This window comes from Hemitrygon akajei, chromosome 14 (genome assembly GCF_048418815.1).
Source record: "Hemitrygon akajei chromosome 14, sHemAka1.3, whole genome shotgun sequence".
Classification (NCBI taxonomy): domain Eukaryota; kingdom Metazoa; phylum Chordata; class Chondrichthyes; order Myliobatiformes; family Dasyatidae; genus Hemitrygon; species Hemitrygon akajei.
This window is the reverse complement of record NC_133137.1, coordinates 45,188,070-45,260,158: the sequence shown is the minus strand read 5'-3', so window position 1 is coordinate 45,260,158 and position 72,089 is coordinate 45,188,070.

The following is a 72,089-nucleotide window of genomic DNA, read 5'->3' as shown; positions in this document are numbered from 1 at the left end:
TAAAGTTCAATTCAGGAACATACCACATAACATTTACTATGCATTTGCCTTTAGCTTACGATTGCTTTCAAATACTAAAGTTGTGCATTTGGTGATATTGCTGTAAGTATCTTCTCCAATTTTAGTAGCACACTCGGAAAATTGGTTGCAGACTGTTCTAAATCATCAGGGAAGTAAATTAAAAAATTTTTACATGACGTTAGCAGATATTACATTTTCAGCATAATTGAAAGGTGCACTCTTTTTGTCTGAGTACGTTACTTCATGTTCTGAGCAGTCTGTGTTAAGTATATGTACACCACTATTCAGGCTGAAGTGCAAATGTATAGAAATTACATGAATACTTCTGAGAACTGTGTAATACTCCAAATAAAGTTCAATTCAGGAACATACCACATAACATTTACTATGCATTTGCCTTTAGCTTACGATTGCTTTCAAATACTAAAGTTGTGCATTTGGTGATATTGATGAAAGTATCTTTTCCAACTTTAGTAGCACACTCGGAAATTTGGTTTACTGAATACTATAAATTGAATACTATGTAATACTCTAAATAAAGTTCAATTCAGGAACACACCACCTAGCATTTACGTTACATTTGCCTTTAGCTTACGATTGCTTTCAAATACTGAAGTTGTGCAATTGGTGATATTAATTAATGTATGTTCTCCAACTTTAGTAGCACACTCGGAAAATTGGTTGCAGACTGTTCTAAATCATCAGGGAAGTAAATTTAAAAATTTTTACATGACGTTAGCAGATATTACATTTTCAGCATAATTGAAAGGTGCACTCTTTTTGGCTGAGTACGTTACTTCATGTTCTGAGCAGTCTGTGTTAAGTATATGTACACCACTATTCAGGCTGAAGTGCAAATGTATAGAAATTACATGAATACTTCTGAGAACCGTGGAATACTCGAAATAAAGTTGAATTCAGGAACCTACCACATAGCATTTACATTGCAACTGCCTTTAGCTGTCCTCTCCTTTCAAAAACTAAAGTTCTATAAGTGGATCTGGTGATATTGAAGTAACTTCTCCAACTTTAACAGCACCCTCATAAATTTCGTTGCAGACAGTTGTAAATGGAATGTGCACTCTTTTTGGATGAGTACGTTACTTCATGTTCTGAGCATTCTGTGTTAAGTATATGTACACCACTACTGAGAACCATGGAGAACTCAAAATTAAGTTCAATTCAGGAACCCAGCACACTCATAAAATTGGTTGCAGACTGTTCTAAAACATCAGGAAAGAAAAGTTGAAAGTTTTACATGAAGTTAGCAGAAAGTACATTTTGAGTAGATTTGAAAGCTGCATCTTTTTGGCGGAGTACGTTACTTCATGTTCTGAGCAATCTGTGTTAAGTATATGTACACCACAATCCAGGCTGAAGTTGAAATGTATAGAAATTAAATGAAAACTTCTGAGAACTATGTAATACTCTAAATAAAGTTCAATTCAGGAACCTACCACATATCATTTACTTTGCATTTGCAATTAGCTTACGATTGCTTTCAAATACTGAAGTTGTGTAATTTGTGATATTACTTAATGTATCTACTCCAACCTTAGTAGCACACTCGGAAAAGCGGTTGCAGACTGTTCTAAAACATAAGGAAAGAAAAGTTGAAAGTTTTACATGACGTTAGCAGAAAGTACATTTTGAGCAGAATTGAAAGGTGCACTCTTTTTGGCGGAGTACGTTACTTCATCTTCTGAGCAATCTGTGTTAAGTATATGTACACCACAATTCAGTCTGAGGTGCAAATGTATAGAAATTAAATGAATTCTTCTGAGAACTATGTAATACTCTAAATAAAGTTCAATTCAGGAACCTACCACATATCATTTACTTTGCATTTGCCTTTAGCTTACGATTGCTTTCAAATACTAAAGTTGTGCATTTGGTGATATTGCTGAAAGTATCTTCTCCAATTTTAGTAGCACACTCGGAAAATTGGTTGCAGACTGTACTAAACCATCAGGGAAGTAAGTTTAAAAATTTTTACATGACGTTAGCAGATATTACATTTTGAGCATAATTGAAAGGTGCACTCTTTTTGGCTGAGTACGTTACTTCATGTTCTGAGCAATCTGTGTTAAGTATATGTACACCACAATTCAGGCTGAAGTGCAAATGTATAGATTACATAAATACTTCTGAGAACTATGTAATACTCTAAATAAAGTTCAATTCAGGAACATACCACATAGTATTTACTTTGCTTTTGCCTTTAGCTTACGATTGCTTTCAAATACTGAAGTTGTGCAATTGGTGATATTAATTAATGTATGTTCTCCAACTTTAGTAGCATACTCATACAATTGGTTGCAGACTGTTCTAAAACATAAGGAAAGAAAAGTTGAAAGTTTTACATGAAGTTAGCAGAAAGTACATTTTGAGTAGAATTGAAAGGTGCATCTTTTTGGCGGAATACGTTACTTCATGTTCTGAGCAATCTGTGTTAGGCATATGTACACCACAATCCAGACTGAAGTTGAAATGTATAGAATTTAAATGAATACTTCTGAGAACTATGTAATACTCTAAATAAGCTTCAATTCAGGAACCTACCACATATCATTTACTTTGCATTTGCCTTTAGCTTAAGATTGCTTTCAAATACTAAAGTTGTGCATTTGTTGATATTGCTGTAAGTATCTTCTCCAATTTTAGTAGCACACTCGGAAAATTGGTTGCAGACTGTTCTAAATCATCAGGGAAGTAAATTTAAAATTTTTTACATGACGTTAGCAGATATTACATTTTCAGCATAATTGAAAGGTGCACTCTTTTTGGCTGAGTACGTTACTTCATGTTCTGAGCAGTCTGTGTTAAGTATATGTACACCACTATTCAGGCTGAAGTGCAAATGTATAGAAATTACATGAATACTTCTGAGAACTGTGTAATACTCCAAATAAAGTTCAATTCAGGGACATACCACATAACATTTACTATGCATTTGCCTTTAGCTTACGATTGCTTTCAAATACTAAAGTTGTGCATTTGTTGATATTGCTGTAAGTATCTTCTCCAATTTTAGTAGCACACTCGGAAAATTGGTTGCAGACTGTTCTAAATCATCAGGGAAGTAAATTTAAAAAATTTTACATGACGTTAGCAGATATTACATTTTCAGCATAATTGAAAGGTGCACTCTTTTTGGCTGAGTACGTTACTTCATGTTCTGAGCAGTCTGTGTTAAGTATATGTACACCACTATTCAGGCTGAAGTGCAAATGTATAGAAATTACATGAATACTTCTGAGAACTGTGTAATACTCCAAATAAAGTTCAATTCAGGAACATACCACATAACATTTACTATGCATTTGCCTTTAGCTTACGATTGCTTTCAAATACTAAAGTTGTGCATTTGATGATATTGATGAAAGTATCTTTTCCAACTTTAGTAGCACACTCGGAAATTTGGTTTACTGAATACTATAAATTGAATACTATGTAATACTCTAAATAAAGTTCAATTCAGGAACACACCACCTAGCATTTACGTTGCATTTGACTTTAGCTTACGATTGCTTTCAAATACTGAAGTTGTGCAATTGGTGATATTAATTAATGTATGTTCTCCAACTTTAGTAGCATACTCATACAATTGGTTGCAGACTGTTCTAAAACATAAGGAAAGAAAAGTTGAAAGTTTTACATGAAGTTAGCAGAAAGTACATTTTGAGTAGAATTGAAAGGTGCATCTTTTTGGCGGAGTACGTTACTTCATGTTCTGAGCAATCTGTGTTAGGCATATGTACACCACAATCCAGGCTGAAGTTGAAATGTATAGAATTTAAATGAATACTTCAGAGAACTATGTAATACTCTAAATAAGGTTCAATTCAGGAACCTACCACATATCATTTACTTTGCATTTGCCTTTAGCTTAAGATTGCTTTCAAATACTAAAGTTGTGCATTTGTTGATATTGCTGTAAGTATCTTCTCCAATTTTAGTAGCACACTCGGAAAATTGGTTGCAGACTGTTCTAAATCATCAGGGAAGTAAATTTAAAAATTTTTACATGACGTTAGCAGATATTACATTTTCAGCATAATTGAAAGGTGCACTCTTTTTGGCTGAGTACGTTACTTCATGTTCTGAGCAGTCTGTGTTAAGTATATGTACACCACTATTCAGGCTGAAGTGCAAATGTATAGAAATTACATGAATACTTCTGAGAACCGTGTAATACTCGAAATAAAGTTCAATTCAGGAACATACCACATAGCATTTACTTTGCATTTGCCTTTAGCTTACGATTGCTTTCAAATACTGCAGTTGTGCAATTGGTGATATTAATTAATCTATCTTCTCCAACTTAAGTAGCACAGTCGGAAAATTGGTTGCAGACTGTTCTAAATCATAAGGGAAGTAAACTGAAAAGTTTTACATGACGTTAGCAGATAGCACATTTTGAGCATAATTGAAAGGTGCACTCTTTTTGGCCGAGTACGTTACTTCATGTTCTGAGCAATCTGTGTTAAGGATATGTACACCACAATTTAGGCTGAAGTGCAAATGTATAGAAATTACATGAATACTTCTGAGAACTATGTAATTCTCTAAATAAAGTTGAATTCAGGAACCTACCACATAGCATTTACATTGCAACTGCCTTTAGCTGTCCTCTCCTTTCAAAAACTAAAGTTCTATAAGTGGATCTGGTGATATTGAAGTAACTTCTCCAACTTTAACAGCACCCTCATAAATTTCGTTGCAGACAGTTGTAAATGGAATGTGCACTCTTTTTGGATGAGTACGTTACTTCATGTTCTGAGCATTCTGTGTTAAGTATATGTACACCACTACTGAGAACCATGGAGAACTCAAAATTAAGTTCAATTCAGGAACCCAGCACACTCATAAAATTGGTTGCAGACTGTTCTAAAACATCAGGAAAGAAAAGTTGAAAGTTTTACATGAAGTTAGCAGAAAGTACATTTTGAGTAGATTTGAAAGCTGCATCTTTTTGGCGGAGTACGTTACTTCATGTTCTGAGCAATCTGTGTTAAGTATATGTACACCACAATCCAGGCTGAAGTTGAAATGTATAGAAATTAAATGAAAACTTCTGAGAACTATGTAATACTCTAAATAAAGTTCAATTCAGGAACCTACCACATATCATTTACTTTGCATTTGCAATTAGCTTACGATTGCTTTCAAAATACTGAAGTTGTGTAATTTGTGATATTACTTAATGTATCTACTCCAACCTTAGTAGCACACTCGGAAAAGCGGTTGCAGACTGTTCTAAAACATAAGGAAAGAAAAGTTGAAAGTTTTACATGAGGTTAGCAGAAAGTACATTTTGAGCAGAATTGAAAGGTGCACTCTTTTTGGCGGAGTACGTTACTTCATCTTCTGAGCAATCTGTGTTAAGTATATGTACACCACAATTCAGTCTGAGGTGCAAATGTATAGAAATTAAATGAATTCTTCTGAGAACTATGTAATACTCTAAATAAAGTTCAATTCAGGAACCTACCACATATCATTTACTTTTCATTTGCCTTTAGCTTACGATTGCTTTCAAATACTAAAGTTGTGCATTTGGTGATATTGCTGAAAGTATCTTCTCCAATTTTAGTAGCACACTCGGAAAATTGGTTGCAGACTGTACTAAACCATCAGGGAAGTAAGTTTAAAAATTTTTACATGACGTTAGCAGATATTACATTTTGAGCATAATTGAAAGGTGCACTCTTTTTGGCTGAGTACGTTACTTCATGTTCTGAGCAATCTGTGTTAAGTATATGTACACCACAATTCAGGCTGAAGTGCAAATGAATAGATTACATAAATACTTCTGAGAACTATGTAATACTCTAAATAAAGTTCAATTCAGGAACATACCACATAGTATTTACTTTGCTTTTGCCTTTAGCTTACGATTGCTTTCAAATACTGAAGTTGTGCAATTGGTGATATTAATTAATGTATGTTCTCCAACTTTAGTAGCATACTCATACAATTGGTTGCAGACTGTTCTAAAACATAAGGAAAGAAAAGTTGAAAGTTTTACATGAAGTTAGCAGAAAGTACATTTTGAGTAGAATTGAAAGGTGCATCTTTTTGTCGGAATACGTTACTTCATGTTCTGAGCAATCTGTGTTAGGCATATGTACACCACAATCCAGACTGAAGTTGAAATGTATAGAATTTAAATGAATACTTCTGAGAACTATGTAATACTCTAAATAAGCTTCAATTCAGGAACCTACCACATATCATTTACTTTGCATTTGCCTTTAGCTTAAGATTGCTTTCAAATACTAAAGTTGTGCATTTGTTGATATTGCTGTAAGTATCTTCTCCAATTTTAGTAGCACACTCGGAAAATTGGTTGCAGACTGTTCTAAATCATCAGGGAAGTAAATTTAAAAATTTTTACATGACGTTAGCAGATATTACATTTTCAGCATAATTGAAAGGTGCACTCTTTTTGGCTGAGTACGTTACTTCATGTTCTGAGCAGTCTGTGTTAAGTATATGTACACCACTATTCAGGTTGAAGTGCAAATGTATAGAAATTACATGAATACTTCTGAGAACTGTGTAATACTCCAAATAAAGTTCAATTCAGGAACATACCACATAACATTTACTATGCATTTGCCTTTAGCTTACGATTGCTTTCAAATACTAAAGTTGTGCATTTGTTGATATTGCTGTAAGTATCTTCTCCAATTTTAGTAGCACACTCGGAAAATTGGTTGCAGACTGTTCTAAATCATCAGGGAAGTAAAGTTAAAATTTTTTACATGACGTTAGCAGATATTACATTTTCAGCATAATAGAAAGGTGCACTCTTTTTGGCTGAGTACGTTACTTCATGTTCTGAGCAGTCTGTGTTAAGTATATGTACACCACTATTCAGGCTGAAGTGCAAATGTATAGAAATTACATGAATACTTCTGAGAACTGTGTAATACTCCAAATAAAGTTCAATTCAGGAACATACCACATAACATTTACTATGCATTTGCCTTTAGCTTACGATTGCTTTCAAATACTAAAGTTGTGCATTTGATGATATTGATGAAAGTATCTTTTCCAACTTTAGTAGCACACTCGGAAATTTGGTTTACTGAATACTATAAATTGAATACTATGTAATACTCTAAATAAAGTTCAATTCAGGAACACACCACCTAGCATTTACGTTGCATTTGACTTTAGCTTACGATTGCTTTCAAATACTGAAGTTGTGCAATTGGTGATATTAATTAATGTATGTTCTCCAACTTTAGTAGCATACTCATACAATTGGTTGCAGACTGTTCTAAAACATAAGGAAAGAAAAGTTGAAAGTTTTACATGAAGTTAGCAGAAAGTACATTTTGAGTAGAATTGAAAGGTGCATCTTTTTGGCGGAGTACGTTACTTCATGTTCTGAGCAATCTGTGTTAGGCATATGTACACCACAATCCAGGCTGAAGTTGAAATGTATAGAATTTAAATGAATACTTCAGAGAACTATGTAATACTCTAAATAAGGTTCAATTCAGGAACCTACCACATATCATTTACTTTGCATTTGCCTTTAGCTTAAGATTGCTTTCAAATACTAAAGTTGTGCATTTGTTGATATTGCTGTAAGTATCTTCTCCAATTTTAGTAGCACACTCGGAAAATTGGTTGCAGACTGTTCTAAATCATCAGGGAAGTAAATTTAAAAATTTTTACATGACGTTAGCAGATATTACATTTTCAGCATAATTGAAAGGTGCACTCTTTTTGGCTGAGTACGTTACTTCATGTTCTGAGCAGTCTGTGTTAAGTATATGTACACCACTATTCAGGCTGAAGTGCAAATGTATAGAAATTACATGAATACTTCTGAGAACCGTGTAATACTCGAAATAAAGTTCAATTCAGGAACATACCACATAGCATTTACTTTGCATTTGCCTTTAGCTTACGATTGCTTTCAAATACTGCAGTTGTGCAATTGGTGATATTAATTAATCTATCTTCTCCAACTTAAGTAGCACAGTCGGAAAATTGGTTGCAGACTGTTCTAAATCATAAGGGAAGTAAACTGAAAAGTTTTACATGACGTTAGCAGATAGCACATTTTGAGCATAATTGAAAGGTGCACTCTTTTTGGCCGAGTACGTTACTTCATGTTCTGAGCAATCTGTGTTAAGGATATGTACACCACAATTTAGGCTGAAGTGCAAATGTATAGAAATTACATGAATACTTCTGAGAACTATGTAATTCTCTAAATAAAGTTGAATTCAGGAACCTACCACATAGCATTTACATTGCAACTGCCTTTAGCTGTCCTCTCCTTTCAAAAACTAAAGTTCTATAAGTGGATCTGGTGATATTGAAGTAACTTCTCCAACTTTAACAGCACCCTCATAAATTTCGTTGCAGACAGTTGTAAATGGAATGTGCACTCTTTTTGGATGAGTACGTTACTTCATGTTCTGAGCATTCTGTGTTAAGTATATGTACACCACTACTGAGAACCATGGAGAACTCAAAATTAAGTTCAATTCAGGAACCCAGCACACTCATAAAATTGGTTGCAGACTGTTCTAAAACATCAGGAAAGAAAAGTTGAAAGTTTTACATGAAGTTAGCAGAAAGTACATTTTGAGTAGATTTGAAAGCTGCATCTTTTTGGCGGAGTACGTTACTTCATGTTCTGAGCAATCTGTGTTAAGTATATGTACACCACAATCCAGGCTGAAGTTGAAATGTATAGAAATTAAATGAAAACTTCTGAGAACTATGTAATACTCTAAATAAAGTTCAATTCAGGAACCTACCACATATCATTTACTTTGCATTTGCAATTAGCTTACGATTGCTTTCAAATACTGAAGTTGTGTAATTTGTGATATTACTTAATGTATCTACTCCAACCTTAGTAGCACACTCGGAAAAGCGGTTGCAGACTGTTCTAAAACATAAGGAAAGAAAAGTTGAAAGTTTTACATGAGGTTAGCAGAAAGTACATTTTGAGCAGAATTGAAAGGTGCACTCTTTTTGGCGGAGTACGTTACTTCATCTTCTGAGCAATCTGTGTTAAGTATATGTACACCACAATTCAGTCTGAGGTGCAAATGTATAGAAATTAAATGAATTCTTCTGAGAACTATGTAATACTCTAAATAAAGTTCAATTCCGGAACCTACCACATATCATTTACTTTGCATTTGCCTTTAGCTTACGATTGCTTTCAAATACTAAAGTTGTGCATTTGGTGATATTGCTGAAAGTATCTTCTCCAATTTTAGTAGCACACTCGGAAAATTGGTTGCAGACTGTACTAAACCATCAGGGAAGTAAGTTTAAAAATTTTTACATGACGTTAGCAGATTTTACATTTTGAGCATAATTGAAAGGTGCACTCTTTTTGGCTGAGTACGTTACTTCATGTTCTGAGCAATCTGTGTTAAGTATATGTACACCACAATTCAGGCTGAAGTGCAAATGTTTAGAAATTACATAAATACTTCTGAGAACTAAGTAATACTCTAAATAAGGTTCAATTCAGGAACATACCACATAGCATTTACTTTGCATTTGCCTTTAGCTTACGATTGCTTTCAAATACTGAAGTTGTGCAATTGGTGATATTAATTAATGTATCTTCTCCAACTTAAGTAGCACAGTCGGAAAATTGGTTGCAGAATGTTCTAAATCATAAGGGAAGTAAACTGAAAAGTTTTACATGACGTTAGCAGATAGCACATTTTGAGCATAATTGAAAGGTGCACTCTTTTTGGCCGAGTACGTTACTTCATGTTCTGAGCAATCTGTGTTAAGGATATGTACACCACAATTTAGGCTGAAGTGCAAATGTATAGAAATTACATGAATACTTCTGAGAACTATGTAATTCTCTAAATAAAGTTGAATTCAGGAACCTACCACATAGCATTTACATTGCAACTGCCTTTAGCTGTCCTCTCCTTTCAAAAACTAAAGTTCTATAAGTGGATCTGGTGATATTGAAGTAACTTCTCCAACTTTAACAGCACCCTCATAAATTTCGTTGCAGACAGTTGTAAATGGAATGTGCACTCTTTTTGGATGAGTACGTTACTTCATGTTCTGAGCATTCTGTGTTAAGTATATGTACACCACTACTGAGAACCATGGAGAACTCAAAATTAAGTTCAATTCAGGAACCCAGCACACTCATAAAATTGGTTGCAGACTGTTCTAAAACATCAGGAAAGAAAAGTTGAAAGTTTTACATGAAGTTAGCAGAAAGTACATTTTGAGTAGATTTGAAAGCTGCATCTTTTTGGCGGAGTACGTTACTTCATGTTCTGAGCAATCTGTGTTAAGTATATGTACACCACAATCCAGGCTGAAGTTGAAATGTATAGAAATTAAATGAAAACTTCTGAGAACTATGTAATACTCTAAATAAAGTTCAATTCAGGAACCTACCACATATCATTTACTTTGCATTTGCAATTAGCTTACGATTGCTTTCAAATACTGAAGTTGTGTAATTTGTGATATTACTTAATGTATCTACTCCAACCTTAGTAGCACACTCGGAAAAGCGGTTGCAGACTGTTCTAAAACATAAGGAAAGAAAAGTTGAAAGTTTTACATGAGGTTAGCAGAAAGTACATTTTGAGCAGAATTGAAAGGTGCACTCTTTTTGGCGGAGTACGTTACTTCATGTTCTGAGCAATCTGTGTTAAGTATATGTACACCACAATTCAGTCTGAGGTGCAAATGTATAGAAATTAAATGAATTCTTCTGAGAACTATGTAATACTCTAAATAAAGTTCAATTCCGGAACCTACCACATATCATTTACTTTGCATTTGCCTTTAGCTTACGATTGCTTTCAAATACTAAAGTTGTGCATTTGGTGATATTGCTGAAAGTATCTTCTCCAATTTTAGTAGCACACTCGGAAAATTGGTTGCAGACTGTACTAAACCATCAGGGAAGTAAGTTTAAAAATTTTTACATGACGTTAGCAGATTTTACATTTTGAGCATAATTGAAAGGTGCACTCTTTTTGGCTGAGTACGTTACTTCATGTTCTGAGCAATCTGTGTTAAGTATATGTACACCACAATTCAGGCTGAAGTGCAAATGTTTAGAAATTACATAAATACTTCTGAGAACTAAGTAATACTCTAAATAAGGTTCAATTCAGGAACATACCACATAGCATTTACTTTGCATTTGCCTTTAGCTTACGATTGCTTTCAAATACTGAAGTTGTGCAATTGGTGATATTAATTAATGTATCTTCTCCAACTTAAGTAGCACAGTCGGAAAATTGGTTGCAGAATGTTCTAAATCATAAGGGAAGTAAACTGAAAAGTTTTACATCACGTTAGCAGATAGTACATTTTGAGCATAATTGAAAGCTGCACTCTTTTTGGCTGAGTACGTTACATCATGTTCTGAGCAATCTGTGTTAAGTATATGTACACCACAATTCAGGCTGAAGTGCAAATGTATAGATTACATAAATACTTCTGAGAACTATGTAATACTCTAAATAAAGTTCAATTCAGGAACATACCACATAGTATTTACTTTGCTTTTGCCTTTAGCTTACGATTGCTTTCAAATACTGAAGTTGTGCAATTGGTGATATTAATTAATGTATGTTCTCCAACTTTAGTAGCATACTCATACAACTGGTTGCAGACTGTTCTAAAACATAAGGAAAGAAAAGTTGAAAGTTTTACATGAAGTTAGCAGAAAGTACATTTTGAGTAGAATTGAAAGGTGCATCTTTTTGGCGGAGTACGTTATTTCATGTTCTGAGCAATCTGTGTTAGGCATATGTACACCACAATCCAGGCTGAAGTTGAAATGTATAGAATTTAAATGAATACTTCTGAGAACTATGTAATACTCTAAATAAGGTTCAATTCAGGAACCTACCACATATCATTTACTTTGCATTTGCCTTTAGCTTAAGATTGCTTTCAAATACTAAAGTTGTGCATTTGTTGATATTGCTGTAAGTATCTTCTCCAATTTTAGTAGCACACTCGGAAAATTGGTTGCAGACTGTTCTAAATCATCAGGGAAGTAAATTTAAAAATTTTTACATGACGTTAGCAGATATTACATTTTCAGCATAATTGAAAGGTGCACTCTTTTTGGCTGAGTACGTTACTTCATGTTCTGAGCAGTCTGTGTTAAGTATATGTACACCACTATTCAGGCTGAAGTGCAAATGTATAGAAATTACATGAATACTTCTGAGAACTGTGTAATACTCCAAATAAAGTTCAATTCAGGAACATACCACATAACATTTACTATGCATTTGCCTTTAGCTTACGATTGCTTTCAAATACTAAAGTTGTGCATTTGGTGATATTGATGAAAGTATCCTTTCCAACTTTAGTAGCACACTCGGAAATTTGGTTTACTGAATACTATAAATTGAATACTATGTAATACTCTAAATAAAGTTCAATTCAGGAACACACCACCTAGCATTTACGTTGCATTTGCCTTTAGCTTACGATTGCTTTCAAATACTGAAGTTGCGCAATTGGTGATATTAATTAATGTATCTTCTCCAATTTTAGTAGCACACTCATTAAATTGGTTGCAGACTGTTCTAAAACATCAGGAAAGAAAAGTTGACAGTTTTACATGATGTTAGAAGAAAGTACATTTTGAGTAGAATTGAAAGGTGCATCTTTTTGGCGGAGTACGTTACCATGTTCTGAGCAATCTGTGTTAGGTATATGTACACCACAATCCAGGCTGAGGTGCAAATGTATAGAAATTAAATGAATTCTTCTGAGAACTATGTAATACTCTAAATAAAGTTCAATTCAGGAACCTACCACATATCATTTACTTTGCATTTGCTATGAGCTTACGATTGCTTTCAAATACTGAAGTTGTGTAATTTGTGATATTTCTTAGTGTATCTACTCCAACCTTAGTAGCACACTCGGAAAACCGGTAGCAGACTGTTCTAAATCATAACGGAAGTAAACTTAAAAGTTTTACATGACGTTAGCAGATAGTACATTTTGAGCATAATTGAAAGGTGCACTCTTTTTGGCTGAGTACGTTATTTCATGTCCTGAGCAATCTGTGTTAAGTATATGTAATCCGCAATTCAGGCTGAAGTGCAAATGTTTAGAAATTACATCAATACTTCTGAGAACTAAGTAATACTCGAAATAAAGTTCAATTCAGGAACATACCACATAGCATTTACTTTGCATTTGCCTTTAGCTTACGATTGCTTTCAAATACTGCAGTTGTGCAATTGGTGATATTAATTAATGTATCTTCTCCAACTTAAGTAGCACATTCGGAAAATTGGTTGCAGACTGTTCTAAATCATAAGGGAAGTAAACTGAAAAGTTTTACATGACGTTAGCAGATAGCACATTTTGAGCATAATTGAAAGGTGCACTCTTTTTGGCCGAGTACGTTACTTCATGTTCTGAGCAATCTGTGTTAAGGATATGTACACCACAATTTAGGCTGAAGTGCAAATGTATAGAAATTACATGAATACTTCTGAGAACTATGTAATTCTCTAAATAAAGTTGAATTCAGGAACCTACCACATAGCATTTACATTGCAACTGCCTTTAGCTGTCCTCTCCTTTCAAAAACTAAAGTTCTATAAGTGGATCTGGTGATATTGAAGTAACTTCTCCAACTTTAACAGCACCCTCATAAATTTCGTTGCAGACAGTTGTAAATGGAATGTGCACTCTTTTTGGATGAGTACGTTACTTCATGTTCTGAGCATTCTGTGTTAAGTATATGTACACCACTACTGAGAACCATGGAGAACTCAAAATTAAGTTCAATTCAGGAACCCAGCACACTCATAAAATTGGTTGCAGACTGTTCTAAAACATCAGGAAAGAAAAGTTGAAAGTTTTACATGAAGTTAGCAGAAAGTACATTTTGAGTAGATTTGAAAGCTGCATCTTTTTGGCGGAGTACGTTACTTCATGTTCTGAGCAATCTGTGTTAAGTATATGTACACCACAATCCAGGCTGAAGCTGAAATGTATAGAAATTTAATGAAAACTTCTGAGAACTATGTAATACTCTGAATAAAGTTCAATTCAGGAACCTACCACATATCATTTACTTTGCATTTGCAATTAGCTTACGATTGCTTTCAAATACTGAAGTTGTGTAATTTGTGATATTACTTAATGTATCTACTCCAACCTTAGTAGCACACTCGGAAAAGCGGTTGCAGACTGTTCTAAAACATAAGGAAAGAAAAGTTGAAAGTTTTACATGAGGTTAGCAGAAAGTACATTTTGAGCAGAATTGAAAGGTGCACTCTTTTTGGCGGAGTACGTTACTTCATCTTCTGAGCAATCTGTGTTAAGTATATGTACACCACAATTCAGTCTGAGGTGCAAATGTATAGAAATTAAATGAATTCTTCTGAGAACTATGTAATACTCTAAATAAAGTTCAATTCCGGAACCTACCACATATCATTTACTTTGCATTTGCCTTTAGCTTACGATTGCTTTCAAATACTAAAGTTGTGCATTTGGTGATATTGCTGAAAGTATCTTCTCCAATTTTAGTAGCACACTCGGAAAATTGGTTGCAGACTGTACTAAACCATCAGGGAAGTAAGTTTAAAAATTTTTACATGACGTTAGCAGATATTACATTTTGAGCATAATTGAAAGGTGCACTCTTTTTGGCTGAGTACGTTACTTCATGTTCTGAGCAATCTGTGTTAAGTATATTTACACCACAATTCAGGCTGAAGTGCAAATGTTTAGAAATTACATAAATACTTCTGAGAACTAAGTAATACTCTAAATAAGGTTCAATTCAGGAACATACCACATAGCATTTACTTTGCATTTGCCTTTAGCTTACGATTGCTTTCAAATACTGAAGTTGTGCAATTGGTGATATTAATTAATGTATCTTCTCCAACTTAAGTAGCACAGTCGGAAAATTGGTTGCAGAATGTTCTAAATCATAAGGGAAGTAAACTGAAAAGTTTTACATCACGTTAGCAGATATTACATTTTGAGCATAATTGAAAGCTGCACTCTTTTTGGCTGAGTACGTTACATCATGTTCTGAGCAATCTGTGTTAAGTGTATGTACACCACAATTCAGGCTGAAGTGCAAATGTATAGATTACATAAATACTTCTGAGAACTATGTAATACTCTAAATAAAGTTCAATTCAGGAACATACCACATAGTATTTACTTTGCTTTTGCCTTTAGCTTACGATTGCTTTCAAATACTGAAGTTGTGCAATTGGTGATATTAATTAATGTATGTTCTCCAACTTTAGTAGCATACTCATACAATTGGTTGCAGACTGTTCTAAAACATAAGGAAAGAAAAGTTGAAAATTTTACATGAAGTTAGCAGAAAGTACATTTTGAGTAGAATTGAAAGATGCATCTTTTTGGCGGAGTACGTTACTTCATGTTCTGAGCAATCTGTGTTAGGCATATGTACACCACAATCCAGGCTGAAGTTGAAATGTATAGAATTTAAATGAATACTTCTGAGAACTATGTAATACTCTAAATAAGGTTCAATTCAGGAACCTACCACATATCATTTACTTTGCATTTGCCTTTAGCTTAAGATTGCTTTCAAATACTAAAGTTGTGCATTTGTTGATATTGCTGTAAGTATCTTCTCCAATTTTAGTAGCACACTCGGAAAATTGGTTGCAGACTGTTCTAAATCATCAGGGAAGTAAATTTAAAAATTTTTACATGACGTTAGCAGATATTACATTTTCAGCATAATTGAAAGGTGCACTCTTTTTGGCTGAGTACGTTACTTCATGTTCTGAGCAGTCTGTGTTAAGTATATGTACACCACTATTCAGGCTGAAGTGCAAATGTATAGAAATTACATGAATACTTCTGAGAACTGTGTAATACTCCAAATAAAGTTCAATTCAGGAACATACCACATAACATTTACTATGCATTTGCCTTTAGCTTACGATTGCTTTCAAATACTGAAGTTGCGCAATTGGTGATATTAATTAATGTATCTTCTCCAATTTTAGTAGCACACTCATTAAATTGGTTGCAGACTGTTCTAAAACATCAGGAAAGAAAAGTTGACAGTTTTACATGATGTTAGAAGAAAGTACATTTTGAGTAGAATTGAAAGGTGCATCTTTTTCGCGGAGTACGTTACCATGTTCTGAGCAATCTGTGTTAGGTATATGTACACCATAATCCAGGCTGAGGTGCAAATGTATAGAAATTAAATGAATTCTTCTGAGAACTATGTAATACTCTAAATAAAGTTCAATTCAGGAACCTACCACATATCATTTACTTTGCATTTGCTATGAGCTTACGATTGCTTTCAAATACTGAAGTTGTGTAATTTGTGATATTTCTTAGTGTATCTACTCCAACCTTAGTAGCACAGTCGGAAAACCGGTAGCAGACTGTTCTAAATCATAACGGAAGTAAACTTAAAAGTTTTACATGACGTTAGCAGATAGTACATTTTGAGCATAATTGAAAGCTGCACTCTTTTTGGCTGAGTACGTTACATCATGTTCTGAGCAATCTGTGTTAAGTATATGTACACCACAATTCAGGCTGAAGTGCAAATGTATAGATTACATAAATACTTCTGAGAACTATGTAATACTCTAAATAAAGTTCAATTCAGGAACACACCACCTAGCATTTACGTTGCATTTGCCTTTAGCTTACGATTGCTTTCAAATACTGAAGTTGCGCAATTGGTGATATTAATTAATGTATCTTCTCCAATTTTAGTAGCACACTCATTAAATTGGTTGCAGACTGTTCTAAAACATCAGGAAAGAAAAGTTGACAGTTTTACATGATGTTAGAAGAAAGTACATTTTGAGTAGAATTGAAAGGTGCATCTTTTTGGCGGAGTACGTTACCATGTTCTGAGCAATCTGTGTTAGGTATATGTACACCACAATCCAGGCTGAGGTGCAAATGTATAGAAATTAAATGAATTCTTCTGAGAACTATGTAATACTCTAAATAAAGTTCAATTCAGGAACCTACCACATATCATTTACTTTGCATTTGCTATGAGCTTACGATTGCTTTCAAATACTGAAGTTGTGTAATTTGTGATATTTCTTAGTGTATCTACTCCAACCTTAGTAGCACACTCGGAAAACCGGTAGCAGACTGTTCTAAATCATAACGGAAGTAAACTTAAAAGTTTTACATGACGTTAGCAGATAGTACATTTTGAGCATAATTGAAAGGTGCACTCTTTTTGGCTGAGTACGTTATTTCATGTCCTGAGCAATCTGTGTTAAGTATATGTAATCCGCAATTCAGGCTGAAGTGCAAATGTTTAGAAATTACATCAATACTTCTGAGAACTAAGTAATACTCGAAATAAAGTTCAATTCAGGAACATACCACATAGCATTTACTTTGCATTTGCCTTTAGCTTACGATTGCTTTCAAATACTGCAGTTGTGCAATTGGTGATATTAATTAATGTATCTTCTCCAACTTAAGTAGCACAGTCGGAAAATTGGTTGCAGACTGTTCTAAATCATAAGGGAAGTAAACTGAAAAGTTTTACATGACGTTAGCAGATAGCACATTTTGAGCATAATTGAAAGGTGCACTCTTTTTGGCCGAGTACGTTACTTCATGTTCTGAGCAATCTGTGTTAAGGATATGTACACCACAATTTAGGCTGAAGTGCAAATGTATAGAAATTACATGAATACTTCTGAGAACTATGTAATTCTCTAAATAAAGTTGAATTCAGGAACCTACCACATAGCATTTACATTGCAACTGCCTTTAGCTGTCCTCTCCTTTCAAAAACTAAAGTTCTATAAGTGGATCTGGTGATATTGAAGTAACTTCTCCAACTTTAACAGCACCCTCATAAATTTCGTTGCAGACAGTTGTAAATGGAATGTGCACTCTTTTTGGATGAGTACGTTACTTCATGTTCTGAGCATTCTGTGTTAAGTATATGTACACCACTACTGAGAACCATGGAGAACTCAAAATTAAGTTCAATTCAGGAACCCAGCACACTCATAAAATTGGTTGCAGACTGTTCTAAAACATCAGGAAAGAAAAGTTGAAAGTTTTACATGAAGTTAGCAGAAAGTACATTTTGAGTAGATTTGAAAGCTGCATCTTTTTGGCGGAGTACGTTACTTCATGTTCTGAGCAATCTGTGTTAAGTATATGTACACCACAATCCAGGCTGAAGCTGAAATGTATAGAAATTAAATGAAAACTTCTGAGAACTATGTAATACTCTGAATAAAGTTCAATTCAGGAACCTACCACATATCATTTACTTTGCATTTGCAATTAGCTTACGATTGCTTTCAAATACTGAAGTTGTGTAATTTGTGATATTACTTAATGTATCTACTCCAACCTTAGTAGCACACTCGGAAAAGCGGTTGCAGACTGTTCTAAAACATAAGGAAAGAAAAGTTGAAAGTTTTACATGAGGTTAGCAGAAAGTACATTTTGAGCAGAATTGAAAGGTGCACTCTTTTTGGCGGAGTACGTTACTTCATCTTCTGAGCAATCTGTGTTAAGTATATGTACACCACAATTCAGTCTGAGGTGCAAATGTATAGAAATTAAATGAATTCTTCTGAGAACTATGTAATACTCTAAATAAAGTTCAATTCCGGAACCTACCACATATCATTTACTTTGCATTTGCCTTTAGCTTACGATTGCTTTCAAATACTAAAGTTGTGCATTTGGTGATATTGCTGAAAGTATCTTCTCCAATTTTAGTAGCACACTCGGAAAATTGGTTGCAGACTGTACTAAACCATCAGGGAAGTAAGTTTAAAAATTTTTACATGACGTTAGCAGATATTACATTTTGAGCATAATTGAAAGGTGCACTCTTTTTGGCTGAGTACGTTACTTCATGTTCTGAGCAATCTGTGTTAAGTGTATGTACACCACAATTCAGGCTGAAGTGCAAATGTTTAGAAATTACATAAATACTTCTGAGAACTAAGTAATACTCTAAATAAGGTTCAATTCAGGAACATACCACATAGCATTTACTTTGCATTTGCCTTTAGCTTACGATTGCTTTCAAATACTGAAGTTGTGCAATTGGTGATATTAATTACTGTATCTTCTCCAACTTAAGTAGCACAGTCGGAAAATTGGTTGCAGAATGTTCTAAATCATAAGGGAAGTAAACTGAAAAGTTTTACATCACGTTAGCAGATATTACATTTTGAGCATAATTGAAAGCTGCACTCTTTTTGGTTGAGTACGTTACATCATGTTCTGAGCAATCTGTGTTAAGTGTATGTACACCACAATTCAGGCTGAAGTGCAAATGTATAGATTACATAAATACTTCTGAGAACTATGTAATACTCTAAATAAAGTTCAATTCAGGAACATACCACATAGTATTTACTTTGCTTTTGCCTTTAGCTTACGATTGCTTTCAAATACTGAAGTTGTGCAATTGGTGATATTAATTAATGTATGTTCTCCAACTTTAGTAGCATACTCATACAATTGGTTGCAGACTGTTCTAAAACATAAGGAAAGAAAAGTTGAAAGTTTTACATGAAGTTAGCAGAAAGTACATTTTGAGTAGAATTGAAAGATGCATCTTTTTGGCGGAGTACGTTACTTCATGTTCTGAGCAATCTGTGTTAGGCATATGTACACCACAATCCAGGCTGAAGTTGAAATGTATAGAATTTAAATGAATACTTCTGAGAACTATGTAATACTCTAAATAAGGTTCAATTCAGGAACCTACCACATATCATTTACTTTGCATTTGCCTTTAGCTTAAGATTGCTTTCAAATACTAAAGTTGTGCATTTGTTGATATTGCTGTAAGTATCTTCTCCAATTTTAGTAGCACACTCGGAAAATTGGTTGCAGACTGTTCTAAATCATCAGGGAAGTAAATTTAAAAATTTTTACATGACGTTAGCAGATATTACATTTTCAGCATAATTGAAAGGTGCACTCTTTTTGGCTGAGTACGTTACTTCATGTTCTGAGCAGTCTGTGTTAAGTATATGTACACCACTATTCAGGCTGAAGAGCAAATGTATAGAAATTACATGAATACTTCTGAGAACTGTGTAATACTCCAAATAAAGTTCAATTCAGGAACATACCACATAACATTTACTATGCATTTGCCTTTAGCTTACGATTGCTTTCAAATACTGAAGTTGCGCAATTGGTGATATTAATTAATGTATCTTCTCCAATTTTAGTAGCACACTCATTAAATTGGTTGCAGACTGTTCTAAAACATCAGGAAAGAAAAGTTGACAGTTTTACATGATGTTAGAAGAAAGTACATTTTGAGTAGAATTGAAAGGTGCATCTTTTTCGCGGAGTACGTTACCATGTTCTGAGCAATCTGTGTTAGGTATATGTACACCATAATCCAGGCTGAGGTGCAAATGTATAGAAATTAAATGAATTCTTCTGAGAACTATGTAATACTCTAAATAAAGTTCAATTCAGGAACCTACCACATATCATTTACTTTGCATTTGCTATGAGCTTACGATTGCTTTCAAATACTGAAGTTGTGTAATTTGTGATATTTCTTAGTGTATCTACTCCAACCTTAGTAGCACAGTCGGAAAACCGGTAGCAGACTGTTCTAAATCATAACGGAAGTAAACTTAAAAGTTTTACATGACGTTAGCAGATAGTACATTTTGAGCATAATTGAAAGCTGCACTCTTTTTGGCTGAGTACGTTACATCATGTTCTGAGCAATCTGTGTTAAGTATATGTACACCACAATTCAGGCTGAAGTGCAAATGTATAGATTACATAAATACTTCTGAGAACTATGTAATACTCTAAATAAAGTTCAATTCAGGAACACACCACCTAGCATTTACGTTGCATTTGCCTTTAGCTTACGATTGCTTTCAAATACTGAAGTTGTGCAATTGGTGATATTAATTAATGTATGTTTTCCAACTTTAGTAGCATACTCATACAATTGGTTGCAGACTGTTCTAAAACATAAGGAAAGAAAAGTTGAAAGTTTTACATGAAGTTAGCAGAAAGTACATTTTGAGTAGAATTGAAAGGTGCATCTTTTTGGCGGAGTACGTTACTTCATGTTCTGAGCAATCTGTGTTAGGCATATGTACACCACAATCCAGGCTGAAGTTGAAATGTATAGAATTTAAATGAATACTTCTGAGAACTATGTAATACTCTAAATAAGGTTCAATTCAGGAACCTACCACATATCATTTACTTTGCATTTGCCTTTAGCTTAAGATTGCTTTCAAATACTAAAGATGTGTAATTTGTGAAATTACTTAATGTATCTACTCCAACCTTAGTAGCACACTCGGAAAAGCGGTTGCAGACTGTTCTAAAACATAAGGAAAGAAAAGTTGAAAGTTTTACATGAGGTTAGCAGAAAGTACATTTTGAGCAGAATTGAAAGGTGCACTCTTTTTGGCGGAGTACGTTACTTCATCTTCTGAGCAATCTGTGTTAAGTATATGTACACCACTATTCAGGCTGAAGTGCAAATGTATAGAAATTACATGAATACTTCTGAGAACTGTGTAATACTCCAAATAAAGTTCAATTCAGGAACATACCACATAACATTTACTATGCATTTGCCTTTAGCTTACGATTGCTTTCAAATACTGAAGTTGCGCAATTGGTGATATTAATTAATGTATCTTCTCCAATTTTAGTAGCACACTCATTAAATTGGTTGCAGACTGTTCTAAACATCAGGAAAGAAAAGTTGACAGTTTTACATGATGTTAGAAGAAAGTACATTTTGAGTAGAATTGAAAGGTGCATCTTTTTGGCGGAGTACGTTACCATGTTCTGAGCAATCTGTGTTAGGTATATGTACACCATAATCCAGGCTGAGGTGCAAATGTATAGAAATTAAATGAATTCTTCTGAGAACTATGTAATACTCTAAATAAAGTTCAATTCAGGAACCTACCACATATCATTTACTTTGCATTTGCTATGAGCTTACGATTGCTTTCAAATACTGAAGTTGTGTAATTTGTGATATTTCTTAGTGTATCTACTCCAACCTTAGTAGCACACTCGGAAAACCGGTAGCAGACTGTTCTAAATCATAACGGAAGTAAACTTAAAAGTTTTACATCACGTTAGCAGATAGTACATTTTGAGCATAATTGAAAGCTGCACTCTTTTTGGCTGAGTACGTTACATCATGTTCTGAGCAATCTGTGTTAAGTATATGTACACCACAATTCAGGCTGAAGTGCAAATGTATAGATTACATAAATACTTCTGAGAACTAAGTAATACTCTAAATAAGGTTCAATTCAGGAACATACCACATAGCATTTACTTTGCATTTGCCTTTAGCTTACGATTGCTTTCAAATACTGAAGTTGTGCAATTGGTGATATTAATTAATGTATCTTCTCCAACTTAAGTAGCACAGTCGGAACATTGGTTGCAGAATGTTCTAAATCATAAGGGAAGTAAACTGAAAAGTTTTACATCACGTTAGGAGATAGTACATTTTGAGCATAATTGAAAGCTGCACTCTTTTTGGCTGAGTACGTTACATCATGTTCTGAGCAATGTGTGTTAAGTATATGTACACCACAATTCAGGCTGAAGTGCAAATGTATAGATTACATAAATACTTCTGAGAACTATGTAATACTCTAAATAAAGTTCAATTCAGGAACATACCACATAGTATTTACTTTGCTTTTGCCTTTTGCTTACGATTGCTTTCAAATACTGAAGTTGTGCAATTGGTGATATTAATTAATGTATGTTCTCCAACTTTAGTAGCATACTCATACAATTGGTTGCAGACTGTTCTAAAACATAAGGAAAGAAAAGTTGAAAGTTTTACATGAAGTTAGCAGAAAGTACATTTTGAGTAGAATTGAAAGGTGCATCTTTTTGGCGGAGTACGTTACTTCATGTTCTGAGCAATCTGTGTTAGGCATATGTACACCACAATCCAGGCTGAAGTTGAAATGTATAGAATTTAAATGAATACTTCTGAGAACTATGTAATACTCTAAATAAGGTTCAATTCAGGAACCTACCACATATCATTTACTTTGCATTTGCCTTTAGCTTAAGATTGCTTTCAAATACTAAAGTTGTGCATTTGTTGATATTGCTGTAAGTATCTTCTCCAATTTTAGTAGCACACTCGGAAAATTGGTTGCAGACTGTTCTAAATCATCAGGGAAGTAAATTTAAAAATTTTTACATGACGTTAGCAGATATTACATTTTCAGCATAATTGAAAGGTGCACTCTTTTTGGCTGAGTACGTTACTTCATGTTCTGAGCAGTCTGTGTTAAGTATATGTACACCACTATTCAGGCTGAAGTGCAAATGTATAAATTACATAAATACTTCTGAGAACTATGTAATACTCTAAATAAAGTTCAATTCAGGAACCTACCACATATCATTTACTTTGCATTTGCTATGAGCTTACGATTGCTTTCAAATACTGAAGTTGTGTAATTTGTGATATTTCTTAGTGTATCTACTCCAACCTTAGTAGCACACTCGGAAAACCGGTAGCAGACTGTTCTAAATCATAACGGAAGTAAACTTAAAAGTTTTACATGACGTTAGCAGATAGTACATTTTGAGCATAATTGAAAGCTGCACTCTTTTTGGCTGAGTACGTTACATCATGTTCTGAGCAATCTGTGTTAAGTATATGTACACCACAATTCAGTCTGAGGTGCAAATGTATAGAAATTAAATGAATTCTTCTGAGAACTATGTAATACTCTAAATAAAGTTCAATTCAGGAACCTACCACATATCATTTACTTTGCATTTGCCTTTAGCTTACGATTGCTTTCAAATACTGAAGTTGTGCAATTGGTGATATTAATTAATGTATCTTCTCCAACTTAAGTAGCACAGTCGGAAAATTGGTTGCAGAATGTTCTAAATCATCAGGGAAGTAAATTTAAAAATTTTTACATGACGTTAGCAGATATTACATTTTCAGCATAATTGAAAGGTGCATCTTTTTGGCGGAGTACGTTACTTCATGTTCTGAGCAATCTGTGTTAGGCATATGTACACCACAATCCAGGCTGAAGTTGAAATGTATAGAATTTAAATGAATACTTCTGAGAACTATGTAATACTCTAAATAAGGTTCAATTCAGGAACCTACCACATATCATTTACTTTGCATTTGCCTTTAGCTTAAGATTGCTTTCAAATACTAAAGTTGTGCATTTGTTGATATTGCTGTAAGTATCTTCTCCAGTTTTAGTAGCACACTCGGAAAATTGGTTGCAGACTGTTCTAAATCATCAGGGAAGTAAATTTAAAAATTTTTACATGACGTTAGCAGATATTACATTTTCAGCATAATTGAAAGGTGCACTCTTTTTGGCTGAGTACGTTACTTCATGTTCTGAGCAGTCTGTGTTAAGTATATGTACACCACTATTCAGGCTGAAGTGCAAATGTATAGAAATTACATGAATACTTCTGAGAACTGTGTAATACTCCAAATAAAGTTCAATTCAGGAACATACCACATAACATTTACTATGCATTTGCCTTTAGCTTACGATTGCTTTCAAATACTAAAGTTGTGCATTTGGTGATATTGATGAAAGTATCTTTTCCAACTTTAGTAGCACACTCGGAAATTTGGTTTACTGAATACTATAAATTGAATACTATGTAATACTCTAAATAAAGTTCAATTCAGGAACACACCACCTAGCATTTACGTTGCATTTGCCTTTAGCTTACGATTGCTTTCAAATACTGAAGTTGCGCAATTGGTGATATTAATTAATTTATCTTCTCCAATTTTAGTAGCACACTCATTAAATTGGTTGCAGACTGTTCTAAAACATCAGGAAAGAAAAGTTGACAGTTTTACATGATGTTAGAAGAAAGTACATTTTGAGTAGAATTGAAAGGTGCATCTTTTTGGCGGAGTACGTTACCATGTTCTGAGCAATCTGTGTTAGGTATATGTACACCACAATCCAGGCTGAGGTGCAAATGTATAGAAATTAAATGAATTCTTCTGAGAACTATGTAATACTCTAAATAAAGTTCAATTCAGGAACCTACCACATATCATTTACTTTGCATTTGCTATGAGCTTACGATTGCTTTCAAATACTGAAGTTGTGTAATTTGTGATATTTCTTAGTGTATCTACTCCAACCTTAGTAGCACACTCGGAAAACCGGTAGCAGACTGTTCTAAATCATAACGGAAGTAAACTTAAAAGTTTTACATGACGTTAGCAGATAGTACATTTTGAGCATAATTGAAAGCTGCACTCTTTTTGGCTGAGTACGTTACATCATGTTCTGAGCAATCTGTGTTAAGTATATGTACACCACAATTCAGGCTGAAGTGCAAATGTTTAGAAATTACATCAATATTTCTGAGAACTAAGTAATACTCGAAATAAAGTTCAATTCAGGAACATACCACATAGCATTTACTTTGCATTTGCCTTTAGCTTACGATTGCTTTCAAATACTGCAGTTGTGCAATTGGTGATATTAATTAATGTATCTTCTCCAACTTAAGTAGCACAGTCGGAAAATTGGTTGCAGACTGTTCTAAATCATAAGGGAAGTAAACTGAAAAGTTTTACATGACGTTAGCAGATAGCACATTTTGAGCATAATTGAAAGGTGCACTCTTTTTGGCCGAGTACGTTACTTCATGTTCTGAGCAATCTGTGTTAAGGATATGTACACCACAATTTAGGCTGAAGTGCAAAAGTATAGAAATTACATGAATACTTCTGAGAACTATGTAATTCTCTAAATAAAGTTGAATTCAGGAACCTACCACATAGCATTTACATTGCAACTGCCTTTAGCTGTCCTCTCCTTTCAAAAACTAAAGTTCTATAAGTGGATCTGGTGATATTGAAGTAACTTCTCCAACTTTAACAGCACCCTCATAAATTTCGTTGCAGACAGTTGTAAATGGAATGTGCACTCTTTTTGGATTAGTACGTTACTTCATGTTCTGAGCATTCTGTGTTAAGTATATGTACACCACTACTGAGAACCATGGAGAACTCAAAATTAAGTTCAATTCAGGAACCCAGCACACTCATAAAATTGGTTGCAGACTGTTCTAAAACATCAGGAAAGAAAAGTTGAAAGTTTTACATGAAGTTAGCATAAAGTACATTTTGAGTAGAATTGAAAGGTGCATCTTTTTGGCGGAGTACGTTACTTCATGTTCTGAGCAATCTGTGTTAGGCATATGTACACCACAATCCAGGCTGAAGTTGAAATGTATAGAATTTAAATGAATACTTCTGAGAACTATGTAATACTCTAAATAAGGTTCACTTCAGGAACCTACCACATATCATTTACATTGCATTTGCCTTTAGCTTAAGATTGCTTTCAAATACTGAAGTTGTGTAATTTGTGATATTACTTAATGTATCTACTCCAACCTTAGTAGCACACTCGGAAAAGCGGTTGCAGACTGTTCTAAAACATAAGGAAAGAAAAGTTGAAAGTTTTACATGAGGTTAGCAGAAAGTACATTTTGAGCAGAATTGAAAGGTGCACTCTTTTTGGCGGAGTACGTTACTTCATCTTCTGAGCAATCTGTGTTAAGTATATGTACACTGTTACGAAAACCCCGTAACCAGGTAACTTACCAGCAAAGATAGATGGATCAGCTGAGTCGGATGCTACTATTTTCAAACGTTTTATTCAATAAGGGCACAAACGTATGGTTAATACAAAACATTCAAATCGTCAAAACTCAATCTAAAACACCGGAGTAACCATAATCAATCAGAAATAAGCTCTTTCGTTGTCTAGGGTATATAATACTGAGTCCAATTGGAAATATAAAGAGTCACTCTGAAGTCTGCAGGCTTTTCTCTTTTGGTTTCACGTGTTGGAGAGAGAGAGAGATAAAACGGAAAAACTTGCCGTTTACATCCGTGGAATCAGGGGAGCGATCTTCCCCGTTGTTAGTTAAAAGCGATCTTCCGTTGGTTCCAGCCACAAACCCCGCATTCGGAATTTAACGCACGTGGCTTATTTCAAAATGGCTTCCCGTTCCCATGGGAAGCGGTATCGTGCTTCTTGGTGTCTCCTTGGTGCGTCTGAGGGTCGTCCTCTTTCAGACCCTTCTTTATACTGCCTCACGGGATCTCAGGTGTCAATCAGGTTGCAGGTGATGCAACCTCTCTCTCTCAACCAGCCCACTTTGCCCGAGGGCTTTACAATGTCCCTGCGAGTTGGCACGTCTGCAGTTCCCAGGTGTCTCCTGAGAACAATGCCACAGTCACCAGCTTTTGTCCCAGTGGAATGTCTTTCCATTTCCTGTGTCCATTCAGCCTGTCTCTCTCTCTCTTTTGGGTCATTGACCCCCCTTTTCTAGGGCTCTTGCAATTCTCACAAAGGAGGGGGCTGGTATCATAACACCTCCCCTCTTAAAAAGGTTTTTACCAGCGGTTAAAACCCAGAGTGGTACAGTCTTACAGAAATTTTGAATCTAATACAGAGTAATACAGTTATACATTCAAGTCAGCATCTAAACAGTTAACAAGTACAGTGCCCCTTTCCTTTAATACCTTAACCTCATGTGCCCTACTAACGCCTGGTAGCATCAAACTTCAGCTCAATAACCACCTTATTTATTTGCTTTCTTCGGCAACATAACTAAGGAGGTGTGATCTTAGCTTACATACATCTACAAAGGTTCATGCAAAAGACAAATTTTTATGCTACTTTCAAACTTAACAGTCAAGCTTCCATGGGTGTTGTCTTTATTATTCACATACTTTGTCAAAATCCCTTAAAACCGGCTTCTGCTATTTTAAAAATCGCGCCCCCATTAACCCTCGCCTTTTTTCCGGTTAATTCCCTCGTGGCGATCTTGGGCACCCTGGCGAAATAAGCTTTCGCCCGCTCCTTTCATAGGAGTTATTTTATCAGCGTGTTCCAAACTTAGACCACCCAATTCCTTAATTTTAGGCCATTTGTCGTTTTTCTCTTCAGGACCCGTCATGCTATTAGTTTCCAATTTAAGATCCGCAAGCGATCTCGCTTTGCTCAGACAGCATTTCAAATTCTGCCTTTTCACAGCACCCTCTTGAATAACAATAGCGTGTGGGGCACCTTTACATTCCAAATCAACCTGTAATTGATTCGCAGGCACCGTGTTACCAAGCCATTGTCTCTGCAGCCTGGTTGCTGCTTCTGACATCAATCCAGACATTAAATTTTCTTCCTTTGATTTGGGAATTACAGATTTCCCGTCTCCCTCCACAACAACAGTTATCTCCCCATTCGTAAACTCCACATTAACTCTGAAGACCCCCTTCTGTACAACCCTCTGGGAACTCACACTTCCCAAGGTTAACCCCTTTTTCCCCGAACCAGGTCTATCTGACTCACGAGGACGGCCGCCCCGTCCCCCTGAATCAAACACCTCAGACTTCCCCTGAGCTCTGTTACCAGGTTCAGCACCACGTGCGCCCCCATCTTGGACACACTCAAACGGGACATTGGCCCCTTCCAGGCTTTCAATACCCGTACCTTTTTCAAATTCTAACGTCCCCCGATCCTTCCAGTTACTCTCTAGGCAGCCCCCCGTTGGGGAAGGCGCAACCCTGCGAGCTGAAACAACCTCCTCGGCCATTTCAGCTGACTTCTCCATGGCAAGGGTACCCTTCTCCTCTAAGACTGCCCTCATTTCACTCTCGGGACCATCGAGAACATCTTTAGGACTCTCAACTTCTCCAAACAATTCTGCCAAACCAGACAGATCAACCACGTCCAACTCTGGACGTTTTAACAGCTTTATCCGTTTCTCATCTTTATTTCCTACCTCTAGGACCTTTCTCTTCACTAAGGGGAGGGCTATCTCCTTACCCTTACCCCATTTTACTTTACTACCTTCCGTTTTACCACCCTCTGAACCCTCGTGGTGTAGGGTCGGTAAAAACGTCTGGGCCAATTTCAAACTGCGCGCGGTCCCAGTCGCCGCTCTCGACAGGCTGCGAGTGACCGCGCATGCGCGATAGCTCGGGGACTCCATGGGCGGGGCCTCAACTATCAGGGCGGTTCCCATCTTCCCACCCGCGAGGTCATTACCCAACAGGAGGTCCACGCCCTCCCCCGGTAACTCCGGCAGGACTCCTAGCTCCACAGGTCCCGACACCAACTCGCAATCGAGAAAGACCCTATGCAAAGGCACGACCGTGATCTGGTTCCCGATTCCTCTCAGGGCAACCTCCCCCGTCCGAGGGCCGAAATTTAACACATTACGGCTAATTAACGATAGTTCCGCCCCCGTGTCTCTCCAAATTCGTACAGGGATGGGGGGGTCCCCTTCCCTCAAAGACACGGTTCCTTCGGAACTAAATGTCTCCCGCCCCTCCGGTATTCCATCTACCTGGGGCCCTCTTGTCAACGTCCTGATTACCACTGAACGCCCGATAGGGATCGCTGCTCTCTCCCTCTCTGGCTCCTTTCTCAGAGCAAAGCACTTTGATGCAATATGTCCCACCTTTCCACAATTAAAACAGTTTAAACCAGGAGATCTCCAGGTTTCCTGTCTGTTATCCTCACTTTTTGTGCTAGCTCCCGGTGGAGTCTCTCCCTTAGCCGGCGGACTGTCCCTACCATTCCGACGGTCTCTCGGGTAACTTTGTGGCGAGGAAAACTTTGTCTTGTGGGTTAGGGCATATTCATCTGCGAGCCTAGCCATCTCTGAGATGGACTGATTCGTCCTCTCACTTAAATACATTCGGATCTCTTCCGGAACGCAACTTTTAAATTCCTCAATCAAAACTAGCTCCCTGAGACGCCCATAGTCCTCGGCCACCTTTTCAGCTGTGCACCAACGATTCAAGAGCACACCCTTCTCATGGGCTAGCTCGGTATACGTTTGGTTCCACCCTCTTTTTAAATTTCGGAACCTTTGTCTATACGCCTCAGGTACTAACTCGTAACCTCGGAGAATGGCCTCCTTTACTTGATCATAATTCCCGTCCCTTTCTGTGGGCAGCGCGGCATATACCCGCTGTGCTTTTCCTCGTAACACACTTTGTAACAACGCCACCCATTGCTCTCTGGGCCACTGCTGATTCTCTGCCACCTTTTCAAAGAGCAAGAAATAACTATCAACATACGTCTCCTCGAACGGGGGGACCAACCTCAACGCCCGACTAATATCAAACCCCTCTTTCTCTCCCCCTTGAGTTCTTCGCTCTTGTTTCCGCCTGTCCAGCTCCAATTCATAGTTCCTCTGTTTCTCTCTCTCTTCTGCTTCTAGCTGCTTTAGTTTGAACACCTGCTCTCTTTCCCTCTCGGCTCTCTCGGCTTCTCTCTCTGCAGCCTTCTGAGCTGCGTCTATTTCTAGCTGCTTTATTTTAAACTCATGTTCCAGCCTTGCTTTCTCCAACTCTGCCTGATTTGTCCCACTCACTAATCTCCTTTCGGGAATATTTTCCAAATCCTCAGCTGTAAACACCTTCTTCCCAACGTAATGCTGTTGTATGACCCTTAGCACTTCCTGCTTTTTCATTGCTGGCTTCACCGCTGTGAGGTCTAAGGCCTGCGCCAAACTTACTAAGTCTGATTTTGTAGCCTTCCCTAGCGCCTCTACTGTCGGGTTTCTCCTAAATTCCGACACATCCATCTTTGCTGGTTTCCCGTCTGACTACCTGCGTAACCAGATTTAAGTTTGGACTTACAGCCCGATTCACTGACCTCCCCCCTTTTTGGTGTCAAATCCCGAGACGAGAACCCCACTTGTTACGAAAACCCCGTAACCAGGTAACTTACCAGCAAAGATAGATGGATCAGCTGAGTCGGATGCTACTATTTTCAAACGTTTTATTCAATAAGGGCACAAACGTATGGTTAATACAAAACATTCAAATCGTCAAAACTCAATCTAAAACACCGGAGTAACCATAATCAATCAGAAATAAGCTCTTTCGTTGTCTAGGGTATATAATACTGAGTCCAATTGGAAATATAAAGAGTCACTCTGAAGTCTGCAGGCTTTTCTCTTTTGGTTTCACGTGTTGGAGAGAGAGAGAGATAAAACGGAAAAACTTGCCGTTTACATCCGTGGAATCAGGGGAGCGATCTTCCCCGTTGTTAGTTAAAAGCGATCTTCCGTTGGTTCCAGCCACAAACCCCGCATTCGGAATTTAACGCACGTGGCTTATTTCAAAATGGCTTCCCGTTCCCACGGGAAGCGTTATCGTGCTTCTTGGTGTCTCCTTGGTGCGTCTGAGGGTCGTCCTCTTTCAGACCCTTCTTTATACTGCCTCACGGGATCTCAGGTGTCAATCAGGTTGCAGGTGATGCAACCTCTCTCTCTCAACCAGCCCACTTTGCCCGAGGGCTTTACAATGTCCCTGCGAGTTGGCACGTCTGCAGTTCCCAGGTGTCTCCTGAGAACAATGCCACAGTCACCAGCTTTTGTCCCAGTGGAATGTCTTTCCATTTCCTGTGTCCATTCAGCCTGTCTCTCTCTCTCTCTTTTGGGTCATTGACCCCCCTTTTCTAGGGCTCTTGCAATTCTCACAAAGGAGGGGGCTGGTATCATAACAACACCACAATTCAGTCTGAGGTGCAAATGTATAGAAATTAAGTGAATTATTCTGAGAACTATGTAATACTCTAAATAAAGTTCAATTCAGGAACCTACCACATATCATTTACTTTGCATTTGCCTTTAGCTTACGATTGCTTTCAAATACTAAAGTTGTGCATTTGGTGATATTGCTGAAAGTATCTTCTCCAATTTTAGTAGCACACTCGGAAAATTGGTTGCAGACTGTACTAAACCATCAGGGAAGTAAGTTTAAAAATTTTTACATGACGTTAGCAGATATTACATTTTGAGCATAATTGAAAGGTGCACTCTTTTTGGCTGAGTACGTTACTTCATCTTCTGAGCAATCTGTGTTAAGTATATGTACACCACAATTCAGGCTGAAGTGCAAATGTTTAGAAATTACATAAATACTTCTGAGAACTAAGTAATACTCTAAATAAGGTTCAATTCAGGAACATACCACATAGCATTTACTTTGCATTTGCCTTTAGCTTACGATTGATTTCAAATACTGAAGTTGTGCAATTGGTGATATTAATTAATGTATGTTCTCCAACTTTAGTAGCATACTCATACAACTGGTTGCAGACTGTTCTAAAACATAAGGAAAGAAAAGTTGAAAGTTTTACATGAAGTTAGCAGAAAGTACATTTTGAGTAGAATTGAAAGGTGCATCTTTTTGGCGGAGTACGTTACTTCATGTTCTGAGCAATCTGTGTTAGGCATATGTACACCACAATCCAGGCTGAAGTTGAAATGTATAGAATTTAAATGAATACTTCTGAGAACTATGTAATACTCTAAATAAGGTTCAATTCAGGAACCTACCACATATCATTTACTTTGCATTTGCCTTTAGCTTAAGATTGCTTTCAAATACTAAAGTTGTGCATTTGTTGATATTGCTGTAAGTATATTCTCCAATTTTAGTAGCACACTCGGAAAATTGGTTGCAGACTGTTCTAAAACATCAGGAAAGAAAAGTTGAAAGCTTTACATGAAGTTAGCAGAAAGTACATTTTGAGTAGATTTGAAAGCTGCATCTTTTTGGCGGAGTACGTTACTTCATGTTCTGAGCAATCTGTGTTAAGTATATGTACACCACAATTCAGTCTGAAGTGCAAATGTATAGATTACATAAATACTTCTGAGAACTATGTAATACTCTAAATAAAGTTCAATTCAGGAACATACCACATAGTATTTACTTTGCTTTTGCCTTTAGCTTACGATTGCTTTCAAATACTGAAGTTGTGCAATTGGTGATATTAATTAATGTATGTTCTCCAACTTTAGTAGCATACTCATACAATTGGTTGCAGACTGTTCTAAAACATAAGGAAAGAAAAGTTGAAAGTTTTACATGAGTTTAGCAGAAAGTACATTTTGAGCAGAATTGAAAGGTGCACTCTTTTTGGCGGAGTACGTTACTTCATCTTCTGAGCAATCTGTGTTAAGTATATGTACACCACAATTCAGTCTGAGGTGCAAATGTATAGAAATTAAGTGAATTATTCTGAGAACTATGTAATACTCTAAATAAAGTTCAATTCAGGAACCTACCACATATCATTTACTTTGCATTTGCCTTTAGCTTACGATTGCTTTCAAATACTAAAGTTGTGCATTTGGTGATATTGCTGAAAGTATCTTCTCCAATTTTAGTACCACACTCGGAAAATTGGTTGCAGACTGTACTAAACCATCAGGGAAGTAAGTTTAAAAATTTTTACATGACGTTAGCAGGTATTACATTTTGAGCATAATTGAAAGGTGCACTCTTTTTGGCTGAGTACGTTACTTCATGTTCTGAGCAATCTGTGTTAAGGATATGTACACCACAATTTAGGCTGAAGTGCAAATGTATAGAAATTACATGAATACTTCTGAGAACTATGTAATTCTCTAAATAAAGTTGAATTCAGGAACCTACCACATAGCATTTACATTGCAACTGCCTTTAGCTGTCCTCTCCTTTCAAAAACTAAAGTTCTACAAGTGGATCTGGTGATATTGAAGTAACTTCTCCAACTTTAACAGCACCCTCATAAATTTCGTTGCAGACAGTTGTAAATGGAATGTGCACTCTTTTTGGATGAGTACGTTACTTCATGTTCTGAGCATTCTGTGTTAAGTATATGTACACCACTACTGAGAACCATGGAGAACTCAAAATTAAGTTCAATTCAGGAACCCAGCACACTCATAAAATTGGTTGCAGACTGTTCTAAAACATCAGGAAAGAAAAGTTGAAAGTTTTACATGAAGTTAGCAGAAAGTACATTTTGAGTAGATTTGAAAGCTGCATCTTTTTGGCGGAGTACGTTACTTCATGTTCTGAGCAATCTGTGTTAAGTATATGTACACCACAATCCAGGCTGAAGTTGAAATGTATAGAAATTAAATGAAAACTTCTGAGAACTATGTAATACTCTAAATAAAGTTCAATTCAGGAACCTACCACATTTCATTTACTTTGCATTTGCAATTAGCTTACGATTGCTTTCAAATACTGAAATTGTGCAATTGGTGATATTAATTAATGTATGTTCTCCAACTTTAGTAGCATACTCATACAATTGGTTGCAGACTGTTCTAAAACATAAGGAAAGAAAAGTTGAAAGTTTTACATGAAGTTAGCAGAAAGTACATTTTGAGTAGAATTGAAAGGTGCATCTTTTTGGCGGAGTACGTTACTTCATGTTCTGAGCAATCTGTGTTAGGCATATGTACACCACAATCCAGGCTGAAGTGCAAATGTTTAGAAATTACATAAATACTTCTGAGAACTAAGTAATACTCGAAATAAAGTTCAATTCAGGAACATACCACATAGCATTTACTTTGCATTTGCCTTTAGCTTACGATTGCTTTCAAATACTGCAGTTGTGCAATTGGTGATATTGCTGTAAGTATCTTCTCCAATTTTAGTAGCACACTCGGAAAATTGGTTGCAGACTGTTCTAAATCATCAGGGAAGTAAATTTAAAAATTTTTACATGACGTTAGCAGATATTACATTTTCAGCATAATTGAAAGCTGCACTCTTTTTGGCTGAGTACGTTACTTCATGTTCTGAGCAGTCTGTGTTAAGTATATGTACACCACTATTCAGGCTGAAGTGCAAATGTATAGAAATTACATGAATACTTCTGAGAACTGTGTAATACTCCAAATAAAGTTCAATTCAGGAACATACCACATAACATTTACTATGCATTTGCCTTTAGCTTACGATTGCTTTCAAATACTAAAGTTGTGCATTTGGTGATATTGATGAAAGTATCTTTTCCAACTTTAGTAGCACACTCGGAAATTTGGTTTACTGAATACTATAAATTGAATACAATGTAATACTCTAAATAAAGTTCAATTCAGGAACACACCACCTAGCATTTACGTTGCATTTGCCTTTAGCTTACGATTGCTTTCAAATACTGAAGTTGTGCAATTGGTGATATTAATTAATGTATGTTCTCCAACTTTAGTAGCATACTCATAAAATTGGTTGCAGACTGTTCTAAAACATCAGGAAAGAAAAGTTGAAAGTTTTACATGAAGTTAGCAGAAAGTACATTTTGAGTAGATTTGAAAGCTGCATCTTTTTGGCGGAGTACGTTACTTCATGTTCTGAGCAATCTGTGTTAAGTATATGTACACCACAATCCAGGCTGAAGTTGAAATGTATAGAAATTAAATGAAAACTTCTGAGAACTATGTAATACTCTAAATAAAGTTCAATTCAGGAACCTACCACATATCATTTACTTTGCATTTGCAATTAGCTTACGATTGCTTTCAAATACTGAAGTTGTGCAATTGGTGATATTAATTAATGTATGTTCTCCAACTTTAGTAGCATACTCATACAATTGGTTGCAGACTGTTCTAAAACATAAGGAAAGAAAAGTTGAAAGTTTTACATGAAGTTAGCAGAAAGTACATTTTGAGTAGAATTGAAAGGTGCATCGTTTTGGCGGAGTACGTTACTTCATGTTCTGAGCAATCTGTGTTAGGCATATGTACACCACAATCCAGGCTGAAGTGCAAATGTTTAGAAATTACATAAATACTTCTGAGAACTAAGTAATACTCGAAATAAAGTTCAATTCAGGAACAAACCACATAGCATTTACTTTGCATTTGCCTTTAGCTTACGATTGCTTTCAAATACTGCAGTTGTGCAATTGGTGATATTAATTAATGTATCTTCTCCAACTTAAGTAGCACAGTCGGAAAATTGGTTGCAGACTGTTCTAAATCATAAGGGAAGTAAACTGAAAAGTTTTACATGACGTTAGCAGATAGCACATTTTGAGCATAATTGAAAGGTGCACTCTTTTTGGCCGAGTACGTTACTTCATGTTCTGAGCAATCTGTGTTAAGGATATGTACACCACAATTTAGGCTGAAGTGCAAATGTATAGAAATTACATGAATACTTCTGAGAACTATGTAATTCTCTAAATAAAGTTGAATTCAGGAACCTACCACATAGCATTTACATTGCAACTGCCTTTAGCTGTCCTCTCCTTTCAAAAACTAAAGTTCTATAAGTGGATCTGGTGATATTGAAGTAACTTCTCCAACTTTAACAGCACCCTCATAAATTTCGTTGCAGACAGTTGTAAATGGAATGTGCACTCTTTTTGGATGAGTACGTTACTTCATGTTCTGAGCATTCTGTGTTAAGTATATGTACACCACTACTGAGAACCATGGAGAACTCAAAATTAAGTTCAATCCAGGAACCCAGCACACTCATAAAATTGGTTGCAGACTGTTCTAAAACATCAGGAAAGAAAAGTTGAAAGTTTTACATGAAGTTAGCAGAAAGTACATTTTGAGTAGAATTGAAAGGTGCATCTTTTTCGCTGAGTACGTTACTTCATGTTCTGAGCAATCTGTGTTAAGTATATGTACACCACAATCCAGGCTGAAGTTGAAATGTATAGAAATTAAATGAAAACTTCTGAGAACTATGTAATACTCTAAATAAAGTTCAATTCAGGAACCTACCACATATCATTTACTTTGCATTTGCCTTTAGCTTACGATTGCTTTCAAATACTAAAGTTGTGCATTTGGTGATATTGATGAAAGTATCTTTTCCAACTTTAGTAGCACACTCGGAAATTTGGTTTACTGAATACTATAAATTGAATACTATGTAATACTCTAAATAAAGTTCAATTCAGGAACACACCACCTAGCATTTACGTTGCATTTGCCTTTAGCTTACGATTGCTTTCAAATACTGAAGTTGTGCAATTGGTGATATTAATTAATGTATGTTCTCCAACTTTAGCAGCATACTCATACAATTGGTTGCAGACTGTTCTAAAACATAAGGAAAGAAAAGTTGAAAGTTTTACATGAAGTTAGCAGAAAGTACATTTTGAGTAGAATTGAAAGGTGCATCTTTTTGGCGGAGTACGTTACTTCATGTTCTGAGCAATCTGTGTTAGGCATATGTACACCACAATCCAGGCTGAAGTTGAAATGTATAGAATTTAAATGAATACTTCTGAGAACTATGTAATACTCTAAATAAGGTTCAATTCAGGAACCTACCACATATCATTTACTTTGCATTTGCCTTTAGCTTAAGATTGCTTTCAAATACTACAGTTGTGCATTTGTTGATATTGCTGTAAGTATCTTCTCCAATTTTAGTAGCACACTCGGAAAATTGGTTGCAGACTGTTCTAAATCATCAGGGAAGTAAATTTAAAATTTTTACATGACGTTAGCAGATATTACATTTTCAGCATAATTGAAAGGTGCACTCTTTTTGGCTGAGTACGTTACTTCATGTTCTGAGCAGTCTGTGTTAAGTATATGTACACCACTATTCAGGCTGAAGTGCAAATGTATAGAAATTACATGAATACTTCTGAGAACTATGTAATACTCTAAATAAAGTTCAATTCAGGAACATACCACATAGTATTTACTTTGCTTTTGCCTTTAGCTTACGATTGCTTTCAAATACTGAAGTTGTGCAATTGGTGATATTAATTAATGTATGTTCTCCAACTTTAGTAGCATACTCATAAAATTGGTTGCAGACTGTTCTAAAACATCAGGAAAGAAAAGTTGAAAGTTTTACATGAAGTTAGCAGAAAGTACATTTTGAGTAGATTTGAAAGCTGCATCTTTTTGGCGGAGTACGTTACTTCATGTTCTGAGCAATCTGTGTTAAGTATATGTACACCACAATCCAGGCTGAAGTTGAAATGTATAGAAATTAAATGAAAACTTCTGAGAACTATGTAATACTCTAAATAAAGTTCAATTCAGGAACCTACCACATATCATTTACTTTGCATTTGCAATTAGCTTACGATTGCTTTCAAATACTGAAGTTGTGCAATTGGTGATATTAATTAATGTATGTTCTCCAACTTTAGTAGCATACTCATACAATTGGTTGCAGACTGTTCTAAATCATAAGGGAAGTAAACTGAAAAGTTTTACATGACGTTAGCAGATAGCACATTTTGAGCATAATTGAAAGGTGCACTCTTTTTGGCCGAGTACGTTACTTCATGTTCTGAGCAATCTGTGTTAAGGATATGTACACCACAATTTAGGCTGAAGTGCAAATGTATAGAAATTACATGAATACTTCTGAGAACTATGTAATTCTCTAAATAAAGTTGAATTCAGGAACCTACCACATAGCATTTACATTGCAACTGCCTTTAGCTGTCCTCTCCTTTCAAAAACTAAAGTTCTATAAGTGGATCTGGTGATATTGAAGTAACTTCTCCAACTTTAACAGCACCCTCATAAATTTCGTTGCAGACAGTTGTAAATGGAATGTGCACTCTTTTTGGATGAGTACGTTACTTCATGTTCTGAGCATTCTGTGTTAAGTATATGTACACCACTACTGAGAACCATGGAGAACTCAAAATTAAGTTCAATCCAGGAACCCAGCACACTCATAAAATTGGTTGCAGACTGTTCTAAAACATCAGGAAAGAAAAGTTGAAAGTTTTACATGAAGTTAGCAGAAAGTACATTTTGAGTAGAATTGAAAGGTGCATCTTTTTGGCTGAGTACGTTACTTCATGTTCTGAGCAATCTGTGTTAAGTATATGTACACCACAATCCAGGCTGAAGTTGAAATGTATAGAAATTAAATGAAAACTTCTGAGAACTATGTAATACTCTAAATAAAGTTCAATTCAGGAACCTACCACATATCATTTACTTTGCATTTGCCTTTAGCTTACGATTGCTTTCAAATACTAAAGTTGTGCATTTGGTGATATTGATGAAAGTATCTTTTCCAACTTTAGTAGCACACTCGGAAATTTGGTTTACTGAATACTATAAATTGAATACTATGTAATACTCTAAATAAAGTTCAATTCAGGAACACACCACCTAGCATTTACGTTGCATTTGCCTTTAGCTTACGATTGCTTTCAAATACTGAAGTTGTGCAATTGGTGATATTAATTAATGTATGTTCTCCAACTTTAGCAGCATACTCATACAATTGGTTGCAGACTGTTCTAAAACATAAGGAAAGAAAAGTTGAAAGTTTTACATGAAGTTAGCAGAAAGTACATTTTGAGTAGAATTGAAAGGTGCATCTTTTTGGCGGAGTACGTTACTTCATGTTCTGAGCAATCTGTGTTAGGCATATGTACACCACAATCCAGGCTGAAGTTGAAATGTATAGAATTTAAATGAATACTTCTGAGAACTATGTAATACTCTAAATAAGGTTCAATTCAGGAACCTACCACATATCATTTACTTTGCATTTGCCTTTAGCTTAAGATTGCTTTCAAATACTACAGTTGTGCATTTGTTGATATTGCTGTAAGTATCTTCTCCAATTTTAGTAGCACACTCGGAAAATTGGTTGCAGACTGTTCTAAATCATCAGGGAAGTAAATTTAAAATTTTTACATGACGTTAGCAGATATTACATTTTCAGCATAATTGAAAGGTGCACTCTTTTTGGCTGAGTACGTTACTTCATGTTCTGAGCAGTCTGTGTTAAGTATATGTACACCACTATTCAGGCTGAAGTGCAAATGTATAGAAATTACATGAATACTTCTGAGAACTATGTAATACTCTAAATAAAGTTCAATTCAGGAACATACCACATAGTATTTACTTTGCTTTTGCCTTTAGCTTACGATTGCTTTCAAATACTGAAGTTGTGCAATTGGTGATATTAATTAATGTATGTTCTCCAACTTTAGTAGCATACTCATAAAATTGGTTGCAGACTGTTCTAAAACATCAGGAAAGAAAAGTTGAAAGTTTTACATGAAGTTAGCAGAAAGTACATTTTGAGTAGATTTGAAAGCTGCATCTTTTTGGCGGAGTACGTTACTTCATGTTCTGAGCAATCTGTGTTAAGTATATGTACACCACAATCCAGGCTGAAGTTGAAATGTATAGAAATTAAATGAAAACTTCTGAGAACTATGTAATACTCTAAATAAAGTTCAATTCAGGAACCTACCACATATCATTTACTTTGCATTTGCAATTAGCTTACGATTGCTTTCAAATACTGAAGTTGTGCATTTGGTGATATTAATTAATGTATGTTCTCCAACTTTAGTAGCATACTCATACAATTGGTTGCAGACTGTTCTAAAACATAAGGAAAGAAATGTTGAAAGTTTTACATGAAGTTAGCAGAAAGTACATTTTGAGTAGAATTGAAAGGTGCATCTTTTTGGCGGAGTACGTTACTTCATGTTCTGAGCAATCTGTGTTAGGCATATGTACACCACAATCCAGGCTGAAGTGCAAATGTTTAGAAATTACATAAATACTTCTGAGAACTAAGTAATACTCGAAATAAAGTTCAATTCAGGAACATACCACATAGCATTTACTTTGCATTTGCCTTTAGCTTACGATTGCTTTCAAATACTGCAGTTGTGCAATTGGTGATATTAATTAATGTATCTTCTCCAACTTAAGTAGCACAGTCGTAAAATTGGTTGCAGACTGTTCTAAATCATAAGGGAAGTAAACTGAAAAGTTTTACTTGACGTTAGCAGATAGCACATATTGAGCATAATTGAAAGGTGCACTCTTTTTGGCCGAGTACGTTACTTCATGTTCTGAGCAATCTGTGTTAAGGATATGTACACCACAATTTAGGCTGAAGTGCAAATGTATAGAAATTACATGAATACTTCTGAGAACTATGTAATTCTCTAAATAAAGTTGAATTCAGGAACCTACCACATAGCATTTACATTGCAACTGCCTTTAGCTGTCCTCTCCTTTCAAAAACTAAAGTTCTATAAGTGGATCTGGTGATATTGAAGTAACTTCTCCAACTTTAACAGCACCCTCATAAATTTCGTTGCAGACAGTTGTAAATGGAATGTGCACTCTTTTTGGATGAGTACGTTACTTCATGTTCTGAGCATTCTGTGTTAAGTATATGTACACCACTACTGAGAACCATGGACAACTCAAAATTAAGTTCAATTCAGGAACCCAGCACACTCATAAAATTGGTTGCAGACTGTTCTAAAACATCAGGAAAGAAAAGTTGAAAGTTTTACATGAAGTTAGCAGAAAGTACATTTTGAGTAGATTTGAAAGCTGCATCTTTTTGGCGGAGTACGTTACTTCATGTTCTGAGCAATCTGTGTTAAGTATATGTACACCACAATCCAGGCTGAAGTTGAAATGTATAGAAATTAAATGAAAACTTCTGAGAACTATGTAATACTCTAAATAAAGTTCAATTCAGGAACCTACCACATATCATTTACTTTGCATTTGCCTTTAGCTTACGATTGCTTTCAAATACTAAAGTTGTGCATTTGGTGATATTGATGAAAGTATCTTTTCCAACTTTAGTAGCACACTCGGAAATTTGGTTTACTGAATACTATAAATTGAATACTATGTAATACTCTAAATAAAGTTCAATTCAGGAACACACCACCTAGCATTTACGTTGCATTTGCCTTTAGCTTACGATTGCTTTCAAATACTGAAGTTGTGCAATTGGTGATATTAATTAATGTATGTTCTCCAACTTTAGCAGCATACTCATACAATTGGTTGCAGACTGTTCTAAAACATAAGGAAAGAAAAGTTGAAAGTTTTACATGAAGTTAGCAGAAAGTACATTTTGAGTAGAATTGAAAGGTGCATCTTTTTGGCGGAGTACGTTACTTCATGTTCTGAGCAATCTGTGTTAGGCATATGTACACCACAATCCAGGCTGAAGTTGAAATGTATAGAATTTAAATGAATACTTCTGAGAACTATGTAATACTCTAAATAAGGTTCAATTCAGGAACCTACCACATATCATTTACTTTGCATTTGCCTTTAGCTTAAGATTGCTTTCAAATACTACAGTTGTGCATTTGTTTATATTGCTGTAAGTATCTTCTCCAATTTTAGTAGCACACTCGGAAAATTGGTTGCAGACTGTTCTAAATCATCAGGGAAGTAAATTTAAAATTTTTACATGACGTTAGCAGATATTACATTTTCAGCATAATTGAAAGGTGCACTCTTTTTGGCTGAGTACGTTACTTCATGTTCTGAGCAGTCTGTGTTAAGTATATGTACACCACTATTCAGGCTGAAGTGCAAATGTATAGAAATTACATGAATACTTCTGAGAACTGTGTAATACTCCAAATAAAGTTCAATTCAGGAACATACCACATAACATTTACTATGCATTTGCCTTTAGCTTACGATTGCTTTCAAATACTAAAGTTGTGCATTTGGTGATATTGCTGTAAGTATCTTCTCCAATTTTAGTAGCACACTCGGAAAATTGGTTGCAGACTGTTCTAAATAATCAGGGAAGTAAATTTAAAAATTTTTACATGACGTTAGCAGATATTACATTTTCAGCATAATTGAAAGGTGCTCTCTTTTTGGCTGAGTACGTTACTTCATGTTCTGAGCAGTCTGTGTTAAGTATATGTACACCACTATTCAGGCTGAAGTGCAAATGTATAGAAATTACATGAATACTTCTGAGAACTGTGTAATACTCCAAATAAAGTTCAATTCAGGAACATACCACATAACATTTACTATGCATTTGCCTTTAGCTTACGATTGCTTTCAAATACTAAAGTTGTGCATTTGGTGATATTGATGAAAGTATCTTTTCCAACTTTAGTAGCACACTCGGAAATTTGGTTTACTGAATACTATAAATTGAATACTATGTAATACTCTAAATAAAGTTCAATTCAGGAACACACCACCTAGCATTTACGTTGCATTTGCCTTTAGCTTACGATTGCTTTCAAATACTGAAGTTGTGCAATTGGTGATATTAATTAATGTATGTTCTCCAACTTTAGTAGCATACTCATACAATTGGTTGCAGACTGTTCTAAAACATAAGGAAAGAAAAGTTGAAAGTTTTACATGAAGTTAGCAGAAAGTACATTTTGAGTAGAATTGAAAGGTGCATCTTTTTGGCGGAGTACGTTACTTCATGTTCTGAGCAATCTGTGTTAGGCATATGTACACCACAATCCAGGCTGAAGTTGAAATGTATAGAATTTAAATGAATACTTCTGAGAACTATGTAATACTCTAAATAAGGTTCAATTCAGGAACCTACCACATATCATTTACTTTGCATTTGCCTTTAGCTTAAGATTGCTTTCAAATACTAAAGTTGTGCATTTGTTGATATTGCTGTAAGTATCTTCTCCAATTTTAGTAGCACACTCCGAAAATTGGTTGCAGACTGTTCTAAATCATCAGGGAAGTAAATTTAAAAATTTTTACATGACGTTAGCAGATATTACATTTTCAGCATAATTGAAAGGTGCACTCTTTTTGGCTGAGTACGTTACTTCATGTTCTGAGCAGTCTGTGTTAAGTATATGTACACCACTATTCAGGCTGAAGTGCAAATGTATAGAAATTACATGAATACTTCTGAGAACTATGTAATTCTCTAAATAAAGTTGAATTCAGGAACCTACCACATAGCATTTACATTGCAACTGCCTTTAGCTGTCCTCCCCTTTCAAAAACTAAAGTTCTATAAGTGCATCTGGTGATATTGAAGTAACTTCTCCAACTTTAACAGCACCCTCATAAATTTCGTTGCAGACAGTTGTAAATGGAATGTGCACTCTTTTTGGATGAGTACGTTACTTCATGTTCTGAGCATTCTGTGTTAAGTATATGTACACCACTACTGAGAACCATGGAGAACTCAAAATTAAGTTCAATTCAGGAACCCAGCACACTCATAAAATTGGTTGCAGACTGTTCTAAAACATCAGGAAAGAAAAGTTGAAAGTTTTACATGAAGTTAGCAGAAAGTACATTTTGAGTAGATTTGAAAGCTGCATCTTTTTGGCGGAGTACGTTACTTCATGTTCTGAGCAATCTGTGTTAAGTATATGTACACCACAATCCAGGCTGAAGTTGAAATGTATAGAAATTAAATGAAAACTTCTGAGAACTATGTAATACTCTAAATAAAGTTCAATTCAGGAACCTACCACATATCATTTACTTTGCATTTGCCTTTAGCTTACGATTGCTTTCAAATACTAAAGTTGTGCATTTGGTGATATTGATGAAAGTATCTTTTCCAACTTTAGTAGCACACTCGGAAATTTGGTTGCAGACTGTACTAAACCATCAGGGAAGTAAGTTTAAAAATTTTTACATTGCGTTAGCAGATATTACATTTTGAGCATAATTGAAAGGTGCACTCTTTTTGGCTGAGTACGTTACCTCATGTTCTGAGCAATCTGTGTTAAGTATATGTACACCACAATTCAGGCTGAAGTGCAAATGTTTAGAAATTACATAAATACTTCTGAGAACTAAGTAATACTCTAAATAAGGTTCAATTTAGGAACATACCACATAGCATTTACTTTGCATTTGCCTTTAGCTTACGATTGCTTTCAAATACTGAAGTTGTGCAATTGGTGATATTAATTAATGTATCTTCTCCAACTTAAGTAGCACAGTCGGAAAATTGGTTGCAGAATGTTCTAAATCATAAGGGAAGTAAACTGAAAAGTTTTACATCACGTTAGCAGATAGTACATTTTGAGCATAATTGAAAGCTGCACTCTTTTTGGCTGAGTACGTTACATCATGTTCTGAGCAATCTGTGTTAAGTATATGTACACCACAATTCAGGCTGAAGTGCAAATGTATAGATTACATAAATACTTCTGAGAAATATGTAATACTCTAAATAAAGTTCAATTCAGGAACATACCACATAGTATTTACTTTGCTTTTGCCTTTAGCTTACGATTGCTTTCAAATACTGAAGTTGTGCAATTGGTGATATTAATTAATGTATGTTCTCCAACTTTAGTAGCATACTCATACAATTGGTTGCAGACTGTTCTAAAACATAAGGAAAGAAAAGTTGAAAGTTTTACATGAGGTTAGCAGATAGTACATTTTGAGCAGAATTGAAAGGTGCACTCTTTTTGGCGGAGTACGTAACTTCATCTTCTGAGCAATCTGTGTTAAGTATATGTACACCACAATTCAGTCTGAGGTGCAAATGTATAGAAATTAAATGAATTCTTCTGAGAACTATGTAATACTCTAAATAAAGTTCAATTCAGGAACCTACCACATATCATTTACTTTGCATTTGCCTTTAGCTTACGATTGCTTTCAAATACTAAAGTTGTGCATTTGGTGATATTGCTGAAAGTATCTTCTCCAATTTTAGTACCACACTCGGAAAATTGGTTGCAGACTGTACTAAACCATCAGGGAAGTAGGTTTAAAAATTTTTACATGACGTTAGCAGGTATTACATTTTGAGCATAATTGAAAGGTGCACTCTTTTTGGCTGAGTACGTTACTTCATGTTCTGAGCAATCTGTGTTAAGGATATGTACACCACAATTTAGGCTGAAGTGCAAATGTATAGAAATTACATGAATACTTCTGAGAACTATGTAATTCTCTAAATAAAGTTGAATTCAGGAACCTACCACATAGCATTTACATTGCAACTGCCTTTAGCTGTCCTCTCCTTTCAAAAACTAAAGTTCTATAAGTGGATCTGGTGATATTGAAGTAACTTCTCCAACTTTAACAGCACCCTCATAAATTTCGTTGCAGACAGTTGTAAATGGAATGTGCACTCTTTTTGGATGAGTACGTTACTTCATGTTCTGAGCATTCTGTGTTAAGTATATGTACACCACTACTGAGAACCATGGACAACTCAAAATTAAGTTCAATTCAGGAACCCAGCACACTCATAAAATTGGTTGCAGACTGTTCTAAAACATCAGGAAAGAAAAGTTGAAAGTTTTACATGAAGTTAGCAGAAAGTACATTTTGAGTAGATTTGAAAGCTGCATCTTTTTGGCGGAGTACGTTACTTCATGTTCTGAGCAATCTGTGTTAAGTATATGTACACCACAATCCAGACTGAAGTTGAAATGTATAGAAATTAAATGAAAACTTCTGAGAACTATGTAATACTCTAAATAAAGTTCAATTCAGGAACCTACCACGTATCATTTACTTTGCATTTGCAATTAGCTTACGATTGCTTTCAAATACTGAAGTTGTGCAATTGGTGATATTAATTAATGTATGTTCTCCAACTTTAGTAGCATACTCATACAATTGGTTGCAGACTGTTCTAAAACATAAGGAAAGAAAAGTTGAAAGTTTTACATGAAGTTAGCAGAAAGTACATTTTGAGTAGAATTGAAAGGTGCATCTTTTTGGCGGAGTACGTTACTTCATGTTCTGAGCAATCTGTGTTAGGCATATTTACACCACAATCCAGGCTGAAGTTGAAATGTATAGAATTTAAATGAATACTTCTGAGAACTATGTAATACTCTAAATAAGGTTCAATTCAGGAACCTACCACATATCATTTACTTTGCATTTGCCTTTAGCTTAAGATTGCTTTCAAATACTAAAGTTGTGCATTTGTTGATATTGCTGTAAGTATCTTCTCCAATTTTAGTAGCACACTCGGAAAATTGGTTGCAGACTGTTCTAAATCATCAGGGAAGTAAATTTAAAAATTTTTACATGACGTTAGCAGATATTACATTTTCAGCATAATTGAAAGGTGCACTCTTTTTGGCTGAGTACGTTACTTCATGTTCTGAGCAGTCTGTGTTAAGTATATGTACACCACTATTCAGGCTGAAGTGCAAATGTATAGAAATTACATGAATACTTCTGAGAACTGTGTAATACTCGAAATAAAGTTCAATTCAGGAACATACCACATAGCATTTACTTTGCATTTGCCTTTAGCTTACGATTGCTTTCAAATACTGCAGTTGTGCAATTGGTGAAATTAATTAATGTATCTTCTCCAACTTAAGTAGAACAGTCGGAAAATTGGTTGCAGACTGTACTAAACCATCATGGAAGTAAGTTTAAAAATTTTTACAAGACGTTAGCAGATATTACATTTTCAGCATAATTGAAAGGTGCACTCTTTTTGGCTGAGTACGTTACTTCATGTTCTGAGCAATCTGTGTTAAGTATATGTACACCACAATTCAGGCTGAAGTGCAAATGTTTAGAAATTACATAAATACTTCTGAGAACTAAGTAATACTCGAAATAAAGTTCAATTCAGGAACATACCACATAGCATTTACTTTGCATTTGCCTTTAGCTTACGATTGCTTTCAAATACTGCAGTTGTGCAATTGGTGATATTAATTAATGTATCTTCTCCAACTTATGTAGCACAGTCGGAAAATTGGTTGCAGACTGTTCTAAATCATAAGGGAAGTAAACTGAAAAGTTTTACATGGCGTTAGCAGATAGCACATTTTGAGCATAATTGAAAGGTGCACTCTTTTTGGCCGAGTACGTTACTTCATGTTCTGAGCAATCTGTGTTAAGGATATGTACACCACAATTTAGGCTGAAGTGCAAATGTATAGAAATTACATGAATACTTCTGAGAACTATGTAATTCTCTAAATAAAGTTGAATTCAGGAACCTACCACATAGCATTTACATTGCAACTGCCTTTAGCTGTCCTCTCCTTTCAAAAACTAAAGTTCTATAAGTGGATCTGGTGATATTGAAGTAACTTCTCCAACTTTAACAGCACCCTCATAAATTTCGTTGCAGACAGTTGTAAATGGAATGTGCACTCTTTTTGGATGAGTACGTTACTTCATGTTCTGAGCATTCTGTGTTAAGTATATGTACACCACTACTGAGAACCATGGAGAACTCAAAATTAAGTTCAATTCAGGAACCCAGCACACTCATAAAATTGGTTGAAGACTGTTCTAAAACATCAGGAAAGAAAAGTTGAAAGTTTTACATGAAGTTAGCAGAAAGTACATTTTGAGTAGATTTGAAAGCTGCATCTTTTTGGCGGAGTACGTTACTTCATGTTCTGAGCAATCTGTGTTAGGTATATGTACACCACAATCCAGGCTGAAGTTGAAATGTATAGAAATTAAATGAAAACTTCTGAGAACTATGTAATACTCTAAATAAAGTTCAATTCAGGAACCTACCACATATCATTTACTTTGCATTTGCCTTTAGCTTACGATTGCTTTCAAATACTAAAGTTGTGCATTTGGTGATATTGCTGAAAGTATCTTCTCCAATTTTAGTACCACACTCGGAAACTTGGTTGCAGACTGTACTAAACCATCAGGGAAGTAAGTTTAAAAATTTTTACATGACGTTAGCAGGTATTACATTTTGAGCATAATTGAAAGGTGCACTCCTTTTGGCTGAGTACGTTACTTCATGTTCTGAGCAATCTGTGTTAAGGATATGTACACCACAATTTAGGCTGAAGTGCAAATGTATAGAAATTACATGAATACTTCTGAGAACTATGTAATTCTCTAAATAAAGTTGAATTCAGGAACCTACCACATAGCATTTACATTGCAACTGCCTTTAGCTGTCCTCTCCTTTCAAAAACTAAAGTTCTATAAGTGGATCTGGTGATATTGAAGTAACTTCTCCAACTTTAACAGCACCCTCATAAATTTCGTTGCAGACAGTTGTAAATGGAATGTGCACTCTTTTTGGATGAGTACGTTACTTCATGTTCTGAGCATTCTGTGTTAAGTATATGTACACCACTACTGAGAACCATGGAGAACTCAAAATTAAGTTCAATTCAGGAACCCAGCACACTCATAAAATTGGTTGCAGACTGTTCTAAAACATCAGGAAAGAAAAGTTGAAAGTTTTACATGAAGTTAGCAGAAAGTACATTTTGAGTAGATTTGAAAGCTGCATCTTTTTGGCGGAGTACGTTACTTCATGTTCTGAGCAATCTGTGTTAAGTATATGTACACCACAATCCAGGCTGAAGTTGAAATGTATAGAAATTAAATGAAAACTTCTGAGAACTATGTAATACTCTAAATAAAGTTCAATTCAGGAACCTACCACGTATCATTTACTTTGCATTTGCAATTAGCTTACGATTGCTTTCAAATACTGAAGTTGTGCAATTGGTGATATTAATTAATGTATGTTCTCCAACTTTAGTAGCATACTCATACAATTGGTTGCAGACTGTTCTAAAACATAAGGAAAGAAAAGTTGAAAGTTTTACATGAAGTTAGCAGAAAGTACATTTTGAGTAGAATTGAAAGGTGCATCTTTTTGGCGGAGTACGTTACTTCATGTTCTGAGCAATCTGTGTTAGGCATATTTACACCACAATCCAGGCTGAAGTTGAAATGTATAGAATTTAAATGAATACTTCTGAGAACTATGTAATACTCTAAATAAGGTTCAATTCAGGAACCTACCACATATCATTTACTTTGCATTTGCCTTTAGCTTAAGATTGCTTTCAAATACTAAAGTTGTGCATTTGTTGATATTGCTGTAAGTATCTTCTCCAATTTTAGTAGCACACTCGGAAAATTGGTTGCAGACTGTTCTAAATCATCAGGGAAGTAAATTTAAAATTTTTTACATGACGTTAGCAGATATTACATTTTCAGCATAATTGAAAGGTGCACTCTTTTTGGCTGAGTACGTTACTTCATGTTCTGAGCAGTCTGTGTTAAGTATATGTACACCACTATTCAGGCTGAAGTGCAAATGTATAGAAATTACATGAATACTTCTGAGAACTATGTAATACTCTAAATAAAGTTCAATTCAGGAACCTACCACGTATCATTTACTTTGCATTTGCAATTAGCTTACGATTGCTTTCAAATACTGAAGTTGTGCAATTGGTGATATTAATTAATGTATGTTCTCCAACTTTAGTAGCATACTCATACAATTGGTTGCAGACTGTTCTAAAACATAAGGAAAGAAAAGTTGAAAGTTTTACATGAAGTTAGCAGAAAGTACATTTTGAGTAGAATTGAAAGGTGCATCTTTTTGGCGGAGTACGTTACTTCATGTTCTTAGCAATCTGTGTTAGGCATATTTACACCACAATCCAGGCTGAAGTTGAAATGTATAGAATTTAAATGAATACTTCTGAGAACTATGTAATACTCTAAATAAGGTTCAATTCAGGAACCTACCACATATCATTTACTTTGCATTTGCCTTTAGCTTAAGATTGCTTTCAAATACTAAAGTTGTGCATTTGTTGATATTGCTGTAAGTATCTTCTCCAATTTTAGTAGCACACTCGGAAAATTGATTGCAGACTGTTCTAAATCATCAGGGAAGTAAATTTAAAAATTTTTACATGACGTTAGCAGATATTACATTTTCAGCATAATTGAAAGGTGCACTCTTTTTGGCTGAGTACGTTACTTCATGTTCTGAGCAGTCTGTGTTAAGTATATGTACACCACTATTCAGGCTGAAGTGCAAATGTATAGAAATTACATGAATACTTCTGAGAACTGTGTAATACTCGAAATAAAGTTCAATTCAGGAACATACCACATAGCATTTACTTTGCATTTGCCTTTAGCTTACGATTGCTTTCAAATACTGCAGTTGTGCAATTGGTGAAATTAATTAATGTATCTTCTCCAACTTAAGTAGAACAGTCGGAAAATTGGTTGCAGACTGTACTAAACCATCATGGAAGTAAGTTTAAAAATTTTTACAAGACGTTAGCAGATATTACATTTTCAGCATAATTGAAAGGTGCACTCTTTTTGGCTGAGTACGTTACTTCATGTTCTGAGCAATCTGTGTTAAGTATATGTACACCACAATTCAGGCTGAAGTGCAAATGTTTAGAAATTACATAAATACTTCTGAGAACTAAGTAATACTCGAAATAAAGTTCAATTCAGGAACATACCACATAGCATTTACTTTGCATTTGCCTTTAGCTTACGATTGCTTTCAAATACTGCAGTTGTGCAATTGGTGATATTAATTAATGTATCTTCTCCAACTTATGTAGCACAGTCGGAAAATTGGTTGCAGACTGTTCTAAATCATAAGGGAAGTAAACTGAAAAGTTTTACATGGCGTTAGCAGATAGCACATTTTGAGCATAATTGAAAGGTGCACTCTTTTTGGCCGAGTACGTTACTTCATGTTCTGAGCAATCTGTGTTAAGGATATGTACACCACAATTTAGGCTGAAGTGCAAATGTATAGAAATTACATGAATACTTCTGAGAACTATGTAATTCTCTAAATAAAGTTGAATTCAGGAACCTACCACATAGCATTTACATTGCAACTGCCTTTAGCTGTCCTCTCCTTTCAAAAACTAAAGTTCTATAAGTGGATCTGGTGATATTGAAGTAACTTCTCCAACTTTAACAGCACCCTCATAAATTTCGTTGCAGACAGTTGTAAATGGAATGTGCACTCTTTTTGGATGAGTACGTTACTTCATGTTCTGAGCATTCTGTGTTAAGTATATGTACACCACTACTGAGAACCATGGAGAACTCAAAATTAAGTTCAATTCAGGAACCCAGCACACTCATAAAATTGGTTGAAGACTGTTCTAAAACATCAGGAAAGAAAAGTTGAAAGTTTTACATGAAGTTAGCAGAAAGTACATTTTGAGTAGATTTGAAAGCTGCATCTTTTTGGCGGAGTACGTTACTTCATGTTCTGAGCAATCTGTGTTAGGTATATGTACACCACAATCCAGGCTGAAGTTGAAATGTATAGAAATTAAATGAAAACTTCTGAGAACTATGTAATACTCTAAATAAAGTTCAATTCAGGAACCTACCACATATCATTTACTTTGCATTTGCCTTTAGCTTACGATTGCTTTCAAATACTAAAGTTGTGCATTTGGTGATATTGCTGAAAGTATCTTCTCCAATTTTAGTACCACACTCGGAAACTTGGTTGCAGACTGTACTAAACCATCAGGGAAGTAAGTTTAAAAATTTTTACATGACGTTAGCAGGTATTACATTTTGAGCATAATTGAAAGGTGCACTCCTTTTGGCTGAGTACGTTACTTCATGTTCTGAGCAATCTGTGTTAAGGATATGTACACCACAATTTAGGCTGAAGTGCAAATGTATAGAAATTACATGAATACTTCTGAGAACTATGTAATTCTCTAAATAAAGTTGAATTCAGGAACCTACCACATAGCATTTACATTGCAACTGCCTTTAGCTGTCCTCTCCTTTCAAAAACTAAAGTTCTATAAGTGGATCTGGTGATATTGAAGTAACTTCTCCAACTTTAACAGCACCCTCATAAATTTCGTTGCAGACAGTTGTAAATGGAATGTGCACTCTTTTTGGATGAGTACGTTACTTCATGTTCTGAGCATTCTGTGTTAAGTATATGTACACCACTACTGAGAACCATGGAGAACTCAAAATTAAGTTCAATTCAGGAACCCAGCACACTCATAAAATTGGTTGCAGACTGTTCTAAAACATCAGGAAAGAAAAGTTGAAAGTTTTACATGAAGTTAGCAGAAAGTACATTTTGAGTAGATTTGAAAGCTGCATCTTTTTGGCGGAGTACGTTACTTCATGTTCTGAGCAATCTGTGTTAAGTATATGTACACCACAATCCAGGCTGAAGTTGAAATGTATAGAAATTAAATGAAAACTTCTGAGAACTATGTAATACTCTAAATAAAGTTCAATTCAGGAACCTACCACGTATCATTTACTTTGCATTTGCAATTAGCTTACGATTGCTTTCAAATACTGAAGTTGTGCAATTGGTGATATTAATTAATGTATGTTCTCCAACTTTAGTAGCATACTCATACAATTGGTTGCAGACTGTTCTAAAACATAAGGAAAGAAAAGTTGAAAGTTTTACATGAAGTTAGCAGAAAGTACATTTTGAGTAGAATTGAAAGGTGCATCTTTTTGGCGGAGTACGTTACTTCATGTTCTGAGCAATCTGTGTTAGGCATATTTACACCACAATCCAGGCTGAAGTTGAAATGTATAGAATTTAAATGAATACTTCTGAGAACTATGTAATACTCTAAATAAGGTTCAATTCAGGAACCTACCACATATCATTTACTTTGCATTTGCCTTTAGCTTAAGATTGCTTTCAAATACTAAAGTTGTGCATTTGTTGATATTGCTGTAAGTATCTTCTCCAATTTTAGTAGCACACTCGGAAAATTGGTTGCAGACTGTTCTAAATCATCAGGGAAGTAAATTTAAAAATTTTTACATGACGTTAGCAGATATTACATTTTCAGCATAATTGAAAGGTGCACTCTTTTTGGCTGAGTACGTTACTTCATGTTCTGAGCAGTCTGTGTTAAGTATATGTACACCACTATTCAGGCTGAAGTGCAAATGTATAGAAATTACATGAATACTTCTGAGAACTATGTAATACTCTAAATAAAGTTCAATTCAGGAACCTACCACGTATCATTTACTTTGCATTTGCAATTAGCTTACGATTGCTTTCAAATACTGAAGTTGTGCAATTGGTGATATTAATTAATGTATGTTCTCCAACTTTAGTAGCATACTCATACAATTGGTTGCAGACTGTTCTAAAACATAAGGAAAGAAAAGTTGAAAGTTTTACATGAAGTTAGCAGAAAGTACATTTTGAGTAGAATTGAAAGGTGCATCTTTTTGGCGGAGTACGTTACTTCATGTTCTTAGCAATCTGTGTTAGGCATATTTACACCACAATCCAGGCTGAAGTTGAAATGTATAGAATTTAAATGAATACTTCTGAGAACTATGTAATACTCTAAATAAGGTTCAATTCAGGAACCTACCACATATCATTTACTTTGCATTTGCCTTTAGCTTAAGATTGCTTTCAAATACTAAAGTTGTGCATTTGTTGATATTGCTGTAAGTATCTTCTCCAATTTTAGTAGCACACTCGGAAAATTGATTGCAGACTGTTCTAAATCATCAGGGAAGTAAATTTAAAAATTTTTACATGACGTTAGCAGATATTACATTTTCAGCATAATTGAAAGGTGCACTCTTTTTGGCTGAGTACGTTACTTCATGTTCTGAGCAGTCTGTGTTAAGTATATGTACACCACTATTCAGGCTGAAGTGCAAATGTATAGAAATTACATGAATACTTCTGAGAACTGTGTAATACTCGAAATAAAGTTCAATTCAGGAACATACCACATAGCATTTACTTTGCATTTGCCTTTAGCTTACGATTGCTTTCAAATACTGCAGTTGTGCAATTGGTGAAATTAATTAATGTATCTTCTCCAACTTAAGTAGAACAGTCGGAAAATTGGTTGCAGACTGTACTAAACCATCATGGAAGTAAGTTTAAAAATTTTTACAAGACGTTAGCAGATATTACATTTTCAGCATAATTGAAAGGTGCACTCTTTTTGGCTGAGTACGTTACTTCATGTTCTGAGCAATCTGTGTTAAGTATATGTACACCACAATTCAGGCTGAAGTGCAAATGTTTAGAAATTACATAAATACTTCTGAGAACTAAGTAATACTCGAAATAAAGTTCAATTCAGGAACATACCACATAGCATTTACTTTGCATTTGCCTTTAGCTTACGATTGCTTTCAAATACTGCAGTTGTGCAATTGGTGATATTAATTAATGTATCTTCTCCAACTTAAGTAGCACAGTCGGAAAATTGGTTGCAGACTGTTCTAAATCATAAGGGAAGTAAACTGAAAAGTTTTACATGACGTTAGCAGATAGCACATTTTGAGCATAATTGAAAGGTGCACTCTTTTTGGCCGAGTACGTTACTTCATGTTCTGAGCAATCTGTGTTAAGGATATGTACACCACAATTTAGGCTGAAGTGCAAATGTATAGAAATTACATGAATACTTCTGAGAACTATGTAATTCTCTAAATAAAGTTGAATTCAGGAACATACCACATAGCATTTACTTTGCATTTGCCTTTAGCTTACGATTGCTTTCAAATACTGCAGTTGTGCAATTGGTGATATTAATTAATGTATCTTCTCCAACTTAAGTAGAACAGTCGGAAAATTGGTTGCAGACTGTACTAAACCATCATGGAAGTAAGTTTAAAAATTTTTACATGACGTTAGCAGATATTACATTTTCAGCATAATTGAAAGGTGCACTCTTTTTGGCTGTGTACGTTACTTCATGTTCTGAGCAATCTGTGTTAAGTATATGTACACCACAATTCAGGCTGAAGTGCAAATGTTTAGAAATTACATAAATACTTCTGAGAACTAAGTAATACTCGAAATAAAGTTCAATTCAGGAACATACCACATAGCATTTACTTTGCATTTGCCTTTAGCTTACGATTGCTTTCAAATACTGCAGTTGTGCAATTGGTGATATTAATTCAGCAAGGCCTTTGACAAAGTTCCACATGGAAGGTTAGTTAAGAAGGTTCAGTCGTTAGGTATTAGTGCTGGAGTAATAAAATGGATTCAACAGTGGCTAGATGGGAGATGCCAGAGAGTAGTGGTGGATAATTGTTTATCGGGATGGAGGCCGGTGACTAGCGGGGTGCCTCAGGGATCTGTTTTGGGCCCAATGTTGTTTGTAATATACATAAATGATCTGGATGATGGGGTGGTAAATTGGATTAGTAAGTATGCTGATGATACTAAGGTAGGAGGTGTTGTGGATAATGAGGTGGGTTTTCAAAGCTTGCAGGGAGATTTATGCCGGTTAGAAGAATGGGCTGAACGTTGGCAGATGGAGTTTAATGCTGAGAAGTGTGAGGTTCTACATTTTGGCAGGAATAATCCAAATAGAACATACAGGGTAAATGGTAGGGCATTGAGGAATGCAGTGGAACAGAGAGATCTAGGAATAACAGTGCATAGTTCCCTGAAGGTGGAGTCTCATGTAGATAGGGTGGTGAAGAAGGCTTTTGGAACGCTGGCCTTTATAAATCAGAGCATTGAGTACAGAAGTTGGGATGTAATGTTAAAATTGTACAAGGCATTGGTAAGGCCAAATTTGGAATATTGTGTACAGTTCTGGTCACCGAATTATAGGAAAGATATCAATAAATTAGAGAGAGTGCAGAGACGATTTACTAGGATGTTACCAGGGTTTCAGCACTTAAGTTACAGAGAAAGGTTGAACAAGTTAGGTCTCTATTCATTGGAGCGTAGAAGGTTGAGGGGGGATTTGATCGAGGTATTTAAAATGTTGAGAGGGATAGATAGAGTTGACGTGAATAGGCTGTTTCCATTGAGAGTAGGGGAGATTCAAACGAGAGGACATGATTTGAGAGTTAGGGGGCAAAAGTTTAAGGGAAACACGAGGGGGTATTTCTTTACTCAGAGAGTGATAGCTGTGTGGAATGAGCTTCCTGTAGAAGTAGTAGAGGCCAGATCAGTTGTGTCATTTAAGGTAAAATTGGATAGGTATATGGATAGGAAAGGAGTGGAGGGTTATGGGCTGAGTGCGGGTAGGTGGGACTAGGTGAGATTAAGAGTTCGGCACGGACTAGGAGGGCCGGAATGGCCTGTTTCCGTGCTGTGATTGTTATATGGTTATATGGTTATATGGTTAATTAATGTATCTTCTCCAACTTAAGTAGCACAGTCGGAAAATTGGTTGCAGACTGTTCTAAATCATAAGGGAAGTAAACTGAAAAGTTTTACATGACGTTAGCAGATAGCACATTTTGAGCATAATTGAAAGGTGCACTCTTTTTGGCCGAGTACGTTACTTCATGTTCTGAGCAATCTGTGTTAAGGATATGTACACCACAATTTAGGCTGAAGTGCAAATGTATAGAAATTACATGAATACTTCTGAGAACTATGTAATTCTCTAAATAAAGTTGAATTTAGGAACCTACCACATAGCATTTACATTGCAACTGCCTTTAGCTGTCCTCTCCTTTCAAAAACTAAAGTTCTATAAGTGGATCTGGTGATATTGAAGTAACTTCTCCAACTTTAACAGCACCCTCATAAATTTCGTTGCAGACAGTTGTAAATGGAATGTGCACTCTTTTTGGATGAGTACGTTACTTCATGTTCTGAGCATTCTGTGTTAAGTATATGTACACCACTACTGAGAACCATGGAGAACTCAAAATTAAGTTCAATTCAGGAACCCAGCACACTCATAAAATTGGTTGCAGACTGTTCTAAAACATCAGGAAAGAAAAGTTGAAAGTTTTACATGAAGTTAGCAGAAAGTACATTTTGAGTAGATTTGAAAGCTGCATCTTTTTGGCGGAGTACGTTACTTCATGTTCTGAGCAATCTGTGTTAAGTATATGTACACCACAATCCAGGCTGAAGTTGAAATGTATAGAAATTAAATGAAAACTTCTGAGAACTATGTAATACTCTAAATAAAGTTCAATTCAGGAACCTACCACGTATCATTTACTTTGCATTTGCCTTTAGCTTACGATTGCTTTCAAATACTAAAGTTGTGCATTTGGTGATATTGCTGAAAGTATCTTCTCCAATTTTAGTAGCACACTCGGAAAATTGGTTGCAGACTGTTCTAAATCATCAGGGAAGTAAATTTAAAAATTTTTACATGACGTTAGCAGATATTACATTTTGAGCAGAATTGAAAGGTGCACTCCTTTTGGCTGAGTACGTTACTTCATGTTCTGAGCAGTCTGTGTTAAGTATATGTACACCACTATTCAGGCTGAAGTGCAAATGTATAGAAATTACATGAATACTTCTGAGAACTGTGTAATACTCCAAATAAAGTTCAATTCAGGAACATACCACATAACATTTACTATGCATTTGCCTTTAGCTTACGATTGCTTTCAAATACTAAAGTTGTGCATTTGGTGATATTGATGAAAGTATCTTTTCCAACTTTAGTAGCACACTCGGAAATTTGGTTTACTGAATACTATAAATTGAATACTATGTAATACTCTAATTAAAGTTCAATTCAGGAACACACCACCTAGCATTTACGTTGCATTTGCCTTTAGCTTACGATTGCTTTCAAATACTGAAGTTGTGCAATTGGTGATATTAATTAATGTATGTTCTCCAACTTTAGTAGCATACTCATACAATTGGTTGCAGACTGTTCTAAAACATAAGGAAAGAAAAGTTGAAAGTTTTACATGGTTAGCAGAAAGTACATTTTGAGTAGAATTGAAAGGTGCATCTTTTTGGCGGAGTACGTTACTTCATGTTCTGAGCAATCTGTGTTAGGCATATGTACACCACAATCCAGGCTGAAGTTGAAATGTATAGAATTTAAATGAATACTTCTGAGAACTATGTAATACTCTAAATAAGGTTCAATTCAGGAACCTACCACATATCATTTACTTTGCATTTGCCTTTAGCTTAAGATTGCTTTCAAATACTAAAGTTGTGCATTTGTTGATATTGCTGTAAGTATCTTCTCCAATTTTAGTAGCACACTCGGAAAATTGGTTGCAGACTGTTCTAAATCATCAGGGAAGTAAATTTAAAAATTTTTACATGACGTTAGCAGATATTACATTTTCAGCATAATTGAAAGGTGCACTCTTTTTGGCTGAGTACGTTACTTCATGTTCTGAGCAGTCTGTGTTAAGTATATGTACACCACTATTCAGGCTGAAGTGCAAATGTATAGAAATTACATGAATACTTCTGAGAACTGTGTAATACTCGAAATAAAGTTCAATTCAGGAACATACCACATAGCATTTACTTTGCATTTGCCTTTAGCTTACGATTGCTTTCAAATACTGCAGTTGTGCAATTGGTGATATTAATTAATGTATCTTCTCCAACTTAAGTAGAACAGTCGGAAAATTGGTTGCAGACTGTACTAAACCATCATGGAAGTAAGTTTAAAAATTTTTACATGACGTTAGCAGATATTACATTTTCAGCATAATTGAAAGGTGCACTCTTTTTGGCTGAGTACGTTACTTCATGTTCTGAGCAATCTGTGTTAAGTATATGTACACCACAATTCAGGCTGAAGTGCAAATGTATAGAAATTACATAAATACTTCTGAGAACTAAGTAATACTCGAAATAAAGTTCAATTCAGGAACATACCACATAGCATTTACTTTGCATTTGCCTTTAGCTTACGATTGCTTTCAAATACTGCAGTTGTGCAATTGGTGATATTAATTAATGTATCTTCTCCAACTTAAGTAGCACAGTCGGAAAATTGGTTGCAGACTGTTCTAAATCATAAGGGAAGTAAACTGAAAAGTTTTACATGACGTTAGCAGATAGCACATTTTGAGCATAATTGAAAGGTGCACTCTATTTGGCCGAGTACGTTACTTCATGTTCTGAGCAATCTGTGTTAAGGATATCTACACCACAATTTAGGCTGAAGTGCAAATGTATAGAAATTACATGAATACTTCTGAGAACTATGTAATTCTCTAAATAAAGTTGAATTCAGGAACCTACCACATAGCATTTACATTGCAACTGCCTTTAGCTGTCCTCTCCTTTCAAAAACTAAAGTTCTATAAGTGGATCTGGTGATATTGAAGTAACTTCTCCAACTTTAACAGCACCCTCATAAATTTCGTTGCAGACAGTTGTAAATGGAATGTGCACTCTTTTTGGATGAGTACGTTACTTCATGTTCTGAGCATTCTGTGTTAAGTATATGTACACCACTACTGAGAACCATGGAGAACTCAAAATTAAGTTCAATTCAGGAACCCAGCACACTCATAAAATTGGTTGCAGACTGTTCTAAAACATCAGGAAAGAAAAGTTGAAAGTTTTACATGAAGTTAGCAGAAAGTACATTTTGAGTAGATTTGAAAGCTGCATCTTTTTGGCGGAGTACGTTACTTCATGTTCTGAGCAATCTGTGTTAAGTATATGTACACCACAATCCAGGCTGAAGTTGAAATGTATAGAAATTAAATGAAAACTTCTGAGAACTATGTAATACTCTAAATAAAGTTCAATTCAGGAACCTACCACGTATCATTTACTTTGCATTTGCCTTTAGCTTACGATTGCTTTCAAATACTAAAGTTGTGCATTTGGTGATATTGCTGAAAGTATCTTCTCCAATTTTAGTAGCACACTCGGAAAATTGGTTGGAGACTGTTCTAAATCATCAGGGAAGTAAATTTAAAAATTTTTACATGACGTTAGCAGATATTACATTTTCAGCATAATTGAAAGGTGCACTCTTTTTGGCTGAGTACGTTACTTCATGTTCTGAGCAGTCTGTGTTAAGTATATGTACACCACTATTCAGGCTGAAGTGCAAATGTATAGAAATTACATGAATACTTCTGAGAACTGTGTAATACTCGAAATAAAGTTCAATTCAGGAACATACCACATAGCATTTACTTTGCATTTGCCTTTAGCTTACGATTGCTTTCAAATACTGCAGTTGTGCAATTGGTGATATTAATTAATGTATCTTCTCCAACTTAAGTAGAACAGTCGGAAAATTGGTTGCAGACTGTACTAAACCATCATGGAAGTAAGTTTAAAAATTTTTACAAGACGTTAGCAGATATTACATTTTCAGCATAATTGAAAGGTGCACTCTTTTTGGCTGAGTACGTTACTTCATGTTCTGAGCAATCTGTGTTAAGTATATGTACACCACAATTCAGGCTGAAGTGCAAATGTTTAGAAATTACATAAATACTTCTGAGAACTAAGTAATACTCGAAATAAGTTCAATTAAGGAACATACCACATATCATTTACTTTGCATTTGCCTTTAGCTTACGATTGCTTTCCAATACTGCAGTTGTGCAATTGGTGATATTAATTAATGTATCTTCTCCAACTTAAGTAGCACAGTCGGAAAATTTGTTGCAGACTGTTCTAAATCATAAGGGAAGTAAACTGAAAAGTTTTACATGACGTTAGCAGATAGCACATTTTGAGCATAATTGAAAGGTGCACTCTTTTTGGCCGAGTACGTTACTTCATGTTCTGAGCAATCTGTGTTAAGGATATGTACACCACAATTTAGGCTGAAGTGCAAATGTATAGAAATTACATGAATACTTCTGAGAACTATGTAATTCTCTAAATAAAGTTGAATTCAGGAACATACCACATAGCATTTACTTTGCATTTGCCTTTAGCTTACGATTGCTTTCAAATACTGCAGTTGTGCAATTGGTGATATTAATTAATGTATCTTCTCCAACTTAAGTAGAACAGTCGGAAAATTGGTTGCAGACTGTACTAAACCATCATGGAAGTAAGTTTAAAAAATTTTACATGACGTTAGCAGATATTACATTTTCAGCATAATTGAAAGGTGCACTCTTTTTGGCTGTGTACGTTACTTCATGTTCTGAGCAATCTGTGTTAAGTATATGTACACCACAATTCAGGCTGAAGTGCAAATGTTTAGAAATTACATAAATACTTCTGAGAACTAAGTAATACTCGAAATAAAGTTCAATTCAGGAACATACCACATAGCATTTACTTTGCATTTGCCTTTAGCTTACGATTGCTTTCAAATACTGCAGTTGTGCAATTGGTGATATTAATTAATGTATCTTCTCCAACTTAAGTAGCACAGTCGGAAAATTGGTTGCAGACTGTTCTAAATCATAAGGGAAGTAAACTGAAAAGTTTTACATGACGTTAGCAGATAGCACATTTTGAGCATAATTGAAAGGTGCACTCTTTTTGGCCGAGTACGTTACTTCATGTTCTGAGCAATCTGTGTTAAGGATATGTACACCACAATTTAGGCTGAAGTGCAAATGTATAGAAATTACATGAATACTTCTGAGAACTATGTAATTCTCTAAATAAAGTTGAATTCAGGAACCTACCACATAGCATTTACATTGCAACTGCCTTTAGCTGTCCTCTCCTTTCAAAAACTAAAGTTCTATAAGTGGATCTGGTGATATTGAAGTAACTTCTCCAACTTTAACAGCACCCTAATAAATTTCGTTGCAGACAGTTGTAAATGGAATGTGCACTCTTTTTGGATGAGTACGTTACTTCATGTTCTGAGCATTCTGTGTTAAGTATATGTACACCACTACTGCGAACCATGGAGAACTCAAAATTAAGTTCAATTCAGGAACCCAGCACACTCATAAAATTGGTTGCAGACTGTTCTAAAACATCAGGAAAGAAAAGTTGAAAGTTTTACATGAAGTTAGCAGAAAGTACATTTTGAGTAGATTTGAAAGCTGCATCTTTTTGGCGGAGTACGTTACTTCATGTTCTGAGCAATCTGTGTTAAGTATATGTACACCACAATCCAGGCTGAAGTTGAAATGTATAGAAATTAAATGAAAACTTCTGAGAACTATGTAATACTCTAAATAAAGTTCAATTCAGGAACCTACCACATATCATTTACTTTGCATTTGCCTTTAGCTTACGATTGCTTTCAAATACTAAAGTTGTGCATTTGGTGATATTGCTGAAAGTATCTTCTCCAATTTTAGTAGCACACTCGGAAAATTGGTTGCAGACTGTTCTAAATCATCAGGGAAGTAAATTTAAAAATTTTTACATGACGTTAGCAGATATTACATTTTCAGCATAATTGAAAGGTGCACTCCTTTTGGCTGAGTACGTTACTTCATGTTCTGAGCAGTCTGTGTTAAGTATATGTACACCACTATTCAGGCTGAAGTGCAAATGTATAGAAATTACATGAATACTTCTGAGAACTGTGTAATACTCCAAATAAAGTTCAATTCAGGAACATACCACATAACATTTACTATGCATTTGCCTTTAGCTTACGATTGCTTTCAAATACTAAAGTTGTGCATTTGGTGATATTGATGAAAGTATCTTTTCCAACTTTAGTAGCACACTCGGAAATTTGGTTTACTGAATACTATAAATTGAATACTATGTAATACTCTAAATAAAGTTCAATTCAGGAACACACCACCTAGCATTTACGTTGCATTTGCCTTTAGCTTACGATTGCTTTCAAATACTGAAGTTGTGCAATTGGTGATATTAATTAATGTATGTTCTCCAACTTTAGTAGCATACTCATACAATTGGTTGCAGACTGTTCTAAAACATAAGGAAAGAAAAGTTGAAAGTTTTACATGGTTAGCAGAAAGTACATTTTGAGTAGAATTGAAAGGTGCATCTTTTTGGCGGAGTACGTTACTTCATGTTCTGAGCAATCTGTGTTAGGCATATGTAAACCACAATCCAGGCTGAAGTTGAAATGTATAGAATTTAAATGAATACTTCTGAGAACTATGTAATACTCTAAATAAGGTTCAATTCAGGAACCTACCACATATCATTTACTTTGCATTTGCCTTTAGCTTAAGATTGCTTTCAAATACTAAAGTTGTGCATTTGTTGATATTGCTGTAAGTATCTTCTCCAATTTTAGTAGCACACTCGGAAAATTGGTTGCAGACTGTTCTAAATCATCAGGGAAGTAAATTTAAAATTTTTTACATGACGTTAGCAGATATTACATTTTCAGCATAATTGAAAGGTGCACTCTTTTTGGCTGAGTACGTTACTTCATGTTCTGAGCAGTCTGTGTTAAGTATATGTACACCACTATTCAGGCTGAAGTGCAAATGTATAGAAATTACATGAATACTTCTGAGAACTGTGTAATACTCGAAATAAAGTTCAATTCAGGAACATACCACATAGCATTTACTTTGCATTTGCCTTTAGCTTACGATTGCTTTCAAATACTGCAGTTGTGCAATTGGTGATATTAATTAATGTATCTTCTCCAACTTAAGTAGAACAGTCGGAAAATTGGTTGCAGACTGTACTAAACCATCATGGAAGTAAGTTTAAAAATTTTTACATGACGTTAGCAGATATTACATTTTCAGCATAATTGAAAGGTGCACTCTTTTTGGCTGAGTACGTTACTTCATGTTCTGAGCAGTCTGTGTTAAGTATATGTACAGCACTATTCAGGCTGAAGTGCAAATGTATAGAAATTACATGAATACTTCTGAGAACTGTGTAATACTCCAAATAAAGTTCAATTCAGGAACATACCACATAACATTTACTATGCATTTGCCTTTAGCTTACGATTGCTTTCAAATACTGAAGTTGTGCAATTGGTGATATTAATTAATGTATGTTCTCCAACTTTAGTAGCATACTCATACAATTGGTTGCAGACTGTTCTAAAACATAAGGAACGAAAAGTTGAAAGTTTTACATGAAGTTAGCAGAAAGTACATTTTGAGTAGAATTGAAAGGTGCATCTTTTTGGCGGAGTACGTTACTTCATGTTCTGAGCAATCTGTGTTAGGCATATGTACACCACAATCCAGGCTGAAGTTGAAATGTATAGAATTTAAATGAATACTTCTGAGAACTATGTAATACTCTAAATAAGGTTCAATTCAGGAACCTACCACATATCATTTACTTTGCATTTGCCTTTAGCTTAAGATTGCTTTCAAATACTAAAGTTGTGCATTTGTTGATATTGCTGTAAGTATCTTCTCCAATTTTAGTAGCACACTCGGAAAATTGGTTGCAGACTGTTCTAAATCATCAGGGAAGTAAATTTAAAATTTTTTACATGATGTTAGCAGATATTACATTTTCAGCATAATTGAAAGGTGCACTCTTTTTGGCTGAGTACGTTACTTCATGTTCTGAGCAGTCTGTGTTAAGTATATGTACACCACTATTCAGGCTGAAGTGCAAATGTATAGAAATTACATGAATACTTCTGAGAACTGTGTAATACTCGAAATAAAGTTCAATTCAGGAACATACCACATAGCATTTACTTTGCATTTGCCTTTAGCTTACGATTGCTTTCAAATACTGCAGTTGTGCAATTGGTGATATTAATTAATGTATCTTCTCCAACTTAAGTAGAACAGTCGGAAAATTGGTTGCAGACTGTACTAAACCATCATGGAAGTAAGTTTAAAAATTTTTACATGACGTTAGCAGATATTACATTTTCAGCATAATTGAAAGGTGCACTCTTTTTGGCTGAGTACGTTACTTCATGTTCTGAGCAGTCTGTGTTAAGTATATGTACAGCACTATTCAGGCTGAAGTGCAAATGTATAGAAATTACATGAATACTTCTGAGAACTGTGTAATACTCCAAATAAAGTTCAATTCAGGAACATACCACATAACATTTACTATGCATTTGCCTTTAGCTTACGATTGCTTTCAAATACTGAAGTTGTGCAATTGGTGATATTAATTAATGTATGTTCTCCAACTTTAGTAGCATACTCATACAATTGGTTGCAGACTGTTCTAAAACATAAGGAACGAAAAGTTGAAAGTTTTACATGAAGTTAGCAGAAAGTACATTTTGAGTAGAATTGAAAGGTGCATCTTTTTGGCGGAGTACGTTACTTCATGTTCTGAGCAATCTGTGTTAGGCATATGTACACCACAATCCAGGCTGAAGTTGAAATGTATAGAATTTAAATGAATACTTCTGAGAACTATGTAATACTCTAAATAAGGTTCAATTCAGGAACCTACCACATATCATTTACTTTGCATTTGCCTTTAGCTTAAGATTGCTTTCAAATACTAAAGTTGTGCATTTGTTGATATTGCTGTAAGTATCTTCTCCAATTTTAGTAGCACACTCGGAAAATTGGTTGCAGACTGTTCTAAATCATCAGGGAAGTAAATTTAAAATTTTTTACATGACGTTAGCAGATATTACATTTTCAGCATAATTGAAAGGTGCACTCTTTTTGGCTGACTACGTTACTTCATGTTCTGAGCAGTCTGTGTTAAGTATATGTACACCACTATTCAGGCTGAAGTGCAAATGTATAGAAATTACATGAATACTTCTGAGAACTGTGTAATACTCGAAATAAAGTTCAATTCAGGAACATACCACATAGCATTTACTTTGCATTTGCCTTTAGCTTACGATTGCTTTCAAATACTGCAGTTGTGCAATTGGTGATATTAATTAATGTATCTTCTCCAACTTAAGTAGAACAGTCGGAAAATTGGTTGCAGACTGTACTAAACCATCATGGAAGTAAGTTTAAAAATTTTTACATGACGTTAGCAGATATTACATTTTCAGCATAATTGAAAGGTGCACTCTTTTTGGCTGAGTACGTTACTTCATGTTCTGAGCAGTCTGTGTTAAGTATATGTACAGCACTATTCAGGCTGAAGTGCAAATGTATAGAAATTACATGAATACTTCTGAGAACTGTGTAATACTCCAAATAAAGTTCAATTCAGGAACATACCACATAACATTTACTATGCATTTGCCTTTAGCTTACGATTGCTTTCAAATACTGAAGTTGTGCAATTGGTGATATTAATTAATGTATGTTCTCCAACTTTAGTAGCATACTCATACAATTGGTTGCAGACTGTTCTAAAACATAAGGAACGAAAAGTTGAAAGTTTTACATGAAGTTAGCAGAAAGTACATTTTGAGTAGAATTGAAAGGTGCATCTTTTTGGCGGAGTACGTTACTTCATGTTCTGAGCAATCTGTGTTAGGCATATGTACACCACAATCCAGGCTGAAGTTGAAATGTATAGAATTTAAATGAATACTTCTGAGAACTATGTAATACTCTAAATAAGGTTCAATTCAGGAACCTACCACATATCATTTACTTTGCATCTGCCTTTAGCTTAAGATTGCTTTCAAATACTAAAGTTGTGCATTTGTTGATATTGCTGTAAGTATCTTCTCCAATTTTAGTAGCACACTCGGAAAATTGGTTGCAGACTGTTCTAAATCATCAGGGAAGTAAATTTAAAATTTTTTACATGACGTTAGCAGATATTACATTTTCAGCATAATTGAAAGGTGCACTCTTTTTGGCTGAGTACGTTACTTCATGTTCTGAGCAGTCTGTGTTAAGTATATGTACACCACTATTCAGGCTGAAGTGCAAATGTATAGAAATTACATGAATACTTCTGAGAACTGTGTAATACTCGAAATAAAGTTCAATTCAGGAACATACCACATAGCATTTACTTTGCATTTGCCTTTAGCTTACGATTGCTTTCAAATACTGCAGTTGTGCAATTGGTGATATTAATTAATGTATCTTCTCCAACTTAAGTAGAACAGTCGGAAAATTGGTTGCAGACTGTACTAAACCATCATGGAAGTAAGTTTAAAAATTTTTACATGACGTTAGCAGATATTACATTTTCAGCATAATTGAAAGGTGCACTCTTTTTGGCTGAGTACGTTACTTCATGTTCTGAGCAGTCTGTGTTAAGTATATGTACAGCACTATTCAGGCTGAAGTGCAAATGTATAGAAATTACATGAATACTTCTGAGAACTGTGTAATACTCTAAATAAGGTTCAATTCAGGAACCTACCACATATCATTTACTTTGCATCTGCCTTTAGCTTAAGATTGCTTTCAAATACTAAAGTTGTGCATTTGTTGATATTGCTGTAAGTATCTTCTCCAATTTTAGTAGCACACTCGGAAAATTGGTTGCAGACTGTTCTAAATCATCAGGGAAGTAAATTTAAAATTTTTTACATGACGTTAGCAGATATTACATTTTCAGCATAATTGAAAGGTGCACTCTTTTTGGCTGAGTACGTTACTTCATGTTCTGAGCAGTCTGTGTTAAGTATATGTACACCACTATTCAGGCTGAAGTGCAAATGTATAGAAATTACATGAATACTTCTGAGAACTGTGTAATACTCGAAATAAAGTTCAATTCAGGAACATACCACATAGCATTTACTGTGCATTTGCCTTTAGCTTACGATTGCTTTCAAATACTGCAGTTGTGCAATTGGTGATATTAATTAATGTATCTTCTCCAACTTAAGTAGAACAGTCGGAAAATTGGTTGCAGACTGTACTAAACCATCATGGAAGTAAGTTTAAAAATTTTTACATGACGTTAGCAGATATTACATTTTCAGCATAATTGAAAGGTGCACTCTTTTTGGCTGAGTACGTTACTTCATGTTCTGAGCAGTCTGTGTTAAGTATATGTACAGCACTATTCAGGCTGAAGTGCAAATGTATAGAAATTACATGAATACTTCTGAGAACTGTGTAATACTCCAAATAAAGTTCAATTCAGGAACATACCACATAACATTTACTATGCATTTGCCTTTAGCTTACGATTGCTTTCAAATACTGAAGTTGTGCAATTGGTGATATTAATTAATGTATGTTCTCCAACTTTAGTAGCATACTCATACAATTGGTTGCAGACTGTTCTAAAACATAAGGAACGAAAAGTTGAAAGTTTTACATGAAGTTAGCAGAAAGTACATTTTGAGTAGAATTGAAAGGTGCATCTTTTTGGCGGAGTACGTTACTTCATGTTCTGAGCAATCTGTGTTAGGCATATGTACACCACAATCCAGGCTGAAGTTGAAATGTATAGAATTTAAATGAATACTTCTGAGAACTATGTAATACTCTAAATAAGGTTCAATTCAGGAACCTACCACATATCATTTACTTTGCATTTTCCTTTAGCTTAAGATTGCTTTCAAATACTAAAGTCGTGCATTTGTTGATATTGCTGTAAGTATCTTCTCCAATTTTAGTAGCACACTCGGAAAATTGGTTGCAGACTGTTCTAAATCATCAGGGAAGTAAATTTAAAATTTTTTACCTGACGTTAGCAGATATTACATTTTCAGCATAATTGAAAGGTGCACTCTTTTTGGCTGAGTACGTTACTTCATGTTCTGAGCAGTCTGTGTTAAGTATATGTACACCACTATTCAGGCTGAAGTGCAAATGTATAGAAATTACATGAATACTTCTGAGAACTGTGTAATACTCGAAATAAAGTTCAATTCAGGAACATACCACATAGCATTTACTTTGCATTTGCCTTTAGCTTACGATTGCTTTCAAATACTGCAGTTGTGCAATTGGTGATATTAATTAATGTATCTTCTCCAACTTAAGTAGAACAGTCGGAAAATTGGTTGCAGACTGTACTAAACCATCATGGAAGTAAGTTTAAAAATTTTTACAAGACGTTAGCAGATATTACATTTTCAGCATAATTGAAAGGTGCACTCTTTTTGGCTGAGTACGTTACTTCATGTTCTGAGCAGTCTGTGTTAAGTATATGTACACCACTATTCAGGCTGAAGTGCAAATGTATAGAAATTACATGAATACTTCTGAGAACTGAGTAATACTCCAAATAAAGTTCAATTCAGGAACATACCACATAACATTTACTATGCATTTGCCTTTAGCTTACGATTGCTTTCAAATACTAAAGTTGTGCATTTGGTGATATTGATGAAAGTATCTTTTCCAACTTTAGTAGCACACTCGGAAATTTGGTTTACTGAATACTATAAATTGAATACTATGTAATACTCTAAATAAAGTTCAATTCAGGAACACACCACCTAGCATTTACGTTGCATTTGCCTTTAGCTTACGATTGCTTTCAAATACTGATGTTGTGCAATTGGTGATATTAATTAATGTATGTTCTCCAACTTTAGTAGCATACTCATACAATTGGTTGCAGACTGTTCTAAAACATAAGGAAAGAAAAGTTGAAAGTTTTACATGAAGTTAGCAGAAAGTACATTTTGAGTAGAATTGAAAGGTGCATCTTTTTGGCGGAGTACGTTACTTCATGTTCTGAGCAATCTGTGTTAGGCATATGTACACCACAATCCAGGCTGAAGTTGAAATGTATAGAATTTAAATGAATACTTCTGAGAACTATGTAATACTCTAAATAAGGTTCAATTCAGGAACCTACCACATATCATTTACTTTGCATTTGCCTTTAGCTTAACATTGCTTTCAAATACTAAAGTTGTGCATTTGTTGATATTGCTGTAAGTATCTTCTCCAATTTTAGTAGCACACTCGGAAAATTGGTTGCAGACTGTTCTAAATCATCAGGGAAGTAAATTTAAAAATTTTTACATGACGTTAGCAGATATTACATTTTCAGCATAATTGAAAGGTGCACTCTTTTTGGCTGAGTACGTTACTTCATGTTCTGAGCAGTCTGTGTTAAGTATATGTACACCACTATTCAGGCTGAAGTGCAAATGTATAGAAATTACATGAATACTTCTGAGAACTGTGTAATACTCGAAATAAAGTTCAATTCAGGAACATACCACATAGCATTTACTTTGCATTTGCCTTTAGCTTACGATTGCTTTCAAATACTGCAGTTGTGCAATTGGTGATATTAATTAATGTATCTTCTCCAACTTAAGTAGAACAGTCGGAAAATTGGTTGCAGACTGTACTAAACCATCATGGAAGTAAGTTTAAAAATTTTTACATGACGTTAGCAGATATTACATTTTCAGCATAATTGAAAGGTGCACTCTTTTTGGCTGAGTACGTTACTTCATGTTCTGAGCAATCTGTGTTAAGTATATGTACACCACAATTCAGGCTGAAGTGCAAATGTTTAGAAATTACATGAATACTTCTGAGAACTATGTAATTCTCTAAATAAGGTTGAATTCAGGAACCTACCACATAGCATTTACATTGCAACTGCCTTTAGCTGTCCTCTCCTATCAAAAACTAAAGTTCTATAAGTGGATCTGGTGATATTGAAGTAACTTCTCCAACTTTAACAGCACCCTCATAAATTTCGTTGCAGACAGTTGTAAATGGAATGTGCACTCTTTTTGGATGAGTACGTTACTTCATGTTCTGAGCATTCTGTGTTAAGTATATGTACACCACTACTGAGAACAGTTCAATTCAGGAACCCAGCACACTCATAAAATTGGTTGCAGACTGTTCTAAAACATCAGGAAAGAAAAGTTGAAAGTTTTACATGAAGTTAGCAGAGAGTACATTTTGAGTAGATTTGAAAGCTGCATCTTTTTGGCGGAGTACGTTACTTCATGTTCTGAGCAATCTGTGTTAAGTATATGTACACCACAATCCAGTCTGAAGTTGAAATGTATAGAAATTAAATGAAAACTTCTGAGAACTATGTAATACTCTAAATAAAGTTCAATTCAGGAACCTACCACATATCATTTACTTTGCATTTGCAATAAGCTTACGATTGCTTTCAAATACTAAAGTTGTGCAATTGGTGATATTGATGAAAGTATCTTTTCCAACTTTAGTAGCACACTCGGAAATTTGGTTTACTGAATACTATAAATTGAATAGTATGTAATACTCTAAATAAAGTTCAATTCAGGAACACACCACCTAGCATTTACGTTGCATTTTCCTTTAGCTTACGATTGCTTTCAAATACTGAAGTTGTGCAATTGGTGATATGAAAAATGTATGTTCTCCAACTTTAGTAGCATACTCATACAATTGGTTGCAGACTGTTCTAAAACATAAGGAACGAAAAGTTGAAAGTTTTACATGAAGTTAGCAGAAAGTACATTTTGAGTAGAATTGAAAGGTGCATCTTTTTGGCGGAGTACGTTACTTCATGTTCTGAGCAATCTGTGTTAGGCATATGTACACCACAGTCCAGGCTGAAGTTGAAATGTATAGAATTTAAATGAATACTTCTGAGAACTATGTAATACTCTAAATAAGGTTCAATTCAGGAACCTACCACATATCATTTACTTTGCATTTGCCTTTAGCTTAAGATTGCTTTCAAATACTACAGTTGTGCATTTGTTGATATTGCTGTAAGTATCTTCTCCAATTTTAGTAGCACACTCGGAAAATTGGTTGCAGACTGTTCTAAATCATCAGGGAAGTAAATTTAAAAATTTTTACATGACGTTAGCAGATATTACATTTTCAGCATAATTGAAAGGTGCACTCTTTTTGGCTGAGTACGTTACTTCATGTTCTGAGCAGTCTGTGTTAAGTATATGTTCACCACTATTCAGGCTGAAGTGCAAATGTATAGAAATTACATGAATACTTCTGAGAACTGTGTAATACTCCAAATAAAGTTCAATTCAGGAACATACCACATAACATTTACTATGCATTTGCCTTTAGCTTACGATTGCTTTCAAATACTAACGTTGTGCATTTGGTGATATTGATGAAAGTATCTTTTCCAACTTTAGTAGCACACTCGGAAATTTGGTTTACTGAATACTATAAATTGAATAGTACGTAATACTCTAAATAAAGTTCAATTCAGGAACACACCACCTAGCATTTACGTTGCATTTGCCTTTAGCTTA